The sequence below is a fragment of the Carettochelys insculpta genome, chromosome 1 (genome assembly GCF_033958435.1).
Source record: "Carettochelys insculpta isolate YL-2023 chromosome 1, ASM3395843v1, whole genome shotgun sequence".
NCBI lineage: Eukaryota > Metazoa > Chordata > Testudines > Carettochelyidae > Carettochelys > Carettochelys insculpta.
The window spans coordinates 202,066,592-202,138,680 of record NC_134137.1 but is presented as its reverse complement, the minus strand read 5'-3'; the positions used below and the strand labels follow the sequence as shown (position 1 = coordinate 202,138,680).

At 44.1% G+C, this 72,089-nt stretch overlaps 1 protein-coding gene across 3 annotated transcripts; it reads left to right on the top strand.

Moving 5' to 3' along the window:
- The first annotated feature begins 15,435 nt into the window (after positions 1-15,435).
- On the top strand, positions 15,436-70,744 carry VGLL3 (vestigial like family member 3). 3 transcript variants are annotated; one of them, XM_074997778.1, is made up of 4 exons: positions 15,436-15,833; positions 37,867-37,984; positions 52,350-52,850; positions 59,825-70,744. In XM_074997778.1, the coding sequence occupies exons 1-4, from the start codon at positions 15,741-15,743 to the stop codon at positions 59,866-59,868; spliced, it is 756 nt and encodes a 251-aa protein (XP_074853879.1). In that variant the 5' UTR covers positions 15,436-15,740; the 3' UTR covers positions 59,869-70,744. The 3 variants fall into 3 exon arrangements, with proteins under 3 accessions (XP_074853879.1, XP_074853870.1, XP_074853862.1); XM_074997769.1 differs by having other exon boundaries at positions 37,732-37,984; XM_074997761.1 differs by having other exon boundaries at positions 37,729-37,984.
- Positions 70,745-72,089: the final 1,345 nt, after the last annotated feature.

The window sequence follows — 72,089 nt, the reverse complement described above, 5'->3', positions numbered from 1 at the left end:
AAGTAAATAACGTGCGTGTGTCCATGTGTGTGTGTGTGTGAGAGAGAGAGAGAACAACATTCATTCACTGACAAGTCTAATCCATAGTTGGAAATACTGAGCCTGATTTTCAGCTACTCCGCTTCTGCACTTGGGACAGGAGCAAAGCATGTGCTTCCCCATCCTGAGCACACTCAGTCCTAAGGTTAAGTCAGAGAAGCTTTAGCGCTGCTCTCATTCAAGGCCTGCTTCCTTGGGCCCCTGCTGAATTAGATTATAGCCATAATGCAATACACTCCAGTCTCATTTGCTGGGTCTGGAAAGAGTGCTGGAGCCCTCGGTGCCACTTCTACACCAACTGGGAGGCTTTCTGTGCAAGGAGTATTTTCAGGGATCTGTTTCTGGCCTCTACTGCCAGAAAAGAGTACGCAGGTCTTAGCATAATTGAAAATAAAAATGTATGATGTGGGACAGTTTCCTATTTAAGGATCTCACTCTCTATGAGCGGCTAAACACCTTGCCTGATTTAAGCCCAAGCCTGGAACCAAGACACTGACTTTACCTCTGGCCTTGGGAAAGTCTCTTAACCCCTTCAGCCTGCCTTTCTCTATCTGTAAAATGGGTATAAAAGCATATGTCATTCTCACTGCTGTTAGTTACTTACATAATTGTACTTTAAAGATATACATGACTGTAAGTTCTAAATATTTTTCATTTCTTTACACACAATTTCTGTGTGGGTTAGCTGTGGAAGGCTATTGAAGATAATGTGCAGTTCTCCTTACTTATTAATACATTACTACCAGCTAGCAGCTCTCTCTATAAGAAGGGAGCTCTCAGTGAACAAGGGGTGAGCAGCGAACAGGGGGCAGCAGCTAACAGGGAAGGGAGTTTGCCTCTGGGCAAAGCATCCTAGAGGAGCTTGGGTGAGTATGGGATTTGGGGGGCTGTGTGGTGAGCTGGTGGGTGAATGTCTGTCTGTCTGCAGCTATGTTACTTTGCAGAGGAGGGCAGTTTGATCAGCTGCCTGGGTGCCTGAGCTTGTGCTGTGCAGAGAAGAGCAGTTTGCAAGGTGTGAACTGGGGGAGTTCCCTGCCAGGTGAGCCTTCAAGGGCTGATTAGACTGGAGGCAAGGATTTGAGTCAGGCCTGAGCAGCTAGCAGCTCTCTCTATAAGAAGGGAGCTCCCAGCGACCAAGGGGCAGCAGCTAACAGGGAAGGGAGTTTGCTTCTGGGAGTTCGCCGAGGGAGGAGCCCCGTGTTTGTTTGTCCTTTTCAGGTATGGTATTCCACCTGTGCCCTGCAAGGCAGCACTACCAGGAAAAGGAGTCTCTGAAGAGAAGAGCCTGAGGAGTGATGGGGGAAGGTAGACCTGGAGGGAGAGGGGTCAGTGCAGTGAGGAGGGCAGACATGGGAGCAGATGGGGGTAGTGGGTTGGGGAAGGTCCTATGGTGATGATAGCTGCGGGGAGGGGTGGTGAAAGGTGGGGAGGAGGGTCCCGGGGATATGAGGTCATTGCTTTGCAGGGAGCTATGGTGACTCGTGGTGACAGAGAGGTATGAAGTAGTGGGATCCTTAACCACATTCTCCACACCCCACTGCCTTGTGGGTTATCCTGGGAAGGAGAAAGGCTAAGGGAGTAAACCCTGACAGAAAATCCGGAGTGGAGTCCGAAGGCAGTTCCGTGTCAACTTCTGGCAGTGTTCCGGCAACTCCTGCAGCTGAGCTGGTACCAGACGTGGAGGTTATCCTCTCCTTTGGACTACATCAGTAAAGCCGAGAGGGGGACACTGGTGTCTGGGCAGCCCAGAGTCTCCATAATAAGTGCCCAGGCTCGCGCCCGGAGAGGTACTCTGGCATCGCTGAACAGTGTTGCATCAACACGGGAGGCAACAGATACCGGTTATAAGCTCTTGCTCGACTGGCGTAGAGAACGAGCACCAGGGGTTGCCTTCGATGGTGGCAGAGATCCTCGCATCTCACTGGACAGTCACCGCCCGCCTCAAGCTGGGCAGCCCCCAGCCAATAGGGTACTGTCCGCCACAGTTCACCTGCCTCGCTGGGTGCATGAGGCTTAAGGTTCCTGAACCTGACAAGTAACTTAAATTTGGGCACCAGGCAAACCAATAAGAAAACCAACAAGAAATGAGAAACATCAACAATTTAAGCTTGCTTGCTGGAATGTGTGGACCATGCTGACTGGCTTGACTGAAGATCTTCAGGCCATCAGTGACACCCGAAAGACCGCTGTCATCAACGAGGAACTGAAGAGGCTCTGAGTTGATATCGCTGCACTGCAAGAGACACGACTTGCAAATTCGGGATCTCTAAAGGAAAAGGACTACACCTTTTTCTGGCAGAGTAAAGCCCAAGAAGAACCCAGACAGCATGGTGTTGGCTTTGCTGTCAGAAACACCCTTCTACAAATGGTGGAATTAGTCATGGGAAGATCAGAAAGACTTCTTCGGATCATGCTTCAAACTTGCGCCGGTCCCGTCCACCTGATCAGCGCTTATGCTCCAACCCTGTATGCCACACCAGAAGTGAAAGACAAGTTCTACGACGTGCTTAGTGCTGCTGTAGAGCAAATACCTGCTCGTGAACAACTGTACATCTTGGGTGACTTCAAGGCAAGAGTTGGAGCTGATTGGGCCTCATGGCCTTCCTGCTTAGGACATTTTGGTGTGGGAAAAATGAATGACAATGGACAGCGTCTCCTTGAACTGTGCACGTACCACAATCTGTGCATCACATACACATTCTTCCGAATGAAGCCACAGCACAGAGTGTCGTGGAGACACCCATGCTCGAAGCACTGGCATCAACTAGATGTGGTCATCACTAGGCGTAATAACCTCAAAAACGTCCTTCTGACATGCAGCTATCATAGTGCTGACTGTGATACAGATCACTCGCTAGTTTGCTCCAAGCTCAAGCTGAGACCCAAGAAGCTGTACCGCTCTAAACCTGCTGGAAGGCCCCACACTGATGCCAGAAAGACGGCAAACTTGGAGAAAGCTGAAAAGTTCAGAGAGACCCTCCAGGGAAATCTGCGCAGCGGCCCTGGGGGCGCCGATGCGACATCCAAATGGCAACATCTGAGGGATACAGTTTACAACACGGCCTTGTCGGTGTTTGGAAGAAGAGCTAGAAACACGAGCTACTGGTTTGAAGCTAACTCCGATGAGATGATTCCAGTCATTGAAAAGAAGCACCCTGCACTCCTGGAGTACAAACGCTCACCGAGCCAGAGTACCCTGCAAGCACTTAGAGAGGCCAGAAGAACAGTACAGCAGACGGCCAGGTGCTGTGCCAACAACCACTGGCTCCAGCTATGCAGCAGCATCCAGACCTGTGCTGACTTTGGTAATCTCAGAGGAATGTACGAGGATATGAAGAAGGCATTAGGACCCACCCAGAACAAGATGGCACCTCTGAAATCCAAATCTGGTGAAGTAATCGCTGACAAAGCCAAACAGATGGAGCGCTGGGTTCAGCACTACTCTGAGCTGTACTCACGCGAGAACGTTGTGGTTGACACAGCCCTCGATGCCGTCGAGCTCCTACCAGTAATGGACGAACTGGATCAAGAACCGACTGTGGATGAACTGAAGAGAGCCATCGACAGCATTGCAGCAGGAAAGGCCCCTGGTCAGGATGGTATACCACCAGAGGTAATCAAATGTGCCGCGGACTCACTCCTGGAACCCCTACATGAGCTACTGTGCCTGTGCTGGAAAGAGGGTGAGGTTCCACAGGATATGCGCAACGCTAACATTGTAACGTTGTATCAGAACAAAGGAGACAGAAGCGACTGCAACAACTACCGTGGAATCTCCCTCCTAGGCATCACTGGTAAACTGTTCGCTCGCATCATCCTTGGCAGACTCCAGAAGATTGCTGAGAGAGTGTACCCCGAATTGCAGTGCGGATTCCGCGCAGAGAAGTCTACCGTTGACATGGTCTTCTCTCTAAGGTAGCTGCAGGAGAAGTGCAGGGAGCAGAGGAAGCCACTCTACATAGCCTTCATCGACCTGACCAAGGCCTTTGACTTGGTCAGCAGGGATGGTGTGTTCAAACTGCTCCACAAGATAGGCTGTCCTCCATGGTTACTCAAGATGATCCAGTCATTCCATGAAGACATGAGAGGAACCATCCAATATGACGGTGCATTATCGGATGCTTTCAGAATCAGGAGCGGCGTCAAACAAAGATGCGTGCTTGCTCCGACATTGTTCGGGATCTTCTTCGCACTCCTCCTGAAGCAAGCCTTTGGATCTTCAACAGAGGGCATCTTGCTGCACACAAGATCTGATGGGAAACTGTTTAACCTTGCAAGGCTGTAAGCTAAGTCTAAGGTGCGGGAAGTCCTCATCAGAGACATGCTGTTTGCAGACGATGCTGCTGTAGTGTCAAACACAGAAGACCAGCTTCAAAAACTGCTGGATCAGTTCTCCAAAGCGTGCAAGGACTTTGGGCTTACCATCAGCCTAAAGAAGACAAACGTACTCGGTCAGGATGTTGCTGAATCCCCATCAATCACCATTGACAACTATACGTTAGAGGTCGTCCATGAGTTCGTTTACCTCGGGTCCACCATCACTGACACCCTGTCATTGGACAATGAGCTAAATAGGAGGATCGGAAAAGTGGCCACAACTCTGTGCAGACTCAGCAAGAGAGTGTGGAATAACAACAAGCTGTACACTCACACCAAAATGCAAGTCTACAGAGCCTGCATCCTCAGCACCCTCCTTTATGGCAGCGAGACTTGGACCCTGTATGCCCGTCAGGAAAAGAGGCTGAACGTCTTCCACTTGCGCTGCCTCAGGTGCATCCTTGGAATATCATGGAAGGACAGAGTGACCAACACAGCTGTCCTCGAGCAAGCTGGAATCCCAACCATGCACACCCTCCTCAGGCAGCGTCGACTTCGCTGGCTTGGCCACGTCTACAGGATGAATGATTGAAGGATTCCAAAAGACATCCTGTATGGTGAGCTTGCCTCTGGCAAAAGACCTCCCGGATGCCCCCAGTTGGGCTACAAAGATGTCTGCAAGAGAGACCTCAGAGAGGTAGACATCGAGCTGGACAACTGGGAAGAACTAGCAGACGACAGCAGCAGATGGAGGCAGGGGTTACACAACGGCCTTCAGAAGGGCGAGATGAAGATCAGACAGCTGGCAGAGGAGAAGCGAGCCCGTAGAAAGGACATCAAGGACCTGCCAGACACCCACTACATCTGCAAGAGATGCAGCAAGGACTGTCACTCTCGTGTGGGTCTTCATAGTCACAATAGACACTGTAAATGAAGTCCTCAATTGAAACTTTAAAGGGCACGATCCATAGTCTATGCAGACTGAAGGATGCCTACTACTAATAATAGTAGGACCTGGATGCTTCATAAGGACTGTTAGAATAACTTCTCTTCCACCGGGCACACAAACTGCTCCAGAAGATGAGTAAACAAGTAATAGCTAAACAGAAAACTGAACTCCTGAGATTACAAGAAACTGTAATTATAGAAACTGAAGGAAGGGTAACAATCATGATTATTATGATGAAAGCTGGAGTGGCAGTAAATTATGCTGTTTATTATCTAACTACTCTAGCGTATATTTTTGCTGAAAGCACAAATAACAAGAGATTTGTTATGGGGAGTTAAGTGTATTTATGAAACTTTACTTTGCAGGAACAAAACAACTTTCTTTTTCTTGCAGTACAGACACCCAGAAATGGAGAGTGGTACTTGATATTCAAAAATAGTGCAGCACTCACTGCAGGAAAAATTTTCCATTTCTTAGGCCACTAGAAATCTTCCCATCTTCCCATTTCTGTAAGCTGGTCTGTTCAGCCAGTGTTCTATCATAATAATAGCTCTAAATGCAATGGAAACTTGTAGTTAAATTTATACAGAAACTACTTGCAAAAAGTAGAAAAAAAGAGCAAAGAATGTGAATGTTTGTTCAAATGTTAGCCAGGCAGTTGGGTTTTTGTTGTTGTTGTTGTTTTTGTTGATATTAGTTTGTTTTGTTTTTTCAAGATGAATTCTCTAAAGCAACCTAACTGGGCAAAGCCACATATGTCACATTTGGCTGTGATATTTCACAATGATGGTGCTGATTTAGAGATGAATTAGGAACATAAAAAGTTGATGTTTTCCTGTACGCTGGGAGAGGCAAATGTTAGGTGTCAGCAAGCATGCATGTCAGTGAAAACGCTGGTGATCACTTAAGGAAACCCAGGAACCATTTATATTCAAAAACAGAAATGACTGGAGTCTGATCCCTCAATTGTATTGAATAGCATCTTACTCTCTGAGCAACTTCATAGTAACCAATGGATATATTGCAAAGTAAAGTGTTGCTCAGTATTAGCAAGGGCATCACAACATGGTCCGCAGAACATTAAGACCATATCTTCTCAGGCTTTTCAAACATATTTTCAACAGATTTGAACAATCAACTCATGGTAGCAACCAATGAAGCAGCAGTTGGATATATGCCTTAGATGGCCCAAAATGACACTCCATAGATATAGACCATTTTTTGGGGGGCGGGGGAACAGAGAGAGGGTGGAAAAGAGGGAGTAGAATTTTAATTACGTCCATGCATTCACTGTAGCCATGGAGTTGGAAGATAGGTGTCTATATTTCACCTTTCTGCATCCCTGATTCCAGGCCAGTTAGGGACCAAAATGACCCTTGGCGTTTTTTGGAACACCCCTGAAGCTGCTTTAAGTTAGGACAGCTGCAGATCTAATGGAGCATTGTGAACTACTCTACCAGGTTCCCAAGGTGGCAGGGGGAGGTCAGAAAATATAGAACCAGCTACACCAGGCTCACACCCCCTGAGGATTCCCCTGTCGGAAGAAATTCTCAGCCTTCCCTTTAGCACAGCCCTTCACTTCCTTTGCATGTCACGACCATGCAAAGCAGCTGCAAGGGAGTCCGACAATTCAGCCAACTGAGATGAAAGCATATTTAATACACTAATATGAAAGAGACATTGTGAAAGCAATCCAGGATAAATGGGTAGGCTTTGGAGTCAGATTCCTCCTACACAGTCATATGCACAGCTTCCATTAAATTCACTGAAAATTATTCACGTTTCAGGAAAGAATTTGGACCTTTGACACAATTCCTTCTTCTTTTTGCATTGCAGCTAACCAAATGTAATGTAACCAAGTGGTAATACAGAACATTATGGCCAGGATAAATAGAATGCAGTTGGACACGAAATGAATAACAGTCCCTGCTCAGTTTGCTGAAAGTTATGTAGCTAGACAGATGTGATGGTTTCCTGTGGCTTGAAGGGGAAAAGAAAAAAGGCTATTTCGTGCAGGTAGCACTGCAGCCCTGCTTGTATCACAAAAAGCAATCACGATACAAAGTGCAGAGATATTCTTATGCAATGAGATCATCAGATGGTATATATCAGTGCTGGTGCCACAATACACCTGATGAGCAGCGAGCCCACAGTCTGTCTCTGGTTTGGATGTTTTGTAGTGTTTGAAATTATGTGTAAAGACTAGTTCATTAACTTCTCTGTGAGTCATATGCTTTACTCTTGGAGGTGCTAAATTCCTGCTAGCCTCTGTCTGCAGGTTTTTGTCATTTCTAATTTAAAAAAGAATAAATAAAATTACTCACAATTGCATAAAGGATCTCTGAACTACATTATATATCAGTCTACACAATGCACATGAAAGTAATTTTAGCAGTAACCATAAATTGTTACCACCTGATGGCTGTTTGGCCGAGACAGAATTTGCTGTTTGGTATGTTGCATGGACTGGTAGTTCACCTGATTCTGACAGTAGATAACTAGCCTCCCTCCTGGTAATCTGAGCAAAGAGACCAAGGATTGAATGGAGACAGAAACAAGCTACCCGTTTAACACTTACTTACAGGATTTGATCCAGTGCCCATAGAATTCAATAGAAAGGCTCCTGTTAACTTCACTGTCCATAGTACCCCAAGATGAGGGTTGACAGGCTTCGGTGAGCAGCACAGGAAAGCTTCCATCATCAATACCTGTAATGTATCTGTTCTGTAGATTAACAGACCTTGATCATTCATCAATCTGAAGCATTACATTCCCAAGCATTACATTTTGGTAGTACTTCATTTCAGAAAGAGGGACTGACCACAAGTGAGGAGAAAAAAACAAAGCAGAAGAAATGTAGCACTTTAAAGACTAACAGAATTATTTATTTGGTGATAAACTTTGGTGGGACAGACCCACTTCATCAGACCAATTTCATTTCCAATAAAGACTGACATTTATAAGTACAGAGGACTAAAGAAAAAAAACTGCGATAAAAATTGGCAAATCAAATAGGACTGAAGGAAGCGGGTGAGAGATGGGGGGATGTTAATTCTCCTGTCTGAGGTAATTATGAACATCAAAGGAAGGGAAGCAGTCTTTTTAAGCCGTGAGGTAGTTGATGTCTCTGTTCATACCACTTGTTAATGTGTCAAATTTGAATATATACTCTAACTCACAAACCTCTCACTCTAATCTGCTGTTAAATTCTCTCTGTTCCAGGTCACAGATTCTCAGGTCTTTAACAGAATGGCCCACTCCATTGAAGTGTTCGCTGACTGGCTTACGGGTATTAAGTTTCCTGATGTCTGCTCTGTGTCCATTTATTCCTTGGTGAAGGTTTTTCCCAGTCTGTCCAACGCACATAGTGTCGGGGCATTGTTGGCACATAATAGTATATATAATGTTGCTGGAAGTGCATGAGAATATGCCTTTGATCTTCTAACTAACATGGTTAGGTCCAGTGATGGTATCCCCAGAATAAATATGTGGACAAAGTTGGCAGTTGGGTTTGCTGCAAGGAAAGTTCCAGGACTGGTATTACTGTGGTGTAGCCTGTGATTTCTGGTGAGAATTTTTCTCAGGTTGGGGGGTCGTCTGTAGGAAAGGACAGGCGGGGCATCTAGGCACTTCTGGAGTGTAGCATCCTGATCCAGAATAGGTTGTAGATTTTTAATGATGCTTTGTGGGGGTTTGAGTTCGGGGCTATAGCTGATGACAAGTGGTGTTCTGTTATTGATCTTCTGGGGGCCTATATTGAAGTATCTGGTTTCTGGGTATTCATCTGGTCCTGTCAATTTGTTTTTCACTTCTCCTGGTGGGTATTTCAGCTTTATAAATGCTTGGAAAGGTCTTGTAGTTTTCAGTCTCTGTCAGCAGGGTCAGAGCAGATGTGATTATATCTAAGGGCTTGACTGTGAACGACGGATCATGTGGTGTAAGCTGGATAGAAGCTGGAGGCATGTAGGTAAGTGTAGCAGTCAGTGGGTTTCTGGTACAGAGTGGTGTTGATGTGGCCATCAGTGATATGTACTGTGGGTTCAGGAAATGTATTTCTCGTGTGGAATAGTCAAGGCTGAGATTGATGGTAGGATGAAGGTTGTTAAAATCTCAGTGGAATTCTTCCAGAGTCTCTTTACCATGGGTCCAAATGATAAAGATGTCATCAATGTAGTGTAAGCAAAGGAGGGGTAACAGGATGAAAGCTAAGGAATCATTGTTGTAAATCAGCCATAAAAATGTTTGCATACTGTGGGGCCACACAAACGCCCATAGCAGTGCCGCTAATCTGGAGGTATAAATTGTCCCCAGATTGGAAATATTTATGGGTGAGAGCAAAGTTACATAAGTCAGCCACCAGATTTGCTGTGGTAACATCAGGGATGGTATTCCCGATAACTTGTAGTCCATCTTCATGTGCAATATTGGATGTAGAGAGCCTCTACATCCAAGGTGGCAAGGATGGAATTGTCAGGAAGGTTTCCAATATTTGTAATTTCCCCAGGAAGTCAGTGATATCTCGGAGATAACTAGGAGTGCTGGTGGCGTAGGTTTTGAGGAGGGAGTTTAGCTAGCTGGAGAGTCCAATAGTAAGGGTGCCAATACCTGAAATGATAGGGAGTCCTGGGTTTCCAGGTTTGTGGATTTTAGGCAGTAAATAGAATAACCCAGGTTGGGGTTCAGATGGTGTGTCTGGGTGAATTTGGTCTTGAGTACAGGCATGGAGTTCTTTACATAGGTAGTGGTGTTTCTTTTGGAATTCCAAAGTGGCATCTGAGGAAAGAGATCTGTAAAATGCAGTGTTGGATAGTTGTTTAGCTGGCTCTTGTTCCTAGTTGGACTTGTTCATGATGACTATAGCACTCCCTTTGTCAGCTGGCTTGATTATAACATCGGAGTTATTTTTGAGACTCTACACATCACAGCAAGAAGCATCAGAGAGGTAGCCGTGTTTGTCTGTATCTTCAAAACAACAAAGAAGTCCTGTGGCACCTTATAGACTAACAGATATTTTGGAGCATAAGCTTTTGTGGGCAAAGACCCGCTTCATCAGATGCATGAGTGGGGGTGGGTGGATGTGACCCATTTTCAGATTGTAATCTGGAGGTGTGAACATCAAGAGCAGAGAAACAAGAAAGAGTTTTTCTCTGCTCTTGATGTTCACACTTCCACATTAGAATCTGATAATGGACCACATCCCCTCTGACTGATCTGACTTGTTTTCTCCTCTCTTGATGCATACTACCGTTAATGGGCCATTTCCACCCTGACTGAATAGACCTTGTCAACTCTGGCCCTCCCCTTTACTGAGCCTCCCCCTCTTTAAATCCTTCTCTGAACCCCCCACCCCACTCATGCATCTGATGAAGCAGGTCTTTGCCCACGAAAGCTTATGCTCCAAAATATCAGTTAGTCTATAAGGTGCCACGGGACTTCTTGTTGTTTTTGGACAGCATAGCGTTCAGCACAGTTGAGATTGTATTTCATTTGATGGTGTTTGTGTATAATTTCAGTCTGTGCACAGTTGCGGAAGCATTGTATATAGAAATCTAGACTGTCACTACATCTGCCGGGGGAGTCCACATAGAATTCTTCTTCTTTTGGTGTTGGTGAGGGGTCTAGCAAGTCAGACTGATGCTCATTGGTGTGTTGGATTCTTTTAGATGGAGATGATGAAAGAAGGCCTCGAGAACACCACAAAATTGTATTAGGTTCATGGAAGCGTTGGGACAAAAAGAAAGACCCCGGGATAAGAGAGACTCTTCAGCTGGGTTAAGTTTGTAGCTTGAAAGGTTAACAATATTATCCGGTGTGGTGGTGGTGTTGTAATGGTAGTATCCTGAGGTATGAAGTAATTTAGATAGTTATTGTCCTTTCTTTTTTGTAGGGAGTGGAAGTGTGTATTATAGATTTCTTGTCTAATGGAGGGAAAGTCCCACTCTGTGGGGTCTTGTGTGGAAGCTTGATTATTGATGAGAGTTGCAAGTTCAGAGAGGTCATTCTTGATCCTTTCCTGCTTGCTGTATAGGATATTGATCAAGTGGTTTTTCAGTTTCTTAGAGAGTGCGTGGCATAGCTTCTCACTATAATCAGTGTAGTATGTTGATTGTAATGTGTTTTTCACTGTCAACCCCTTGGGTACAACGTCCATCTTTTTGCATTTGGAGATAAAGATGATGTTTGTTTGGATCTCAGGGAGGTTTTTCATACAGTTGATGGATCTCCATTCCAAATGGCTAAATGTACTGCCTTGCATTGGTCTTCATGGCCGAGGATAAGAACAAGGTTCCCAAACCTAAGCCATTCTTTTTAGATGACAAATCTGGGGAACTGTCCCAGTCTGAGGTGTCATTAGAGAAGGGTTTGGAACAAACTGATACATTAAACACTAATAAATCACCAGGACCAGAGGACATTCACCCAAGAGTTCTGAAAAAACTCAAATGTGAAATAGCAGAAAATGCTCAGTGTGTTCTATAATGTATCATTTTATTCAGCCAAAAGACTGGAGGATTGTTAATGTGAATCAGTTTCTTAAAATATTCTCCAGAGGTGATTTCAGCTGCCTTTAATGAAGTTACACTAAGAATGTATCTGGACCATTGAATTTAGAAAAGGTCAGTCAACATCACTGATCATCACTGTCATTGAAATCCTTTCTCATTGAAGAAAATAACAGTGTTTCTTCAGTGCATATCCACATAGTATGCATTTGATATACTGTATCACGGCAAAAATATTTCCATTAGTGACTTGAGTCATATCAAACATCTGCCAGCTAATTTTTTCATTTGGCTGTTTGATATGACAAATCAGAGTATCGTTTTGTATTTGTAGGCACGTGCTAGGAAGAACCATTCAATGGGATTGGAATGATCCCATCAAAAAGCAATATGGAAAATGCAGTAACTGGATATATGAGTATTTTGGCAACTTTCAAAATAGTACGTGTTTTCTTTTCTTCTATAAGCCTCTTGCATGCTCTGCCTTTAGAAATCACTAAATTACTATGCTAAATACAGTAAAGCCTCCAAATGCACAATTTCGAGTTGCGCTCAATTCACATTAACATGAGTTAAGCGCAACTCAAAATCTTGCTCTCCCCAGCCCTGGTTGAACACCCCACCCCCCCAGCTGTGGTTCAAAACACCCATGCACGGCTCCGGCTCACCCTTCCCAGTCCCGCTCACCACCCACACAAGACTCCGGCTCATGCCCCACCCCCACGCTCTGGCTCACCATCCCTCACACGTGGCTCCAGCTCAAACCTCCAAACCCTGACTCAACCCCCCCACAGCTCCAGTTCAACCCCCGCCCCCTGCAGCTTATAACCCCTGTGCGTTGCTCTAGGTCAACTCTCCCCATCCTGGTTCAACTGCTGGCTCAAGTCCACCCCACTCCCGCAGCCCTAACCCACCACCAGGCTTAACCCTCCCCAGCTGCCCCCTGCCCAGCCCAGGATTTGCCTTTCAAAAGGAGCTCCTGCTGCTTCCCCAGCTGCAGAACGTGCATTCTGCTTGGGAAAAAAATCCACCCTCCCACAACTTACATGAAATTCAAAGTTTGCCAGGGCACGTGGGAACACAACCCTTGTGTAACTTGAGGCACTACTGTATATATCTTGTCTTGGTGTGGTAAATTATATATATTATTTTTGTCTATAGCTGCTTTGAGAACCAGAATATCTTCTTCACAAACCTAGCACTCTACAGACCTTGTAAGAAAACCAGGGTTTTACTTAAGGTTTAAGGTACATAAGTACTATTTTTGGAAGTATTTATACCAGGTCCTCATTACCATGGTATATCAGGGCATTTTACATAGGCTGGAATAGTATTACAACCCATCTTGTCTAAAACAGGAAATATTTCCCAATCCTTTCCAGCAACCGAGATGGCCTCTCCGTGAGGATCTGTAAGGGTAGATAGCCCAAGTGACAGGAGACTAAATGACAGTGCATTAAGCCATTAATGAAATGCCTGAACAAAGGTATTTTATATTTCACTGCAGAAATGTCCAGGCTGGGATCAGGCATATATCCAGCAGCACTGAACTCAGGAAGCTGGTACTCCTTGAAAGGGATCCGTTGCATCTGGATCCCATGAATTACATCGTTGGGCCAATCAGCCAAGACATTCATTCTTAGTATAGTTTCCATAGAAGGGCCAAATTATTTTCAAGGTAAATGGGGTCTAGATTATTTAGGGATTTGTAAATAGTAATCAGCACCTTGCATTTCAGCCACTCATGAACTGGGAGCCTCAGCAGATTGAAGAATATTATTACAGATAATATTTGCTTACACCTTATTTGAAAGGTGAGGAACTGCATTCTGCCCTACCTGAAGCTTCTGATTGATCTTCATGTTTAACAGCCAGTAAAAATCCTTTCTTGAGATGTAGAAATTATCAAAACTAACGCTGAGGAGGAAATTAAGTGTTTTATGACAAATGAGCTATATCTAAGTACTCATAAATAGATACTGTATAACTCCCTCAAGCCAGTAGGTCACTGATGTCCAAAATAAAAGTCAAGTCTCATTTGGGCAAATTTCCACCATACCTATGATTCAGGATCTGATCATGGTGACCCCAGTTTTGCAAACACAAAGCACATACTGACCCTCATCCATGTATATGTGTATAATCCAATTGCCATCAAGCAATAACTGGATAGGACTACTCACATGCATAAATGTAAGCACATAGGTAAGTGTTTGCAGCATCTGGGACATTATCATGAGTGGATACAACAACAAATATTCAGTGCATCTCAGTTACACTTTAGCTTGTTCTCTCTGTGACAGATACAGCTGTGGCCTGACAATTCCTGTTCAGTTGGAGGAAGTCTCACACACTCTGGATTCATTTTCAGGCAGTTCAAAATGTGTCTTCTTCTGCTCCTTATTGAGTGTGCTATACTGAAACTTTATTTTTTAAATTCTGTTCTGCCCCAACACAATCAATTCCAAAACTTCTGGTGTAGTCTTAGTATACTTGACCAGGAATCTAAAAGTTGCTCTTTTTTCTGTCCTCTGTCTTACCTCCTTCTCCCCTGTGCAAAAAACTACCAAAATTAAAACAAAGGGGCACGTAAAAAGCGAAAGAAAATGCTGTAAGGAAAATAAATTGCTTAGAAACTACTGCAGTGAAACTACTCTAAGGGTGTATCTACACTAGGAACTAACTTTGATGTTAACTTCAAAGTTAGGGGCTACTTCCAAGCAGCCTGCAGAGAGTCTACACACATTTTCCCTTAGTTCAAAGTTAACTTCAAAGTTAACTTCCAAGTAAGGGAGCCCAACTTTGAAGTCCTTACTCCATTCCCAGGAATGGAGTAGCGCCCTTAGGGTGTGTGTAGGCTCTCAACTTTGAAGTCTGTTGGCAACTTCAAACTTATTTTTGTAGTGTAGAGATGGCCTAAGGGATACAGTCATCTGGCTACCTGGTTGCCTTACAGTACGTGTTCTGAAGGCTTCCAGTGCAATTTAGCTTCACTTATTTAAAGATCACTTGTCCCACTTTTAGCAGGCAACTCATTTGAATAGACTCCAAGGTGGTGAATGATAAGGTTTCCCTTTACTTGTGCAGGGAGGGTGAGCTCGGCCCTTGCCCCTACTTTTGCAGGTTTGGCAAGGCGCTCAAGGTTGCCAGTGGGAACCAACTGAGGGAAGTGAGTCCATGGCAGGCTAGGGACCAAACTTCTGAGGGAAGTCATATTACATCTCACATCTTCGGACATCCTTGGCAGAAACAACGCTCGTGCCAATGGCAGAGAGCTCCCAGCATCCCAGCGCCCGGGAGCAGTCCCACTGCCGGCTCCCCTGTGTGCACAGTGGGAAGCGCTCCTTGCAGCCCGCCTCCAGGTGCCACTGCCATCCTCTGCTGGTGCCTCCCACGCGGCGAGAGTCCCCAGACTCTGAGCGGGACCACAACCTGACGGGGGAGCCGGGCCCGCTCCGCGAGGCCACGCCCCCTCTCTGGTCCACTCAGCTTTCAGCCCAGCAAACTTGGAGCCAATCCGGAGGCAGCGGGGCGGAGTTTCGCCACTTCGGTCCCCGCTCTGGCCGCTGGCCATTGGCCGAGCCCGGGGCTGCTCATTGTGTGTATGGTAATAAGCGGCCGCGGCGCTGCGCCCCACGCCGCCGCCGCGGGGCTGCGCCTCAGCCGCTGCCACTGCCGCTATGCGCCCAGCGCCGTCGCTGCCCGGGCTGCCCGGCCGCTGCGCTCCTATATAAGCGCCCGAGCCGGAGCCTGGGGCGCCCGAAGATGAGGGCTCCGCCGCCTCCGTGCTGTCTGCAGAGCTGCGCCGCGCTCGTGGCCCGCCGCCTGCCCGGGGAGAGGGAGAGCCCAGCCCAGCGCCCAGCGGCAGCAGCAGCAGCAGCGCCTCAGGGAGTAGCTGCTCAGCGCCGCCGGCTCCCCCTGCCCCCGCGGCCATGAGCTGTTCGGACGTGGTGATGCACCATTCCCAGGCGGCGTGCTGGGCGCCCCCGTGCGTGCCCAGTCCCCTTCCTGCGCACAGCCAGCAGGTGAGCCGCGGCTCCCGCCGGGGGCAAGGGCCGAGCTCCGAGCCCCGGGCGGGGAGATCGGGGAGCGCAGGAGGGGGGGCGCCGGCCAGAGACGCAGGATCCGGGGTGCTGTGGGCTCTCTCCGCTGGCGCCAGCCTCCCCCCCCCGCCCCGGCCCCTGGGGAAGTCCCAGGCGCAGCGCCGGGCGAGCCAAGCTCCTGGCCAGGGCTGTGGCAGGGTGTGGCCGGGGCTGGGTACCTCGCCCTGCCCACAGGCGGCGGCACCGCCTGGCTGCCCCCCGCCCGGTGTCCCTTCGTGTCCCGAGCGCGGGGCACCCGGCAGAGGGCCGGCGGGGCCGGGCGGACTCGGGGCTGGGTGCGGGCTCTGCCATCCCTGCCGCGGGCAGCGCTCCAACCCCCCGGGGGCGGGCGCAGCTGCCCTCCTGCGATGACAGCGGGGAGAGAGGAGGCGGCAGGGAGCAGGCCGGCGGGGTGAGTGTCCCTCGGATCCCGGCGCTCAGGCCAGCCCCGAGTCCCGGGACTGGCTTTGCGGGGCAGGTGGGTGGCGGGCGGAGAGCTCTCCAGCGGAGACCTGTGCTGAGAGCCGGCTCGAGGGGGAGCTCGGCAACCGAGGGGAATGGGGCTGGATCTGAGGATCCCAGCCGGCTGCGCTGCCTTGGGGGGAAGGCGTGAGTCAGGCGGCAGGTTCTCCCCTCTCCAAGGAATGTACTTGGCGCCTGGAGAGACCGACGTGAAATATACCTGAGAGCCGAGCGGAGACGTGCGCGTCTCTCCGGAATGCCTCGCGGGTAGTCCTAGGGGGTCGGGAAGGGCCGGTGCAAAGCTCCGTGTGTTATGAAAGCGGGCTCTGGCTGTTAACATTCCCAACGGGTGCGGCAAACCCAGAAGTGCCAGGGCTATGAAGTGCCAAGCCGGGGCAGGCCGGGGCTGCGCGGGCAAATCCTGACCCAAATTAAGCACGGGGCAGGTGTATTTCAAGGGAACATCTGTTAGAAGCTAGGAGGTGGTTTTCAAGCCTGGAAAGTTAGCTCTCCTTTCAGAGAGAGCCGCTTTTTACCCCCCTGCTCCCCCTCCCAGCACACCCTGGTAACCCCCATCCCACACACCATTGTCTGCCGCCTTAAATAAAGTATTGTCTGCATTCATATTAATGGCTACTTGCATCGGAGAGTGGTCAAATTTACACTGTGACCAAAACTCGCATCTGTTATGTATGCTCAGTCACCTGGTGCAAATACATAGCCGAAGAAATCATCAGGATAAGGCAGGTTACTTCCTAAGCAGCATCCTGTTTTCTGAATATGTGTTTTGCTTACAAAAAGCCGTACAAATTTGTGCCCATTTGGATTTACTTTGAAGTACAGCTTTCGACCTGGGTTGCTGTTAAAGCTGATAAAATGCTAGTGGGGGTAAGAGGGCTTTTTGAACAAAACCTTGCTCTTTTGGAATATCAGCTAAAGCAATTTTACACTTGAACTCCGTGATCTGAATCAGGAAATTCTTATCAGGCTGACAGCATTTTTAGACTATGCAGTGCGTAGGCGAAGTGGGACTAATATTGACTTGGCCCTAATGTAGTCATCTGAGAATACATTTTTTGGTTGTTGCTGCATTCCATAAGGTTTTATCATTATAATCCATGAAGATTGTTTTCTCCGTACATGGGAAGTGACCCCTAATATAAACTTGCCTGGGAGACACAAATATGGGCAAAAACATTAAAATTCCTACTGAATGTTATTGTTTTTCTTTATTTATTGTCCTGCGTGAGAAAGAGGGCTTTTGCCGAAACTATATGAAAGCTGACTTTTCCAGGTTGCTTACGTCATTCACGGTCAGTAGGAAAGGTTGATGTTTTTGTCCATTGCAACACACTTTCAGATTGCATTTTTGAATCTAGGTCACAATTGGCAGGATAGAAAGCCTCTAACTTGTCTTGGAATTTTAGTTTTTAAATTATTTTTGATGTCTGTGCTTGTTAAGTTTAAAAATATGTACATTGAACCTAAAAATGCTCCATTTGAATGGAAGAAGTAAAAGCAAAATCTTACGGTTTAAAATGTTTTTGTCTAATTTCGGTGCATTCTTCTAAGTCTTTTGCTACACACTAATTTTATAAGAAAATACATTAAACAGTCATTAGCTTTAAGTAAACTACAGTTTGATGCAATTATTCCTTCTGTTTCACACTTTAGCCTGTGATTGTTTTCGAATGAGAGAGAGAGAGAGAATGAGCTTGCATTCTGCATTTGAAGGTATCAGAGGTTTTAAACATGAGTGGTTTGGTCATCCTCTGCAAGTTCAACCAAATATAAAATGCCCTGGAAGCATCACAGTGAAAGTTTAGTTGTCAGTAATCTTATTTTATTAATAAAGAGAATAGTTAAGTCAGGTAAAAGATATTCTGTTAAATATACAAGCTGAGTGAAAACAGAGTTGAATGAATAAAATTAGTGCATTACTGCACATATAAAACATGATATTGTGACAGGTACATCAAATATTTGTTTTTAATCAGTTCATCCCATCTGCACTAACTTTCTTTAAATAATTCACACTGCTCCTGTTGGAATAAGTATATTTTTATGAATTGTTGAAATTCAAGCTGTAGAACAAGAAAGTATAGCAGTTTTGTAACTCGCCAAACCAGGAAATTTGGTCATTCTAACAGCTGCGAAGTTTAGAGCAGTTTATAGATTTACTTTGTAGTACCCTGTGGTCCCATACCTAAAAATAAAACACAAAAACTATATAATAGTCTCCTCTTCCATCTATACAATCACAATGGAACAAATTGTTCACATTTTATTCACACTGTACAAAACACACAGGTTTCTTCAAAAATCAGGACTGCCAGGGATATTCACCCAGTCAAGCAATTTGATTGCCTGACCCTACTTAATGCTTTGTAAATGTAACTATCATTGGGTCTTTATTCCTACTTTTGAGTTTGCTATGTAATGCTCATCTAAGTGCTTGGTATAGATGAAAACTATTTTAAAGCCATTTCTTCTTTCTCGGAATTGAGTACTTTCTTTTTTAAACACATTCATGGGACATCTTAAAAACAAAACTCCATATCAGAGCAAACACGGTGGAGCTTGTCTTTGACATTTCCAGGAACTCGACCTGCCACTTCCAATGACCCAACACAACTGTTGTTGTCTTCTGGCATTCAATTGGGCAAAATATATCAATTTTATGATAAGGAGGACTAATCTGTAGTATATCCGCTGGCCTTGGAGTTTTAGTTTTCTTTGCAGGGTGTTGGTGATATGCTCCTTTTGCTGAAGTTTAGGTATCTGGAAGAATTATTTAGAAATAAAATCTGTGTTGAATACAAAAGTTTCTATGCTTGATTGTGCTATCAAGGTTGCATCTTTTAATAGACCTTGCCGGTTCTTCCACTAAAAGTGCTAATCTGTTATACACAAGCTGAATATCTAGGCCACATTAGCTCTTTGGAACAGTAACCCTCACTTATTTGTAGAAGTACTATGTAGGTGTGATGGCAAGTGTGCTTTTTGGCATGCAAGTAGCTGTTGTCACATTTGCCCTCTTAAAAAGATTTTGAAGATAATAAGAAAAATGGGATAACAATGCAATGACATTTTCCTTTTAAAGTAATCAAATGTTTTAAAATTGTGGAATGTCAAGTATTTGTTGCATGTAAACATGAAATCTTGAGTAGATTTATTTTTAAGGGTTTTAGAAGTAACTTTTCTGTTCCCTTATATCTATATCTGTAATTCTGTGTGCCCAAAAATCAATGAAGAATGTCCTAGAGCTTTGGCTTTGCTGTAGCTCAAAAAATCCCTTGACTGAAAAACTGATTTAACATTGTATTTGTATGCAGTAACCCCCCGATATATGCAATTTTGGTTAACTTGAATTAATGTGAGCTAAGCACAAGTCAAAATCATTGAGTTCTCAGGGGCTGGGGAGCACAGCTGCACCACCAGCTCCCTGCTCCAGTGCCTGACTGCCCCAGTTGGGGGGAAGCCAGGAGACAGACAGCCACAGTGGCACAGCTTCTCCCTAGCTTTCTCCAGCTGGGGGGAAGTTGGCCGGGCAGCTGCTCATGGCTCCCAGTGTGGCAGGGAGCCAGGAACCAGGTGGCAGCCTAGCTTCTGATTCCCCTGGGCTTGTGGGAGCTGGGAAAGTGACCAGCACACTAGTGCTGGTCAGTTTCCTGGCTTCCTCCAGCCAGGAGAGCCAAGAAACTGACCAGCACTCACACGCTGGTCCGTTTTCTGGCTCCCAGAAGCCCAGGGGAGCCTGGAGTCAGGCTGCTGCCTTGTCACCTGCTCCCCTCCACTCACTGGAGCCAGGAAACTGATGAGGCCTGGCGCCCTCTTCAGTTTCCTGGCTCCCCTGAGTTACATGGAAGAACACAACCCTCACGAAAGCCGGGGGTCTACCGTAACGTTTAAGGGAATTAGGACACAACACCCATTAACATTCAAAGGGAGTTCGGTCCTAACACCCTTTGGTTACAATTATTTTTTATTTTGCCTAGATCAGTAGGAGTGCTGAAGCCCAGGGCATCTATCCAAGAAAATAGATGGGATATGCATGCATACACACATGCACATGCAAAGGGCCAGGCTAGACAAGAGAAAATGAGACACAGGCCTGGATTGTGCATCTGCATAATGAGATTCCCTTTTATCTACCTGTGAAAGTACTGAAGAACTGAAACACACACAGTACCCATGTGTGCATAATAGTGTTAGACTATGGATACGTGGCTTTTATTGGTGTATGGTCATGCTTATAGGTCCACAGTGTTTGAGACCTTAAAATGGCTTCCTATTTTTATCAAAAGGCTTCCTCAGGATCTGACTGAAGTTCAGTAGGAGCCTTTCCATTAACTTCATTGGACTTTTGATCAATTTCATGAGGCTCATCTTTAAAAGCATCCTCCAAATTCACATTTTAAATATAGTTGGTGAAACCCAGCCATAAATTACACCTCATGCAATCCGATTGTCATCAATGGTATAAAGGCTGGCGTGCTGTACTCCTGCTATTCTTGCTAGTATGGGTTTCTCTCTAAGTATACTCAGTATAAATATTTATACTTCTGAAATATATACCCCCCTCTTATTCTCATCCTCTGAATTATTGGTGTCTCAATTCTTCTGGTCACTTTCTTGAACAGTGCAACATAGGGATAAAGGTGGTTAATTAGTCCATGAACTTTTGGCTGAGACTACCAGCCAGGGTTTTGTAGCTTCTTACTTTTTCAGGGGCCACCAACATGCTGTCTGATGATACCTACTTCCATTCACTCCGTCTCAGATGAGATTTTAGATAGTGGTCTAAAGAAGAGAAAATTGGTATCTAAATATCAAGAACCCCATTTGTCTCTCCCTAGGAAGGACCTGCTTGAGAAAAGATGTCAAAAATAATGGCAGCCTTTGGCTTATTTAGCCTGTTTTGTAAGACTATATTTGTCTACATAGCCAGTGGCACATGAGCATGGTTTGATCCATCCCCTTAAATGTCATTCTGAATTCCCTGTCTAAAAGTGAGGCTTAATATCAGGTCACTGTTGCAGAGACTGAATTCCCTTATTCCTTGTTCCTCATGTGAAAAAACTGAGTTTTGATGCTGACTTCTGAGAGACGATGAATCTGCAAAACAGACAGGCTACATCTACACTAGGACACTACGTCAAAGTAGCCTATTTCAAAGTAAGAGCATTGAAATAGGCTATTTCGACAATTATCACCTACACGTCCTCGAGGGCTGCTGACGTCGATGTTCAACGTCGAAGTAGCACCGGGGAACGTTGAAAGGAGCCGTCCCGGAAGGAAATGCGGAGCGTCCACACACACAAGCCTCCTCTTTTGAAATAAGGGGCCAAGAAAGCCCACGTACAGGGTCACAGAGCAGACTAGCCCTTCCAGGTCAACTGCAAGCTGCTCCCTTAAAGGGCCCCTCCCAGACACACCTGGCCTGCAATGCACGAGCAGCCCTGTGTTGGTGATACAAGCCTCACAGACCTCGAGTCCACAGACATGGACGCCCAGCAGCAGCTGGAAGCCCTCTAAGCTGCCTCCCATGGAGCAGGCGCCCTTCTAGATGCTGCGTGGGCAGCTGCCCAGCAGCTTCTGGAATGGGAGCCCTCCCCAGGGGCACCAGGAGACGCCCCAGTCCATCAGGCCCTCGTGATTCCCCCCCTCCGCTGGGTGCCCCGCTGACTCTGGAGCTACCCCTCCAGCACTGAGTGGTGGGAGCACCTGGTTAAGGGGGAATGGAATGATGACCAGTGGCTGTGGAACTTCCGCATGAGCCGGCAGACCTTCCTGGAGCGCTGCCAGTGGCTCACCCCCACACTCAGGCACCAGGACACCCGCATGCGGCACACCCTCCCCGTCAAGAAGAGGGTCTCAATAGCTGTCTGGAAGCTGGCCACTCCAGACAGCTACCGCTCCATGGGCCAGCAGTTTGGAGTGGGAAAAGCCACAGTCGGGGCTGTCCTGATGGAGGTAAGGAGGCCTGGGTCTGAACCCCCTTGGGGAGGGGGGCCTGGGTGAGGGGGTCACACTCTGCAAACCCTCACAGGCACCCATGTTCCCTCTCCACAGGTGGTGCGTGTACTCAATGCCCTGATGCTGAAGAGGGTCATCCAAGTTGGGGACCTGTATGCGGCTGTCGAGGGATTCGCTGCCATGGGATTCCCCAACTGCTTTGGAGCCCTCAATGGGACCCACATCCCCATCCATGTCCCAGACCACAGTGGTGGCCGCTATATCAACAGGATGGGCTACCACTCTGTGGTCCTGCAGGCCATGGTGGACAGCCGTGGCCGCTTCCAGGACATATACGTGGGGTGGCCCGGCTGTACCCATGACGCACGTGTTTTCCAGAATTTGGGACTATGCCGCCAACTGCAGGCAGGGACCTACATCCCCGAGAGGGAGATCCCTCTGGGGGATACCACCACCGTACCCCTCTGCATTGTGGGGGATGCGGCTTACCCCCTCCAGCCCTGGCTTATGTGGCCCTATACAGGCCACCTCAATGCTAGCCAGGAGCGCTACAACGCCTGACTCAACCATGCCCACCAAGTGGTCGAGTGAGCCTTCGGGTGCTTGAAGGGCCGCTGGCATTGGCTCCTGGCACACCTAGATCTGGGCCTCCAAAACATCCCCCAGGTTGTGGGTGCCTGCTGCACGCTCCACAACCTGGTGGAAAGAAAGGGGGAGGCCTTCATGCAGGGCTGGGCACTGGAGGCTGGAACAGCCTACCCCCAGCCAGCTGCTGCCCTGAGCTGCCAGGCCCACCAGCATGGGGTCCGGGTCTGGGAGGCCCTGAGGGAATACTTCGACCAGGGGGCGTAGCGAGCGACACCCAGGCCATCCCTACACCCCACCCTAGCACCCACACCCAACCCTCACCAAAAGCACACAGGACACAGGTTTTTTGAAAAATAAAACTGTCATTATTTAAATAACCAAAATTTTTGCCTCTTTTTGGCATATATAAACCAGATAAAACAGAATAATTGAAAATAACTATATACAGGTGGGGACATCTATAATAAACTATGTACGGGGGGGTCAACTATAAATAACTGTATACAAGGGCGGGGACAACTATATACAGGGGGGAGACGTGGGGAGGCCACACATCGGCCCATCGTTCTGGGGCGGGGGTGGAATGGCACGACCCCGGCGCGTTTGGGTGGCTGGTCCCCCCCCGATCCGGCGTCCTCGGCGAGGCCAGCTGGGGGCTGGGAGGATGGGGAGGTATGGCTGAGGCGGGTCCTCAGCCCAGTCATCGGCCCCGGGTGGCTCCTGCCCTGTGGAGCTGATGGGTGGGGCGGCAGGCGGGACATCAGCAGGCGGGGCAGTGGGGAGGGCAGCACGGAGGACATCGGGGGGCAGACGGGCCACCAGCTCCTCAAAGGTGTTGGCCACCCAGTTGAAGGTGGCCATAAACTCCCGCCAGGCCTCCTGGCACCAGGCGGCCTCCCGCTCCACAAATTGGAGTCTCTGCTCCATGATGTCCACCTGGCGCCGGAGGGCAGCAGCAGCCACCTCTGGGTCATGTGAGCTGCGGCGGTGGCCCCGGAGGGGGTGGGCCTGTCCTGGTGCAGGCGGCGACCCTGGGCGTTGGTGGTCTGGTGGTCTCAGGGGGCTGTCTGGGACCACGGATGGTGCAGCTGCAGAAATAGGGGGAAAGGAGGAAGGGAGGCTGTGAGTACCCAGCCCTGACCCTCGGCCCACCCCCCATGCCTCCAAGTGCCTGTGGTCCCCTGCCCATCCCCCAGTGGTGCATGCAGTGATCCTGTGGATGGCCCCTTCCAGTGGTCTGCCCCTCTCACCTCCCACCAGGGGTGGGGCCCGGCACTGTCCATGGGTGGAGGTACTACTGGGCACTGGTGGCTGTGGCACCGTCCCTGGGCCATGGTCTGCCTGGGCCATGGCAGGCTGGGGTGCTGTGGGGATGTGGGGGGCCCCGATCAAGTGGTGCCCCTGCCCAATGCTCGGGGGTCTGTGCCCTGTGGAGTACGTACCCGACGGTGCACTGCCAGGATTAGGAGAGGCCCATCTAGCGGACACCCAGCTGGAGCTGCGGGATGTCCAGCATGAGCTCCCCCTCCTCGATGGACCACTCGGTGGCTGGGGTGGAGGGTCCCGGCTCTAGCCCGGGGGGGTGCAGGGCTGGTCTCCGGACCCAACCCTGGCTCCAAGGCCTGCTGGGGCTCATCGGCCATGGTGTCAAGGGTGGCTGGGGGGGGGTGGAGGCGTCCCGGGGGCCCAGGATAGCCCTGAGCTCCCGGTAATAGGGGGCAAGCGGCGGGGGCAGCCCCAGACTGGCTGGCCGAGTCCTGGGCCCGGGCGTAACCCTGCCGCAACTCCTTGACCTTGCCCCTGACATAGTCAGGAGTGCGGGCAGGGTGACCCCAGGCAGCCAGGCCCTCGGCCAGCCGATCGAATGCCTCCGCGTTCTGTCGCTTGCTCCCCATGACATGCCGCAGCTCCTTGTCACCCCAGAGCCCCAGCAGGTCACGGAGCTCAGAGTCAGTCCAGGAGGGGCCCCGCTTCCTACCCCACCAGCTGGAGGCCTGGGAGCCCTGGGGTAGCCTGGAGGGGGAGCTCTGGGGGCGCTTGGGAGCCTGGCTCGCTGCCATTGTGTCCTTCTGGCCTGTGCAGAGGCACCTTGTGGCACGGCTGCTGCCTGCACAGTGTCAGCTTTCTGCTACGGGGTTTCTGGGTCTGTGCAGCTTTCAGAACTGCTGGGCGCAGAGATCATAGAGCCCCACAGGGGCTGGACAGCATGTCTCCACCTAACAGCTGATTGCCGCCATGGTGGACCCCGCTATTTCGAAGTAGCGGGACGCGGATCATCTACACACACCCTACTTCAACGTTGAACGTCGAAGTAGGGTGCTATTCCTATCTTCGGATGGGAATAGCGATTTCGACGTCTCACCGCCTAACGTCGATTTCAACGTCAAAATAGCACACGGAGCATGTAGACGCGACGCGTGCTATTTTGATGTTGTGCCGGTTACTTCGAAGTAGCCGGCTAGTGTAGATGCACCCATGGAGACGGAAATGGAAAAAGAGCATGTTATGATCACTACATGAGCATATCGAGACCTGAGCATAATTGGAAAGTGTATTGTGTGGGGTCTGACACATATGATCCACATAGAGCCAAAAGCATGGCATTGTATTGAAAAGAGAAGATTAGACTTTATTAATGATATTGTGCTATCTGCAGCTGCTTAAACACATGTTGACAAATATGCAGCTGACACTGGCTTAGTAGAGATAGTGGTTATCAGCAGTTTAACCAAACGGCACAAAAATATGCATAGGCAAATTCAGCCAATGGTCAAGAATCTTGTATATTTTTCAGACAGCCTTGGTGCGAACGCATGCTCAAAGGGGATCATTACTGGCCTTCAAAAGAAGCTGCTCACCAGTTAGCTAGCAGGTAGAGAAGTTTGAAGGGGGAGAAAACAGTTTGATTTCTGTTAAGGAAATAACCTCTGGGAAGGGAGATACTATGTCAACATGAAGTGATCTCATTAGAGCTTCTTATTCAGTAGAATTCTGTATGTGGTAAAGAAAGGATTGACTGTAACTGCCATTTTGATTGTCTGAGTGTTTTGCACTTGTGGTATAAAATAAACATGTCTTCTTAAAAACCCCAACACATTCAATAGTTTTTCATAATGGTAAATTGAATCATTCACACATCCTGATAATTTTATTTTAATATAGAACACTTATTCTTACTTTCTCAAGAGTCATCAATTATAACTATCCATCATTTCATGTTAATCTGTGCCCAAAAGCTTATACTTGTCAATAATGGCACTGCTGACTCAGAAAGAGAGAAATCTAAAAATTCTGTTTTCTAAAACCAATGAAACAACTGCCTGGAATAACTTTCAGTAGTTCCTCTCCTGGACTTGAGGGGTTTGGGAGACAGGAGGGTTGACATGGGAAAAGAATCAGATTCTTAAACTGTGGAAAACATAACATTCCTGCACAGAGAAGCAACCCTAGAGATAAGTTTTAATTTCCTGAACTCCAGTTTTTATAGGAACACTGAAAGACTTCCTTCCTGATAACTAAGTCAGTATTAAACAGTGTGTGTCTACAAAATTGAGTGCATCTTTAAGCGTTCATAGACTCTCAGTAAACACATGTGGTGTAACCATGATATATACCAACTTCTACAGTGCTCACATAACCATTTTATTAAGGCCAGGGCTAGTCAATTATTTTTGTCAAGGTCCAAATTTCTTGGTCAAAGTGGAGTCAAAGTCCAGATTCCAGAGAAAATTTTAAAAAATAATGATAATACATACATAAAAAGATGTTAGCGACCATTCAAAAGTATCTGGTGGTCTGGATTTCACCCACAGTCTTCCTATTGTTTACCTCTGGTCTAGGGTCTGACATAGACCCTAATATATCAATATCTGTTAGCCAGCTATAACTCTTTCTCTTTTGGTTTGAAACGGCAACAACAATACAAATTCCCACACATCTGGCCTGGTTTTTAATGAGAACTGAGTTTCATCTCCACTTCTAGACCAGTGTTTCTCAACTTTTTTTTTTTAAATGAAGTACACCTTTTAATATATATATATATATATATATATATATATATATATATATATATATATATACACACACACCTCCAGACTTATCTCACATACCAAGGGTACATATACTACCAGTTGAGAAACATGGTCCTAAGTCAGGATGTATGGGTCAGGACCTAAACATGGGTTGCGATTACATTTCAAAAGGGTCATGAGCTGGACTGGGCAGCTCCACAGGTGGCTATTGAGAAGCCATTCACACTCCTGAAGTGGTTCTCAACTTCTTAATTGGATTAACAGCTGCCAGGCAGTTAAGCCAATCAATTGCGCTGAGAACAATTTCAGCTGCAGAGCAGAGAACTGCATACCTGAGGAGCAGCACCCAGCTCAGATAAGGTGGGGGCCTGAGTCTGAGATTAGGACGGAGGGAGGGCAGAGCTGATCATCTCCCTGGCTTCTAGGCTCTACAGGAGATGAGTTCCTCACAGACCCCAGGACGGTTCCCACAGCTGGTGCAGCCAGCTGGGGCTCTGTGCCCAGCCAGCTTCCAGCTGTGGGGGTCCCTATGCCTCCCCCAGCTCCCTCCAGCCTGTGAGTCACTCCTAGCTCCTGAGTGAGACACCCTTAGTCCCCTTTGGTGCCTGAGTGACCCCTAGCCTGAGTGTGACTCCCCAGCTCCCTCTAGCTCCTCCAACCCCTGAGTGTGACTCCCCTAGCCCCCTTTAGCTTCTGAGTGTGACTCCCTTAGCCCCCTGCAGCCAGAGTGACTCCTAACCTGAGTCAGCAACAAAGGGTCCTGTGGCACCTTATAGACTAACAGAAAAGTTTTGAGCATGAGCTTTCGTGAGCACAGACTCACTTCATCAGATTCTATCCCTCCGATACCTAACCTGAGTGTGACTCCCCAAGCCCCTGATTGTGGGGTTTAAGCTGGGGGGAGCGGTTTGGGGATGAGTGTCTTTCTACCACCACCGTGCTGACTAACTATAGTAAATGTAGTGTTATTATTTTATTAATATATTTCCCTTTTTCTATGAAATAACTACTATGAATATATAAACATGAGGGGCACAATTTTATTTTCTTGCCTCAGGCACAAAATTAGCTAGTTAAAGCACAGCTGTCACCCTTCTCCCCACAGTTTTTAAATTGCCTTGGTCACCATGTCTTCCTGAATTGTCAAAATGGGTCTTCATCTGGAAAAGGTTGGGAACCGCTGGTAATCTGAGGTCGTGAAACAAGTTTCATTCAGTCTTTTCAGGAGTCAGATTTGTTTTGTTTACTATCAAGTTACACCTCACTTAAAAACTACTTATGCACAAAAATATCACAGAAGAATACTACTGAAAACTTGCTGACTTTCTAACATCTCATTATCAAACAAAGAAATCAGAATAGAAATATTGTACTTACATTTCAGCGTAAGGCATATGAAGGAGTAGAAACCTGCCATTGTCCAAATGAACTTCTGATTTTCTATTGACTTAGCCAGTAATTTTTTTATGTAACCTGTTGTAAAAGTAGGCAAATATCTAGATGAGTTGTTGTACCCCCAGGAAGACCTCCATGTGCCCCCAAAGTGTACCACTGGTTCAGAAACTGTTCTAGAGTATGTGTAATGTTGTCATGCTCTCATCTGTATGAAGTACAAAATATGTAATTTAGATGGTAAATTCTGCAACCCCAGATAGAGGATTAAGGCCTGACCCTTCAGTACTTGCTTACTCAAAAGTATTAACTTCAATGCACATCTTGCCCCAGTAAGAATTGCAATATCTGACATTAGGAGAATGTCATTGTTTGAAATTTCTTGATTGTTTTTAAAACACAGTCTGTTATTACTATGTTCTGACTACCTAAGTTCCTCTATTAAATCACCTGAGATAACTTAGTAATTTAATACACATCTGGCTATGTTTTCACTTCTAAAGTAAACCTGTTCACTTTTAAAATGAAACCATTCCACGTTTGCTATTATCCTCTGCACCTTTGTCTTTTATTCTACAGTTTGTGTGTACAGTAAACCCTCAATATAATGGACTAATATGGGGAGAGGAGTGTCTGTTAATGCCAAAAGTCTGTTATATGCGTGGGTTTACTGTATGCACCCTAGTGTCCCCTGCCGGGCTTCCTAGACCCCACCTCTCCTGCTCAAAAAAAAAAATAAATAAAGGCAACTCATCAGAATTGCTGGAGTCACCGGGGCCACTGCCATGGCAGGAGCCGCAGCTACAGGAACTCTTTGCCACGGCCAGAGTTGCTGTCTGCCACGGCTGGTGGCCACTCACGGCTGTAGCTGCCTCCATGCCGCACGGCTGCAGTGAGCCCTGAGCCATGCGGTTGGAGCTTCCCCCGTGTACTGTGGCTGTAGGGAGCCCCAAGCCACTCAGCCGGAGCTTTCAGAGCCACCTAAAGGAGCCACCGCTGCCACTGCAGCTGCCCCACACTCCTATCACCAGGCATGGGGTACGTATGTAACTGCCATCTGCCTGCGGACACGCCCACCCTTGGTGGGAGGAGTGTGCGGTGGCCCTGGCAGCGGCGCCTGCCAGGCGATGGTGCTCTGGTGGCTGAGGTAAGTTTTTTGTTTTTTGGGGCATGGTGAGGGAGAGATTTAGGATTTTAGGGGCCCCGATGAAGCGGGCATCAGGAACAACAGGGGTCTGGCAGATGTCCATTGTTCCCGAAGTCTGACAAACTGGGGTCTGTAAAATCGAGGGTTTGCTGTATGTGGAAGGAACATGATATAAAAAGTGATCCTGCACCCATATGTCTAAATAAGGAATATCTCACTATGCAATTTTGTAGCGAAACGTGCCCTTTATCAGCTTGAGTTGAATTTCCAACATCATTTAGCATCTTCTGAATGACAAATAACATAAAGCAACTTATGGTTATTATATCTATCACAGAATAGTGTGTAACATCATCGGAATTTGAAAAATGTTCAATCAATTAAATATTGCCTTAATGATACAATCCAAAACTAGGTTCTGTGGTATGTTAACTCAGTAGTGTAATAGATTTGTGGTTCGTTTGCAGTATTTGGGTTAAAATGATTGTAGTGAATTCGTTTACAGCATGTGCATGCTCTAGCAATCACTTATAAGTAATCATTGTGTTTCTATTTTATTTCACAATAATTAAGTGCTGTCTTTTAAAATATCCCTAATGTAAATGATGCTGTGGTTTGCCAGATTGCTGTAGAGCTTCTGTGTATATACAATAAATCTAGCATGCTGTTGTATAGAAGGAAGTTCATAAACTATGTAGAAGCAAAATTTGCTGTGTAAATAATACATTTATGTGAAAAGGCAAGAGCCGTAATCTTGAGAAGATATTGACAGCGCTAAGATGTTGCCAATCAAATTACAATAGCTCGGTCAAACTCTAAAAAAGAAGGTACTGAGTATTGTACGTGTGCACTTCAGTTATGTCAGTGGAGCATATCTGTGTGTAGAGATGGTTGTTTAAATGGCTGGCTGCTTGTGAATTGTTTCTGCAGCAGCCAATTTGTTGTGGTGAGTTTGCTTTCTGCGAAAACTGTTGTAAAGCGGAACATCTGCAAAATATGTTCCATGCAAAATGGATCTTCACACGTATTTATTTTGGCATTTTGGCCGATTCGAGGGGACAGAGAGCTGGGAATAGTTGGTCAGAAGCTTTAGACTATTCTGTTGGTTAATATTTCAACATTTATTGTTTGCGGGTTCATTATGTTCTTCCACCTCACCTTACATTTATTTCCTACTTGACTATTGTTCCTAATCCTCCATTTAAAAATATATATATATAAAAATAAAAATGCAGCAGAGACCGGAATAAGCGTGGAAAAGTGGTTTTTTCTGCTACAGGTAGTAGTACTTTTTGCTATGAAATTTCTCAAAAAGGTCAGATTCTCACATTTTTACTCATATGTGATAGTACTTCACTCTGTAAGTGATCTGTGAATTGATCTTGGGGCCAAAAGTGTTTTGAACTCTTTCATCATCTAACATTAAAACATTGATATAAAATTTCCAAGTTCCTCATATCCTCATTCTTGACAAACATCCAGAAGCATGCGAAAAGTTTATTGATCAAGCAAATATCCGTCCCAAGAAATTAAGGCAAACATTTATTTTGAAACTGAAATTGTGTGATTGCACAAAACAAACTTAAAACCTATTGGAGTCTCTCTGCTTTTGTCGGCAAAACAGAAGCACCTCTCGTTTTCATTAACACATTTCTTTGATGAAAAGGAAGGGTTGATTTTACTCTTAGCCCCGAGATGTGAAAGGCTATTCACTACGGCTTTGAACATTCAGACAGATACAAGGTGCAGCTTTTGTTGGTACTTCTGGAACATTGAGAGGCTAGTTAGCTAGGAATGGATGTTTTTAATCTCTCAGGTTGGGCAGGGCACCAACTGGTTAGACACAGGCCGTATTCCAGTCATGAATGCCATCTAGTTGGGTCCTTTCTCCTCACACAAGACAGGCCTGGACCATCTAATTTTGCACTGGTAATGCATGCAGTATAGTTGATTTCAGCATTCAGTGAAAAGTCAAGAGACTGAAAGATAGGATAGAAGGGGAAGAAAAACAGTGGGACAGAAAGTAACAAAATGGAAGGAAGAGAGCACAGGACCTTATGGAGATACACATGTCACAGAGCTGGAAGGGATCTTGGGAGGTCATCAAGCCCAGTCCCCTGCCCTTCCCCCCACCCTTTCTGTTTGCCCCAGATCCCTAAATGGGCCCCTCAAGGATGGAACTCACAACCCTGGGTTTACCAGGTTAATGCTCAAACCACTGAGCTATCCCTCAAAAATCTGTTTGTCTCAAACAGGCACCTGAAAGATTGCGTTCACAACCCTAGGTTTGCAAGGCCAATGCTCAAACCACTATGTACCTCTGCAGTGCTGACAATTCAGTATCCTCACTGATGGACTGAGGACTGGACAGCATGATGACTTTCAAGGCTCAGAGGTGAAAAATAAAGTTTCTTGAAAGACAGCAAAGCAAGGAGGGTGTGAAGGATGTTAATGCACCCCCCGCTGCAGGTCTGAGCAGTGGGTATAAGAGTTAATGGGAGGCAATGCCTTAGCACTCAACCTTTCCTCTCTTGTATCCTTATTCTGACCATTCCTGAAGGCTGAGCTCCCTGTAGCGGGGCTGACCGAGGGACTCTCTGCCCTTGGCCTGGCCAGGCTGCTGATGGTGGGGTGGCCAGCAGGGCTCCCTGCCCCCTGCGTAGGCTCCCTGCAGTGGGGCTCCCTGCCCCCAGACGGGCTCCCCACTGCCATAGGATGGTTAGCCAGGCTGCCTTCCCTTGGCCTGCTCCCCACCAGTGCAAGGCTGCTGATGGAGCTTCCTGCTCCCTGCAGACAGGCTGTGAGGGAGGCTCCCTACCACTGGTAGCACTCGCTGGTACCAGCCCACCGGCAGGGCTCCTCTCCTGGCCTGCCAGCTAGACAAGCTCTGCACAGCTGGAGCTCTCTGCTCCAGGTGTAGTTTGGACCACGGATGTTGTCAAACCAGAGAGTGATGGACCAGAGAGCTTCAACATGCATGTAGACTTTTTATTAAGGACACAGAAAAGGAGAAAGCACAAACATCTGAAATGTGAAAATTTAAGTTAGTCTTTTCATTTTAACAACAATATTTGTTCTCTTTCTTTAGAGGAAGAGAGTTTTAGAAGGAAAAGTCCCCTTACTTGACAGTTTCTTAGATGATAACAAAGATGGTAACTAGACTTTGTTAGAAAAACAGAAGTTTAGTTTATATGGACTGGAGCTGCTGTTGTTACCATCTGGCTTTGTTTCATCTCGGGTGGTGTTTGGGATTTAGCTGAAGTTTGTAAGGGTAGCAATGTCTTTTGGGTCCCTTTGTCCAGTTTGATTTCTGTAGGGCAGGGGTCAGCAACCAAAATAGCCAGATGAGCCATTTTTTTCAAGTACGGTAAAAAACTCAATAATTCGAGAGCAGCAGTGCATGTGAATACGAGACCGTCCTTAGTAACTAATGTCAAACCATACTTTATGTAACCCCTATGTGAAGAACAGCATGCGCACAAAGATTTATAATGTGTTACATGTTTACTGCAAGATGTTCACAAACTTTTTAAATATTCTGTTTCCTCACACGTTACATGGGTATATTTGTACCACTATCTTTCGGACTTTCACTCCCGAACCTTCTCTGTCTCTGACAGATGCCAGATTCTGAACAATTTCATTTTTGTTTCCGAAATCACTGTATTGATACTTTGATAAAGCAGTCTTCTACATATTTCCCATCCATTAATGGCTTTCCTCATTTCACAATCTCTTGAGTTGCCACAAAACTAGCCACAGTTATGCCACTCGGTGATTTCACCCATTTAGCGAATGTGTTCTTTGGTCTTCTTTGCTAGCAGCTCCTCCAAGCATTTTTTTTCTGGACTCTCCAGCTGGATACTGTTTGGAAAAAATAGTGTGTTTTTTGAGAAAATGCCTCTTGAGGTTACGTTTTTTGTTGATGGGCAATCTCTCGTTGTAAATGAGACAGAAAGGGAGCCCAACCAAATTTGATAGAAGTTTGAAGGATTGGGTCCATTCAGTTTAAAATTCTCTATTTTCATCTTCAGTTTTCCTCTTTTTTTAATCCATTCCAACTCTACTTTAATTAATTGCACATTTAATTTCAGTTTTGTCTCTTAAAAAGTATGTTGCCCTTCACAGCAGGAATGCCATGAGGTTCCTTTTCCTTTTCAAAATCAAGACTTTATTACCAACATGATCAAAACACAGATACAGTATCATAACCCACAATCCACTGCACATATCAAAGGGAGGAGCTATCTAACGTGTTGATATAAAATATCATTTGCTATTTAGAGTTGTTCATTGTTGGGCTTTCAGACATTTACCATTTATCAAAAGTAAGCAGGAGGGGTTTTTTTTAAACTTTTCAGTTATAGCATCAAGAACCAAAAAAAAAACCAAATCCTTAAAGAGTTGCATGCGGCTCCGGAGCTACAGGTTGCAGTCTCCTGGTGTAGGACATGTCTCAGGATCAGGATGACAAAGCTCTGAGATTCCAGGAGATAGCAGGGTGGCAGCTGTGATGGTAATTCCCTTTCCAACAGTTTCTATCTATTCTTTAGTCTTTTCTCCCTTCCTTGAGAGTTTTTTTTCTTTTAAGGACCCAAAAAGGGAGTGACAAGTGCACAAGATTATTCTCTTGTCCTTAGAGGAGGTTTTGGAACAAATCGATAAACTTAACAGTAAAAAGTCACTGGGACCAGATAGCGTTCATCCTGGGTGAAACTGTGGAATTAACTGTGGTTTGTAACTTATCCTTTAAATCTGTTTCTGTACCTAATGACAGGAAAATAGCTAATATGACGCCTATGTTTAAAAGAGGCTCTAGAAGTGATCCTGGCAATTACAGACTGGTAAAGCTAATATCAGTACCAGGCAAATTAGTTGAAACCATAGAATCATAGAATCACAGAATCAGAGAAGAGTAGGACTGGAAGGGACCTCGAGAGGCCATCGAGTCCATCCCCATGCCCTCATGGCAGGACCAAGCATTTTCTAGACCATCCCTGAAAGCCATCTATCTAACCTCTTCTTAAATAGCTCCAGCGATGGAGATTCTACCACCTCCCTTGGCAATTCGTTCCAGTGTTTGATCACCCTGACAGTTAGGAACTTTATCCTAATGTCCAACCTGAACCTCCCCTGCTGCAATTTCAGTCCATTGCCTCTTGTTCTATCCTCAGAGGCAAGGAAGAACAAGTTCCCTCTCTCTGCCTTATGACACCCTTTTAAATACCTGAAAACTGCTATCACGTCACCCCTCAATCTTCTCTTTTCCAAACTAAACAAGCCCAATTCTTTCAGCCTGTCTTCATAGGTCATGTTCTCTAGACCTTTGATCATTCTTGTTGCTCTCCTCTGGACCCTCTCCAATTTCTCCACATCCTTCCTGAACTGCGGTGCCCAGAACGGGACACAATACTCCAGCTGAGGCCTAACCAGTGCAGAGTAGAGCGGGAGAATGACTTCTCGTGTCTTGTTCATGACACACCTGTTAATGCATCCTAGAATCATGTTTGCCTTTTTCGCAACAGCATCACACTGTTGACTCATATTTAGCTTGTGGTCCACTATAATCCCCATATTCATAGTAAAGAATAAAATTGCCAGACACATAGATGAACATAAATTTTTTGGGGAAAAGTCAACATGGTTTCTGTAAAGTGAAATCATGCCTTACTAATCTACTAGAGTTCTTTGAGGGTCCAGTGTGTACAGTGTACTTAGATTTCCATAAAGAGTTTGACAAGGTCCCTCACCAAGTCTCATAAGTAAAGTAAACTGTCATGGTATCCAGGGGAAGGTCCTCTCACGGGTTGATAACTGATTAAAAGACAGGAAACAAAGCATAGGAATAAATGGCAAGTCGTTAGAATGGCGAGTGGTAACAAATAGTGTCCCCCAATGATCCAAACTGGGATCAATCCTATTCAACCTGTTTATAAATGATCCGGAGAAACAGGTAAGCAGTGAGGTGGCAAAATTTACAGATGATACTAAACTGCTTAAGATAGTTAAGAACAAAGCAGACTTCAAAGAGATCTCACAAGACTAAGTGATTGGGCAACAAAATGGCAAATGAAATATAATGGTGGTAAATGTAAAGTAATGCACGTTGGAAAAATAATCCCAACTAAACATACAAAATGACGGAGACTAATTTAGCTAATTTACCTCTCATGAAAGAGGTATTTAAGAGTCGTGGATAGTTCTCTGAAAACATCCACTCAATGTGCAGTGGCAGTCAAAAAAGCAAATAGAATTTTGAGAATCACCAAAAAAAGGGACAGAGAATAAGACAGAGAGCATGTTATTGCCTCTGCATAAATCCATGGTATGCGCACATCTTGAGTATTGTATACAGAAGTGGTCACCTCATTACAAAAAAGGCATATTGGCATTGGAAAAAGTTCAGAAAAGGGCAACAAAAATGATTAGGGGGTTGGAACAGGTGCCATATGAAGAAAGGTTAAGAAGACCAGGATGTTTCAGCTTAGGAAAGAGGAAACTAAGGGGAGGTGGGCAGAATATGATAGAGGCCTATGAAATCATGACTGGTGTGGAAAAAGTGAATAAGGAAAAGTTATTCCCATGACATAAGCACAAGGAGTCACCAAACAAAATCAATGGGTAGCAGGTATAACACTAACAAAAGGAAGCTTTTCTTTATTCAGCTCATGGTAAGCCGGTGGAACTCCTTGCCAGGAGATACTGTCAAGACCAGAATTTTAACAGAGTTCAAAAAAGAACTGGATAAATGAATGCAGGTTAGGTCCTTCAATGGCTGTTAGGTAGGATGGTAAGAATGGTGTCCTTAGCTAGTTTGTCAGAGGCTGGAATAGATGACAGGAAAGCAATCACTTGATGATTGTCTGTTCTGTTCACTCCCTCTGGGGCACTGGCTTTGGCCACCATTGAAAGACAGAATACTGGGCTAGATGAACTTTAGTCTGACCCAGTATGGCCATTCTTATGTTCTCTCATTATTTTGACCTTGTTTTTGACATGTCACTTTTTGTCCACTGATTTTTTGGACCTACATTTTCCTGTTTACCAAGCATGATCTTAATAAAGTTATTGCATTATATAAGTAGGCCTTTTGTTTAGACTATTTTTTTTCTTTCTGTCTCCCTTTCCTACCTTTTCCCTATCAATATTTGTTATCATAGGTCATTGTGCCGTCTCATGAACTTTTACATGCTTTTTAAAGTTGAGCCTGAAGGTAGGGAGAGGGCCAGTTATTTCAATGTGTTTTGTTGCATCCCACAGTGCTAGTATGTATGGAGTGTGAAACTGTATACAGGAAATGGGGATGATAAAATATGTTCTGAAATGGCCTATTTAAAGTGTGATGTTTTAAATTATACAATGTATGACCCACGCTTCTGAAAAGCTGGGGTCCAAGCCTTCAGCCTTTGGGGGCTATTCATAGCAGTGATGATAAATAAAGACTTCAGGCTTGAACTGTTATCATCTGTGTTTTGTTTGCATTTTTCAGAGGTGTTGAGGTATGGCAACTCCCATTAGCTTTGTTTATAGTAGTGGCACCTCAGTATCTTGGAAGACTGGGGTTTTGAGGCATGTTTGAATGTTTGAGCCATGGGAAACTCTGAGGCCGTGTCTACACTAATCCCAAACTTCGAAATGGCCATGTAAATGACCATTTTGAAGTTTACTAATGAAGTGCTGAAATACATATTCAGTGTCTCATTAGCATGTGGGCGGCCGTGGCACTTCAAAATTGATGTGGCTCGCCGCCGCGCGGCTCATCCCAACGGAGCTCCTTTTCGAAAGGACCGCGCCTACTTCGAAGTCCCCTTATTCCCATCTGCTCACAGGAATAAGGGGACTTCGAAGTAGGGAGGGGTCCTTTCGAAAAGGAGCTCCACTGGGACGAGCCGCGCGGCGGCGAGCCACGTCAATTTCAAAGTGCTGCGGCCACCCGCATGCTAATGAGGCGCTGAATATGTATTTCAGCGCTTCATTAGTAAACTTCGAAATGGCCATTTACATGGCAATTTTGAAGTTTGGGGCTAGTGTAGACACGGCCTGACATGGGGCAGATTGAAAAATTTTAAAAGTTTTCCAAGAAAAATGGGAACAAAGTGTTTTTTTTCCCTATATCTTCAGACATTATGTAAGCTGTATATTAAATAGATACAATTTCTGTTAAGGAAACTGGGTGTTGCACTTCCATGAACTGCCACTAGTGATGCATCTTCTTGTTTTGTTTTGTTTTTAATCCCAGAAGAAGTTAGCTGTTTACAACAAGATGCAAGAGTCCCTGGAGGTGACCCTTCCCAGCAAGCAGGAGGAAGATGAGAAAGATCAGCCCGCTGAGATGGAATACCTTAACTCTCGCTGTGTCCTTTTCACTTACTTCCAGGGAGACATTGGGTCAGTAGTGGATGAACACTTCTCAAGAGCTTTGAGCCAAGTCAGCAGCTTCAGCCCAGAAACTGCCCTTTCAAAAAGCAAGGCAGGGCTAAGTCCACTGTGGAGAGGTAAGAGTAACTCTAGTTTGACTTTATGATGTCTAGCTTGCTCAGTCTATCTATTTTGTTACTAAATACGGCTTTTTGACTGGAATCTTGCTGATTTAGTCTCAGTGGAAATATGCCCTGGCTCCAGAATATGTGGAAGGAGCAAGGAATTTCTTGGGGGGCAGGGGAGGAGGTAAATGTCTGGAACTGATGAGTAGGAAGCAAGAATTAAAGATATGGAGGATACAGGCTTTTCAACTTCCTCCTGGCATTCAGTGGGGGAGCTGAACATGGTAAGGAACAGGAAGGAGCCAATGTGGCTTTGCAAGGAACTGCTGTGAGATCTCAGTCATAACTTTAAGCCTCAAAGCTTGAAAACTTTGGTCATAAAGGATCAAGGGTACTAGCCAGGGACTCACACAGCACAGGTGAAATTCCTACTCTGCCACACTATTCCTGTACGACCCTGGGCAGGGTCTTTGGGTCTTCCTGTGTCTCAATTCCCCATCTGTAAGTTGGGTATAATAGTCCAGTGCTTCCATGCTGCAGAGTTGTAATCATATATACACTGGAGATTGATATTGTAGTGATGTGGGCCAAATAAGTACATAAAGTATGTGTCCCTAGAAGGATGAACAAATAAGCAGTGTGAGTCTTATCAAGAACAGATCTTGCCAGTCAAAGTAGATTGTGTGTTTTGATAGGATCACAAAATAAGTGGATGAAAACAGAGTAGTAGGTATAACGTATTTGGATTTTGGTAAACAAAGCATTTTATACAGTGCTTCTCACAACCTCACTCAAACATAATTGAAATCATCTTCTGATGTGGATTGAAATTGGCAGAAGGGTTTTGAGCCAAGGGTGGTGAGAAATGGTAGAATATCAAGTGGGGTGAGTGAGATACCACAGCACTGTGTGTTGGGCATGATCAGGTTTGACATCATAACTAACAGTCTGGGAGAAGGCACAAAACTCTGTCATGAAGCCTCTAGGGGTTCCGTGCTAGTCTGAAGCCTGGATGAAGGAGGAGTGTTGTTCAGATGAGTGATGGTGCACTGATGGTGAAACAACAATACGAATGAAATCTGACGCCAGTATGACTAACTGATAAAAGGTGCCAGCTCAGATGTCACCTGGATAAACAAGGTCCCTGATACCAATCGAGTGATAGGGGTTGTGTCAATAAGTTGGCTACCAAAATAAAATTACAACTAACACATATGCTATCAGTTGGAACGTGGAATGTCAGAACACTGTGGGTGACTGGAAAATTAGAGCCACTTCCGAAGGAGATGGAGAGATACCAATGAGATATATTTGGACTGGCAGAGATGCACTGGATGGCATTGGGAGAGATATGCAGTTGCTAAGTCATTTGGTCAAGAAATAAAACAAAGCTGGTGTGTCTACACTAGTTGGCTACTTTGAAGTAGCTGGCACAACATTGAAATAGCACGTGTCGCCTCTACATGCGCCGTGTGCTATTTCGACGTTGAAATCGACAAAAGGGAGCAAGACGTCGAAATCGCTATTCCTATCCGAAGATGGAAATAGCGCCCTACTTCAACGTTCAACGGCGAAGTACAGTGTGTGTAGATGATCCGCGTCCTACTACATCGAAATAGTGGGGTCCTCCATGGCGGCCATCAGCTGAGGAGTTGAGAGACGCTCTGCCCAGCCCCTGCGGCACTCTGTGGTTGCTGTGTGCAGCAGCCCCTTAGCCCAGGGCTTCTGGCTGCTTCTGCTGCTGCAGCTGGGGGTCCATGCTATGTGCAGGGGGTCTGCAACTGGTTGTCAGCTCTGTGGACCTCATGCTGTGCAAGCCAAGTGTGTCTGGGAAGGACCCTTTAAGAGCAGCTTGCTGTTGCCCCAGAAGGGCTAGTCTAGCCTGTGATCCTGTCTGCAGGCTTTGCTGGCCCCTTATTTCGATGGAGAGCACGAGTGTGTGTGGACACTCTGCATTTCCTTCTGGGGCATCTCCTTTCGATGTTCCCCATCGCTACTTCAATGTTGAACGTCGATGGTACCAGCCCTGGCAGATGTGTAGATGATATGAGTCGATGTAGCCTATGTCGATGTTCTTACTTCGAAATAGGCTACTTTGACGTAGCATGCTAGTGTAGACGTAGCCAGCATGAGGCAGGAGTTGGATTCCTTAGCTACATGTACACGTGTATGCTACATCAAAATAGCTTATTTTGATGTAGCGACATCGAAATAAGCTATTTCGATTAACAGCGTCTACACGTCCTTCAGGGCTGGTGCCGTTGACGTTCAACATTGACGTTGGGCAGCACCACATCGAAGTAGGCGCTGCAGGGGAGTGTCTACATGCCAAAGCGGCCCACATCAAAATAAGGGTGCCAGGAACAGCTGCAGACAGAGTCACAGGGTGGACTAGCACTTCCCGGGCAACAGCTAGCCGCTGCCTTAAAGGGCCCCTCCCAGACACACTTGCACTAAAGAGCACAAGATCCACAGAGCTGACAACTGGTTGCAGACCCTGTGCATGCAGCATGGATCCCCAGCTGCAGCAGCGGCAGCCAGAAGCCCTGGGCTAAGGGCTGCTGCACACAATGACCATAGAGCCCTGCAGGGGCTGGAGAGAGCGTCTCTCAATCCCTCAGCTGATGGCTGCCATGGCAGACCCCACTATTTCGATGTTGCGGGACGCGGATCGCCTACACATGCCCTACTTCCACGTTCAACGTTCGAAGTAGGGCGCTATTCCCATCTCCTGATGGGGATAGAGACTTCGATGTCTCGCCGCCTTACGTCGATTTCAACTTCGAAATAGCGCTTGCCACGTGTAGACGTGGCGGGCGCTATTTTGAAGCTGGCGCGGCTACTTCGAAGTAGCCAGCAAGTGTAGACATGGCTCTTCTTAGCAAAAGAGGTAGAGGAACATTATTAGGATACAAACAGATGAGTGCAAGAATGATGATAGCAAGAGCCAAGGCAAAACTGTTCAACATCTCAGTCATTCAGGTGTTTGCACCCACATCAGACAGTACGGAGGAAGAGATTGAGCTATTCCATAAAGACTTGACAAAGACACTGGTGAAGATACCAAAGAAAGATGTGTTGATCATTGGAGGAGATTGGAACACAAAGGTCGATACAGATAATGAAGGTTGGGAGAGAGTCATGGGAAGGTTTGGATAAGGAGAAAGAAATGAACAAGACAAGAAACTAGCAGAGTTTTCTATGAAGCACAAGATCATGATCTGCAACATGAGATTCCAACAAAAGGACTGTAGGATGTGGACATGGTGTTCAAATGATGGGAAGTCCAAGAACATGATAGATGTGATCTTGATAAGAAGAAGATGGGTAACATCAGTACAGCAGTACTGAACTTTCCAAAGAGTGGATATAGACTCAGACCACAGTCTAGTGATCGCAAACATTAAGATGAAACTCAGGAGAAAGTATAAGATACAGTTTAAGAAAAGAAGAGATGTGGAGAGGCTAGGTAAGGAAGTAATAGGTAATGCCTACAGAACAGCGCTGGAAGAGAAGATTAGGAATATGGCCACAGAGAAAGACAGAGATAAGAGAGTCGAAGGGATAACCACATTGATAGAAGAGGCAATGAAGCAGACTGTCCCAGAAGAAGAGAAGATCCATAAAAAGTGGATTATGCAGGAGACACTGAATTTGGTCCAAGAGAAGAGAGCTTTGAAAATCAGAAGGGATGTTTCTTAGAGGACAGAACAGCAATATAGGGTGAAATGCAATGAGATAAGGGAAGTGGCCAGAAAAGATAAGGCAAAAAGGTTAGAGGAGCAGTGTAAAGATATAGAGAGATATTACAGCTAATGTAAGACCAGGGAGGTCTATAAGATGATCAAGAACATTAATAGGACGTGGCAGCCAAAGCAGATGGCGATCAAAGACGAGAATGAAGAGGTGCTCATGAACAAGGAGAAGATTGTGCAGCGATGGATGAGATATTGCATCAATGTATACAAAACACAGTTGGAATCGAGTATCTCAGAGAGACTGATTGAAGAACTGAAAGAGATATGTACTCTGAGTGTCAAGAATGAGACTGATGTTTCGAAGGAGGAAGTAGAAAGAGCAGTGATACAAATAAAGAACAACAAGCGCCCTGGAAAAGAAAAGATCACGGAAGAGATGATTAAATATGGTGGAGAAGATATGATTCAGGAACTACACCGACTATGTAATATAACGTGGAAAGAAGAGAAGGCAACTAAGGAATGGACCAGATCCATGCTAGTGTCAATACACAAGAAAGGAAGTACATTGGAGTGCAAGAACTACAGAACAATTGCCCTAACGAGTCACCTAGGCAAAGTGCTGGTGATGATACTGACAGACTAAGATCCCATATAGAAGAACATCTGGTAGACAAGCAAGCGGAGTTCAGGACAGATAAAAGTACCATGCAACAGATATTGGCACTAAGATTGATAGTGGAGAAAGCTTAATGAAAGAACATCTACACTTGCTTTATCACTTTTCAGAAGGCATTTGACACAACAGATCAGAAAGTGACTTGGATTCTGTTGGAGTTGTAGGAAGTGGTTAGCAGGCTGATATGGTTGTTGAAGGATATCAGTGACAGTGTGGAGGCAGCAGTGAGAATGTGCAGAAAGTTGGGAAGTTGGGTTAGAATGAGTAGAGGTATGAGACAGAGAGATGCAATATTGCCAAGTATCTTCATCGCACATCTAGAGACAGTGATGGACAAGATCGAGGAAGGGGTAGAAGGAATATCTGTGCACAGGATAAGATTAACAACTTGAGGTTGCAGATGATATAGTTATCATTGAGGAAGATGAGGAGAAGCTAGTGAAAGTGGTGCAGGTGCTAAAAGAGGAAGGGAAGCAGTATGGACTGATTATGAACACCAATAAAACAAAAACAATGGTATTTGGAGATAAGGACATAGGAAGGAAGATTGGTGTAGATGGGATTGAACTAGAGAATGTAGAGATGTTCACATATCTGGGGAGCAACATAACATATGATCTAGACTGTAACAAGGAAATAGAGACTAGAACAGTGAAAGCAAGAGCAAATTTGAAGGTGATGATTGAGATGTGGAAAAGCAAAGCAATTAACTTAGGAACAAAGCTAAGCGTCTTGAAAACGCATGTATTCAGCAGCATGTTGTATGGCTCTGAAACATGGGTGATAATGAAAGGTTTGAAGGGAAGAATATTGGCATTTCAGAGAAGCTGTTATAGAAAGATCCTAAGAAATGGATGGATGCAGAAGGTCACCAACGAGGAATTATATTGGAAGATACAGCCGAAAGAGAACCTACTGCAGAAGGTTATACAATGCAAGTTACGGCTATTCAGGCATGTTTGCAGAATGGATGACAAATGAAAAATTTAAACCTGGTAATACAACATAATGTAGGATTCGAATAGGATAGGCAGACCCCAAAGAAAATGGGTAGATGATATAGTAGATTGGTACAGAGCTGGTCTACAGAAACTAAGGCACTCCGCATTGGAAAGGGAAAGATGGAAGGAAATAGTGAGAGAGGCATAAGACACCAATGGGCATTGAGCCCATGGTTGTTGATAATGATCATGGTTGAGCTGTAGACAGGGGGCAGGGCTACCAGTTAGGAAGGCCAGAGCCTGTAAAGCCTGCTAGTAAGTGACCAGAAGAGCTTGTGAACAGTTGATTGCAAACAGGAGGAAGTTTTGAGAAGGGAGTTTAGAGGAGGAATTGAGATGGGAGCTAGTTCCGTTTTTGCATTGTCTAGAACTTTTATACAAAAAAACTATCACGTCGAGTTTGCCTGACTGTTTACATTTTGATTTCTGATTGCTGGTGATTTCAGTTTCATTTGCTGTGGCAGTTGGAATTGTGTGCCTGGGAGGGTTGGAGGCTTTTTGATCCCTTGTGCCCTTTATTGGCTTTGATCAGCCTAAGGATCAGCCTTTCCCTGTGTGACTAATGAGAGGGAGGCCTGACTGAGGTTTGCAGGCTTTAAAAGACAGAGTTGGAGTGATCAGGGGAGTGAAACGGGTAGGGGGCTGCAGACAGGTCAGTTTTAAGAGGGAGTTTGACAAAGGGGTTCCACTATGGTTAGGAAGACCAGCCACATGTGTGCCAGCACTGCTTCTGTCTCCTCCACCTGTGGCTGTAGTCAGACAGATCACCTGACCAGGGATGTCTCCACCCAGACCCTGGTGTGGTTTTGCAGGGCCTGTGACTTGCAGTTCTCACCCACTGAAGTCCAAGCTGGGAAGACCATCCAATGTGGAAGGTGTCTTCTGATAGAAGCTCTCAGGAATAGAGGCAATGGATTTCAGGAAAGCAAATTTTGGTAAACTCAGAGAGCTGGTAGGTAAGGTCCCATTAGAAGCAAGATAAAGAGAAAAAAACAACTGAGGAGAGTTTGAAAAACTGCCAAAGGATATGGTTAAGGGCCCAAAAGCAAACTATACCACTGCATAGGAAAGCTAGAAAGTATGGTAAAAGATGGCCTTGGCTTAGCCAGGAGATCTTGAATGATCTCAAAATCATAAAGGAGTTGTATAAAAAGTGGAAAGTAGGAGAAATTACAAAATATATGTATAAGCAAACAATGCGTGTATGCAGGAGCAAGATTAGAAAGGCCCAGGCACAGAATGAGCTCAAATTAGCTAAAGACATGAAGGGTAACACGAAGTCATTCTATAAATATATTAGAAGCAAGAGGAAGACCAAGGACAGGGTGAGCCCACTACTCAGTGAGGAGGGAGAAACAATAACAGGAAACTTGGAAATGGCAGAGGTGCTTAATGACTTTGTTTCGGTCTTCACCAGGAAGGCCAATGCAGAAATGCCTAACATAATGCATGCTCGTGGGAAGAGGGTAGGTTTCGAGTATAAAATTCGTAAAGAACAGGTTAAAGATTACTTAGAAAAATTAGAGGTCTTCAAGTCTCCAAAGCCTGATGAAATGCGTCCTTGAATACTGAAGGAGCTGATAGAGGAGGTTTCTGAGCCTTTAGGTATCATCTTTGAAAAGTTCTGGAAGTTGGGAGAGATTCCAGAAGACTGGAAAAGGGCAAAGATAGTGCCCATGTATAAAAAGGGGAAAAAAAAAACATCCCAGGAAACTACAGACCAGTCAGTTTAACTTCTGTGCCGGGAAAGATAATGGAGCAAATAATTAAGGAATTTGTCTGCAAGCAACTGGATGAAAATAAGGTGATAGGTAACAGCCAGCATAGTTTGTAAAGAACAAATCATGCCAGACCAATCTGATAGCCTTTTATGACAGGTAACAAGTCTTGTGGATAAGGGAGAGGCGGTGGATGTGGTGTATCTAGACTTCAGTAAGGCGTTGGACTCAGTCTCGCATGATCTTATCAATAAACTAAGCAAATACAACTTAGATGGGGTCACTGTAAGGTGGGTGCATAACTGGCTGGATAACCATTCTCAGAGAGTAGTTATCAATGGTTCACAGTCACTCTGGAAGGGCATAGCAAGTGGGGTTCTGCAGGGATCTGTTTTGGGACCAGTTCTATTCAATATCTTCATCAACAATTTAGATATTGGCATACAGAGTATGCTTATTAAGTTTGCAGACGATACCAAGCTGGGAGAGGTTGCAACTACTTTGAAGGATAGGCTCATAATTCAGAATGGTCTGGACAAATTGGATAAATTGTCTGAGATAAACAGGATGAAGTTTAATAAGGACAATTGCAAAACACTCCACTTAGGAAGAAACAATCAGCTTCATACATGTAGAATGGGAAGCGACTGTCTAGGGAAGAGTACTGTGGAAAGGGACTTAGGGGTCATAAGCCGTGTCTACAAGTGCACGCTACTTCGAAGTAGCGGCACTAACTTCAAAATAGCGCCCGTCACAGCTACACGCGCCGGGCGCTATTTCGAAGTTAACTTCGACATTAGGCGGCGAGATGTCGAAGTCGCTAACCCCATGAGGGGATAGGAATAGCGCCCTACTTCGACGTTCAACGTCGAAGTAGGGACCGTGTAGTTGTTGCGCGTCCCGCAACTTCGAAATAGCGGGGTCCGCCATGGCGGCCATCAGCTGAGGGGTTGAGAGACGCTCTCTCTCGAGCCCCTGCGGGGCTCTATGGTCACCGTGGGCAGCAGCCCTTAGCCCAGGGCTTCTGGCTGCTGCTGCGGCAGCTGGGGATCCATGCTGCAGGCACAGGGTCTGCAACCAGTTGTAGGCTCTGTGTATCTTGTGTTGTTTAGTGCAACTGTGTCTGGGAGGGGCCCTTTAAGGGAGCGGCTTGCTGTTGAGTCCGCCCTGTGACCCTGTCTGCAGCTGTGCCTGGCACCCTTATTTCAATGTGTGCTACTTTGGCGTGTAGATGTTCCCTTGCAGCGCCTATTTCGATGTGGTGCCGCGCAACGTCGAAGTTGAACATCGACGTTGCCAGCCCTGAAGGACGTGTAGACGTTACTCATCGAAATAGCCTATTTCGATGTTGCTACATCGAAATAAGCTATTTCTATGTAGGCGTCACGTGTAGACGTAGCCATAGTGAACAATAAGCTAAATATGAGTCAACAGTGTGATGCTGTTGCCAAAAAAGCAAAGATGATTCTGGGATGTATTAACAAGAGTGTTGTGAGCAACACACAAGAAGTCATTCTTCAACTCTACTCAGCACACATTAGGCCTCAACTGGAGTATTGTGTCCAGTTCTGGGCACCACATTTCAAGAAAGATGTGGAGAAATTGGTAAAGGTCCAGAGAAGAGTAGCAAGAATGATTAAAGGTCTAGAGAACATGAGCTATGAGTGAAGACTAAGGGAACTGGGCTTGTTTAGTTTAGAAACGGGAAGACTTAGAGGGGACATGGTAGCAGTTTTCCAGTGCCTCAAAGAGGGTTTACAAGGAGAAGAGAGAAAAATTGTTCTCCTTGGCCTCTGGGGATAGGACAAGGAGCAATGAGCTTAAACTGCAGCAAGGGAGGTTTAGATTAGATATTAGGAAAAACTTCCTAACTGTCAGGGTGGTTAAACACTGGAATAAGTTACCTAGGGAGGTTATCTCCATCACTGGAGATATTTAAGAGCAGGTTAAAGAGGAGGTTTATCACTGGAGATATTTAAGAGCAGGATAGATATCTGTCTGGAATGATCTAGATTGTGGTTGGTCCTGCCAAGAGGGCAGGGAACTGGACCCAATGACCTCTTGAGGTCCCTTCCAGTTTTAGTGTTCTATGAACAAACAGCACATTAATGAAATTCACAGCTGATAAAAGAAGACATCTGTGAACATCTTTGGGAAAATGAAAATAATATGAAAAGACCATCTTGCCAGAAAGATATTAACAAATGGAAGGATGTTCAGCAAAGAGCATCAAAACAGTTGAGAAAGTGTAGGAAAGTAGAATTTGGTCCTGCACCATTGAAGTTAATGGGAGCTTCTCCACTGAATTGAATGGGAGTAAGATGAAACCCATAGTTACAAAGATGAAGAAGAATTACATGGTGTGGAGAAAGTGAATATAGAAAAATTATTTACCTTTTCCCATAATACAAGAACTAGAGGACACCAAATGAAATTGATGGGTAGTAGGTTCAAAACTAATAAAAGGAAATTTTTCTTCACACAGCGCACAGTCAACCTGTGGAACTCCTTGCCCGAGGAGACTGTGAAGGCCAGGACTCTATTAGGGTTTAAAAAAGAGCTTGATAAATTTTTGCAGGTTAGGTCCATAAATGGCTATTAGCCAGGGATAAAGTATGGTGCCCTAGCCTTCAGAACAAGGGCAGGAGATGGATGGCAGGAGATAAATCACTTGATCATTGTCTTCTGTTCTCCTTCTCTGGGGCACCTGGCATTGGCCACCGTCGGCAGATGGGATGCTGGGCTGGATGGACCTTTGGTCTGACCCAGTATGGCCATTCTTATGTTCTTATGTTCTATGTTCTTATCCTTGTAAACAGCCATCTTGTCCTCCCAACCAGCTATAAACATTTAAATATGTGATCACACCACTTCCCAAAGATCAGTGCTTCAGGGGACCTGCATGCAGACCTCCTACATTCCATGCTGGGTGGGAATGAGTCTGTTTCATCTATAGTATCATATGCCCTTCACTCCTTCTCTTGCACTTCTGTTTGGTTCTGTGACCAGAGCCAGTTGGGCATATTCCAGGTTCTTGTGTGGAAAAATGCAAATTTGCTGAAACCAGACCTACCAAAACTTTCTGCAGAAAAAGGTCAGTTCTGGCAAAATTTTAATTGGGAAGATTTCTCAGGCTCATTATGACAGGGAAACAGAGCCATGTGTCCTGGAATACTCAAAATCCTGGTGACCAGGGCATTCACCAGGAAATCTGGTGGAAAACTGAGTTAAAATATGGCTCAAAATCGGAGAGAGCAGCGAATGGATCCTGTGTCTCCTACCTCACAGGTGATAGCACTGACCACTGGGCTGTAGGGTATAATGGAGTATTGTAGTCTGGGTTTTTGGCAGTCATAAAAATCTGAAACATCTTAGTTTGTCACAGTGCAGAATAGGACACTTTTTTGAAATCTCAGAACTCTATTTTCTGTTTAACTCTATCCACAGCTCCTGTGGGCCTTTGCAAAGATACTCAATAGCCCGGTATAAAAATGCCTCATCCATTACTGCCTTTGACCTTGACTACCCTGAGCAATCAGTCCTGTGGCAAAGATTCTTCTGCCCTGAAAGTATTACATGGATGGGAGAGGGACAGGAGGGTATGGGACCCTTCAGGTCCCTTCGCACCAACTTGTGTAAAGGTGCCCTGGTGGAATTCTGAGAAGAGTTCTTTGATTCTTAAGTTTGCCATCAGAGAAATAGGTAGCATATTTGTTTCTCAAGATAAATTAGGGATAAATGGATTTTTGCCCAAACTAATGTCTCCATATACTAGTTTGAAAGAGGGAAATATAGAGTCACTCTGACATTTCAATCCTTCAGTTCCTTTGTTAAGGTTAATGTGTCCTAGTTGTGCTAATGTACATTCGTTTGTGTGGAAGAAGTTGCTGCTTTGCTATTTTGGAGATATTAAGGTTAATACTAATAATAAGCAAGGGTAGTTTGGAGTTTCATTCAATTTCTTAGTCAACAAACCACTTGAAAGTCTAGCAAATGAAATAAGCGATGTATTTATAATTGCCTTATGGAAAGATGTAGAGAAAAATTTGAGAGTAGCAAGAGTGTTTTGTCAGTTATTTTTCCTGCTTTATCTCTCTTGAATCCTGCATAAAGCATACCAGTTGGATTCAGGAAATATTTGAAGAGCTCCTGCTTTCAAGACAGGGGAGAGGCACTAGTTGAACTTAAGGTTGGATTGACTTTTGCACTTGAAGCAAGTATTCAATCTTATTCTTATTGATGCAAAATAGAAAGCATCCTCCCTAAAGCTGCAACCCTTGACCTTTTGAATGCTGCATGAGTTTATAAGAAAATATTTGTTAGTTTGAACTGAAACTAATCTAACACCAGTGTCAGATATTTTTGTCCTTCAGAAACATGAATAACACAGGTTCTTCAAATTCTCTGAACTCTTGGGCAGAGACTACATTGGCAGAAGTTTTTTTAGGTTTAGTGGCATTTTCCCTATTATTCTTCATAACTGAAAGTTTCACTCAGTTAGGAGTAACTGAAGAGTAAAGTTCTGCTGAGGATTCCACAAAATGAGTGTGTCCTTTCATATTTTACAAGCCTTGGTATGTTTTCAATGCAATGCACTGTATGCTGGCCACCATTAAAAGTTAACAATTTCCATTAGTTTACCACTCTGGTATCTCAGATATTGCCGTTCTCTTGCCATCTCCCCTCTCCAGTTTAGAAAAGGAAATGACTGTGGTAACTGTGGTATATCTGTTGACAAATATTTTGTGGTTTTGTTTTTTGTTTTTTATGGAAGCCAGTGTAAGCTGATTGGTTATTTTGTTTTCTTTCATATGGACAGTGTCAGGTTGGCCATTTGGTTGTTGTCAAATTAACATCTTCCATGCCCAAGTGACTATCTCACCATGAAAATGCCACCCTAGGATGTTGGTTCTTTCGAAGGCATCTAATACTGTAGTGTCTGTAAAGACGATTGGTTATGCTCACTCATTTTCAAAAGTGAGAGGAAAGAACAACTTTCAAATACAATGGAAACTGACATTCCCATGTGTGCTATTTTGGACTGTGGCTCAGCTAAAAGCTGATTGAATGTACAATATACATTTTTGTTGGTAGTGTCATTTGCTTACATAGTGCTCATAAGAATGCTGGCTTGATAGTCCTCCTGTTTATCCGCATAGCAGTGAGAACATGGGCAGCAGAAGTGCAGACTTCTCTACTGATACACTTCCACCCCTAGTGGTAGACAGCCTTGTCCACCAGAAATCTCTCTAGACCATTCAGTCCCTGGGCTATTCAACAGAGGCTGACATCAAGAGTCACCTACTGCCATTGGCGGACTTCTTCTGTGGGAGCTAGATTGCAACAACCAAACATTTGACCTGCTGTACCAGTTATAGATCAATTATATTAAAACTATTTTTTGCCATCCGGAATTCAGCCAAATTGGTGATGTAATGATTGAAGGTTTTTGGCCCATTGTTTGTAACCTGAATTATCCAAGGGGCAGTTAAACAGTAATTTATTTGCTGAGTGTGTGTATGTTATGGGATGGTTCAGATTTGGATCCTGCCAGCACTGCTGAGAGCGATAGTATTTTCAATACACACCCAAGCCGAGAGATGGAATCCACAAAATACTGGCAATAAACTGAATAAAATAAGGGTGTGTTATCTAGTAATGAGGATGAAGGATTGGGAGTGGGGAAAACAGTCATAGGAGAGAATATACGGGTGGGGCAGATGGTCCCAGTTGTGTTGCCTGCTCTCCATGAAAGTTATTTATATTCTTTGCCTCTGTATGCCCATTTGTAAAATGAAAACAATACCTATGTCATAGAGGTGTTGTGAGGTTTAGATCAGTCATATTTCTGATGCACTTAATGATTTTCCAATATCAGGTACTTTAGAAGATTACTTAAAAGTGGACCACAACCCTATTAAATAAAGACACAATGACCATTTGGGTAAATAACCCTGTAACATTCAAAGTTGTTTGGCATGGAGGTAGCTTTTGCTTTTGTGCATGTAGTGTTTGCCAAAGAAAATACCAGTGACAGAAGTTATTTCTTACACAATAAGCAAAGCTTATTAATACTGGCTGAATTCAAAGCCACTGAAGTCAACGGAAGTGTTCTAATGGACCTTGAATCAGGCCGTAAATATGTTTTTATGGGGCCGACAAAGCAATTTTATAGTTTTGTATTTTTAAGACTGATTTTGTTTAAAGTTAGAAGAGTGCAGTTTAATGGTTTTTGAAGCATCTATTATTCCAAGTCCCTTTGGGGATCCACATAAAAAATGAACCACTCTCAATTTAATATAAATATTGTTATAAGCTTTATATGAGGTTTTTGACTAGAAAGCCATTGTATCAGAAGTATTGGTCAGTGCATCAAAAACAGTAACTGCTCTTTAGAAAGAGGGAATCTTTAAGTATAATTTTATGGTATAATGATATTGGAATTCTCCTTATGCATAAATTAAACCCCAGTTGTGAATGTAGCCAGGCTGTTTGTTTTTTTTATTTTTTTTTTATTTTTATACTTTTGAATCTACTTCCAATCAAATGGTTTGTCTTATTAAAGTTCTTTTATATCTAGAGTTTACTCGGGGTGTGTAACAAATTAAAGTTCTTACTGGTAACTTTACAGAGGGAGAACTCAGAAAATAAAACCACAGGTTTATTTTGAGTGTAGCTTTTGAGGTGCTTATCTCGTTTTTAGTAAAGTTGCAGGGTAATAACAGTTGTATAGGGAAGTAACGTAAGATGTATTATGGATGATCTACCACAAGCCAGTTAATCAATCTAACAAGATTTGTTATCCTGCAATTATCCATATACAGAACTAGTAGCAAATTTCTGTTTCCAACATCTCCATTCACTAGCCTAGGTAATGCTTTCTTCAAAAGCAGCAGTGATGGATTCTCGGCCACTTGAAGTCACTAAGTGAAGGCTGGATTCTTTATGAGTCTTGCTCTAGTTCAGCCAGAAATTAGAAGCTTGATGCAAGAATCATTGAATGAGATTCCATGGCCTTTGATATACAGGAACTCAAACTAGATGATCATAAGCATTCCTGAAGCTCTTAAGATATATTAACCTACCCTGTTATTTAAGGAAGGATAAATCAGAAAGGGCATTCAAGGACCCCATTGTGTTGACTGCTCCACATGTTCTGACTTGTTTCTGTGCAGTGTGACTTGGTGGCAAGCTGTTTCACCCATTACTTGTGCTGTGTGTTCGTTTTTAACTGGTAGTTCTAATCTATCTGTTGTTCTCAGTGTTTATATTTTTTTCCAGAGAGCACAACAATTTCAAGCCAACGGAGCAGTTTCCCAACTTCATTTTGGACGAGCTCCTATCAACCTCCACCTCCACCATGTCTGAGTGGAGTCCACCCTGACTTTCCAATCACTGCACCGGGCACCTTCCCAACAGGAGATCCTAGTGGGTGGCCAGGGCACAGCCTTCACCAGACTGCCCCACCGCCTGCATCTACCACCTCCGAATCATGGCATTATCCTTTAGCATCTCAGGTTAGCCCTTCATATGCACATGTGCATGATGTGTACATGCATCACCATCACCCCCATCCACATGTGCATCATCACCATCCTAGCTCTCACCTTGACCCGCGGTATGGATCCTTATTGATGCCTTCAGTATGTGCAGCCAGAATTCCTGCTCCACAGTGTGACATGACAAAGACAGACCCTACTACTGTCACCAGTGCTACCTCAGCATGGACTGGAGCCTTTCATGGACCAGTGGACATTGTGCCAAGCTTCGGGTTTGACACGGGTAAGATGATTTGCTTATTTTGCTTATTTGCTAATTTTGGTGGCTCAACTAACTGAACTTATTTGCAGTGACTAAGAAGATTCCCTGCACTTAAACCAGAGCCTCTAACCAAATCTTCCAAATACTTTTCCAGATGTGACTTCTTCCCATTGGGGGAAGATTTTAAACGAGGCACAAGGGGGTTAAACATCCAACTCCCATTGACTTTCAGTAGGCATGGAACAGCTAGCATTTGGCCCAGCCTAGCCAAATGATTTACCAGATGCATTATGTTTTTAGTTTTTTCTTTTAAACTTGCTGGAAATAATGAATTCACAAGGAATTGCCCAAGCAGCTTATGTATTCATTGGACGTTGGGCCCCTTTATTACCTTCTGTAAAGCTGAATAGTTACAGCTTTCCTCTTATGGGAATGAAATGTGAAAAGACCACAGATCCCAGCAAGAAGTGTCTTCATCCTAAAAGTGTTGATAGGCATTGTGTAGACCCCAGACTGATGTCGTTGTAGTAGACACCTTTCCATAATGACTGTACTGCATGCCTCATAGGTGAGAGGAGAGCATCTAAAGGCTACATTAAGGATAATGCTGGCAACACTTGACCCACAGGCTGTACTATAGTTACCCCTTACTGTCGCAGAACTTCAGTCTCAATAGCAGTCTCGAATGAGTGGGAGCATATTTATGTGAGCATGTGCTCAGGGCACTAATAACTGATAACTATCATTGTGTCCAGGCGTAGAACACATTTATATTGTCATTCTCTTCCTTTTTGATTGATGTCTACCAGCAGAAATGCAGACCATGTGTTACTTTTGGAATCTCTTCCATGAAGTTATGTCAGTGAAGAAATACTAGGCTCACCAAACTACCCTTTCCTAGAGATGTGTGTTTGCATAGCTGTGGGGAGGGTTGTTCATGCCTCTGGTTGACTGATCTTTTTGCTGGAGTATGAGCCACTCTTATTTTGTCTAATATGTGTTGGGGGAAAAACAACAGGTGGAGAAGATTTGTGCCAGAGGAACACACTGTCAGGTCTTTTTTTTTTTTCAGTCAAAATATCAAGACACTAAAGCCCAATTACAAATAAGTGAAAAGTCAACTGCCAAAAATCTCTTTCTACATTAATTACTGCAACTCAGCAGTCCTCAGCAGGAAAAATTTTATGGCCATTTGTAGTATTTACAAAGGTGCATGTGATACAAGGGTACTTGCATTTCATATTTGTCATAAATTGATAATCTGCCAGGATTGGGAACAATGTTCTCTCCTCATATGACATGGTTTTAAGCAAGTTATGTTAATTATGGGGGCTTCAGCTCCCTCTGAAACATAGCAAATTACCATTGCCAATGGTAGACTAGAGGGCTCAATCAGTATGAGTAGGTCTACACAGCAAAGTTATTTCAATATAACTATCCTAGCATCTACATTATGCACAAACTATTTCAAAATAAAATTAGAATAGAAGGCATGTTCTTTCAAATTTTGTGAACCTCATTGCAGGAGGAATATGCATTATTTTGAAATAGTTATTTTGAAAAAGGCTCTGTTAAAACACAGAGGCCGTTTCTACACAGGCCACTTTCTCTGAAAGTGGCATGGTAATACACGGCCTGAAATATGCTAATGAGGCATGGATGCAAATCCCCCGTGCCTCATTAACATACGGTCATGTGATTTGGAGTCCGGAAGACCGTTTTTCCGGACTCCAAAATGCCATTTAGAAGTGCGGCCCCCGGGGGGTCTTCTGGAAGGAAGTCCTTCTTCCGGAGGCCCCTTCTTCTCAAAAAATTTTTGGGAAGAAGTGGCCTCTGGAAGAAGGATTTGCTGCCAGAAGCTACCCCAGGGCCACGCTTCTACATGGCATTTTGGAGTCTGGAAGAACAGTCTTCCAGACTCCAAATCACATGGCCATATGCTAATGAGGCATGGGGGATTTGCATTCATGCCTCATTAGCATATTTTGGGCCGTGTATTACCATGCCACTTTCGAAGAAAGTGGCCTGTGTAGAAACGGCCAGAAGCTGTATCTACACTAGCATTCCTCTTTCAAAAGAGGCACGCAAATAAGGGAAACCAAAAATGCAAATGAGGCACAGATTTACATATCTGGCACCTCATTTGCATGTGCCTCTTTCAAAAGAGCTTCTTTTGAAAGAAGAAAAGCAATGGAGACGCATCTTTTTCAAAAGTAAATCCCATCTTTGAAAGAACCCTTCTTCCTAAAAAAAGAGAGGAGGAAGCTCTTTTGAAAGAAGAATATGCAGATGAGGTGCCAGATATGTAAATCTTCATCTCCTTTGCATTTCCAATTTCCCTCATTTGCATGCCTCTTTTGTAAGAGGAATGCTAATGTGGACATAGCCAGACTAGCTCTTTTGCAAAATAAACCTTAATGGCGTCCAATGGCGCTATTTTGACATAGGTGCTATTTGTCTAGTCATGCTATTTGGAGATATCTGGGTGCTCTTGCAAAATGCATTCTTGTGCATAGCTGTGTTATTTTGAAATAAGCTATTTCAGAATAGCTATTCTGGAAATATTTTATATGAAAAACATTTTTGCAAGCTTCTATAAGCTGAATTACATTGGGTAAGTATGTTCTGATCACCAGAGGAGAGCAGCCTGTAATTTTACCATTCCCAGCAACACTGCTGCAATTCCATCATTCTGAGTCACATCTTTGGTCTCATGAGTAGAGGATGCCAAAATACTTCAGTGACTAATGTCATGAAGAGGGGATTCCTATGTATATTATCAGCTTCCAGGGAATTTGTGATTCAGAACACTGCTGCCTCCAGAACCATTGGTTTTCCCAGGAGATTTCTCCCAGGTTTGAGAAATCTCTATATCCAGGAGGAGGATCACATGAATAAAACACACTTCAAGCAAATAGAATATAGTCTTCTGTTTCCTTGTCCAGATACCTATGCAGCCTTCCCTTAAGAAATGTTTAGGTGCTTCTGTGGAAATCCGTGCTTAAGGCAGTACAGCCTTGTCTCCATTTTCACCCTCTACAAATTTGATCCTTTGTCTCTGAATTTCACTAGCTAGGCTGGGTTCTTTTAAATGGTATGATTTTTAATACAAGTAGCAGAATGATAGGAATCATTAAAAAAAGTACAGCAAAAAAGATAGAGAAAATGATATTGCCTCTATATAAATCCATGGCACCCCCCCTTGTTTTGAATACTGCCTGCAGATGTGATTGCGTCATCTCAAAAAAGATAACTTGGCACTAGAAAAAGTTCAGAAAAGTTCAGCAAAATCATTAGGGGTATGGAACAGCTGCCGTATGAGGAGAGATGAATAAGACTGTGACTTTTCAGCTTAGAAAAGAAAAGACTAAGGGGGATATGATAGAGGTCTATAAAATCATGCCTGGCATGGAGGAAGTTCATAAGAAAAAGTTATTTACTTTTTTCCCGCAACACAAGAACTAGGAGTCAGCAAATAAAATGAATAGGTAACATGTTTGAAACAAACAAAAGGAAGCATTTCTTCTGACAATGCGCAATCAGCTTGTGGAACTGCTTGCCAGAGGATGTTGTGAAGGCTAAAACTTCAAACAAGAGCTAAATAAATTCAAACTTGGAGGACAGGTCCATCAAGAGCTATTAGCCATGATAGGCAGGAATGGTGTGCCTAGACTTTGTCAGAAGGTGGGAAAAGATGGCGGGGATGGATCATTTGATTACCTGTTCTGTTAGTTTCCTCTGGAGTATCTGGCATTGGCCAGAGTCGTAAGACAAGACATTGGGCTAGATGGACCTTTTGTCTGACTCAGAATGACGGTTCTTATGTTTCAGGGGTAAACACTTCTCTGCAAATGTGCAAATACTGAGTGAGTCATGCAGGACAAATCAAGACATTTTTATGAAGAGGAAGAATGTTTGCTCAATCAGCATATTGTCAGTTAAAGTTCTGTTACTCAAAAGTGTGGCTAGACTGAGACAGCATGATGGTAGAATTGCAAATTGTCTTTCTGCAAAAGAGAGAGAGAGAGAGTGAGTAAAAGGCGCATAAACTGTTCCATGCCCAAGATTTGAGGCAAACTTTGTTTTCAGTAGGGATTTGTTACATATGCATGGGCTGAATTTGTGTCGCTTATCTACATTAACATTCCCATCTGTTTACTTCAAAGACACCTAGTGGACAGGATGGAGCTGATCAGCAAGTTAGTCCCTTGTTAGTGAAGTCTGTCAACAAATCTACATCTTCAGACACAGATGTCTTTGTTTTTAAGGCTCTTGGAACAATATTAACTTCTTTGCCACACCTTTTTTACTGCCTTTTAGGCATAATCTACCTCCCTGTTCCTGCCTGCCCCATCAAGCTAAGATAGTGAAGTTAGATATATATGTTGTCATCCATGCAGAAAGGTTGGTGGCTAACATTCTCCCATCACCTCTGCTGACTTTTCTCAGCATAGTGGAGTACTGTAGTTGACAGGAGAGCGAACTGAGTTCAATTTACTGCATCTCAGCTTATGTGATAAATCGACTGCCAGGGGATCGATTGCTGCACCATTGATCCACCCTGTTGTGGAGACAAGCCTGTGATAGCTCTTAGTACTTGCTTAGGCACCTTAATTACTTCCTTACCATCTAACTATGTCTGCTTGTCTAATGACTCTCTCTTCTCAAAATATGTTTTAGGTGGAAAGGGAAAATGATATAATCACAACAATTAGTTTTGAAGTAACTTAAAGAAACCCTGTATTTTGGATGTATGCATGTGTGTACCATTTCCAAGGGGGCAAAATTTGACATCTAAACAGAATAAGGGTGAATCTATACTTACTGGAAGATCAATGTGGAAAGTTCGACTGTCTGCAGTTCGATCTTGCACGTCTGGTGTAGACATGGCAAAATCAACCTCTCTGGGCTCAGCCATTGACCCCGTACTCTGCACTATTGCACGGAGTGAGGGACATCAGCGAGAAACTAGAAATGCCCAGACGATGCTAGGTAAGAAAAGTCGATTTTGATACATCGATTCTAGCTATCCTAATGGCATAGCTAGAATTGCATATTGGAAATCAACTTTCTAACCTACTGTAGATCTAGCCTCAGTGTGTCCTTACATAAGTGAGTTTCTCAGTCTCAGGGTGAGGTTTGAAGATAGATGCTTTAAATCAGGAACTTTGCCTCAGTGAAGGGAGCAATCAGATTTTGGGAGAAGATTTAAAATGTACCAAGCAATAATCTCCTTTTCCCTTTAATATGGAATTGTGTCCAGCAGAGACCCCAGATCCCAGCATGGTGTTTTGAATCCAGATCTGGGCAGCCAGACCTGACACCATGAGACCATTAGTCTCCTTATTAATAGTTAGATAGGCATACATTTCATTTGGTTCTTCTGGAAGCTTCATGTGTTCTATTCTTGGCATTCATGGTCTTAATACCTCACTGTGCTGTTTTCCCACCTATAAATTGCAGTCCTCACAAATTTATGCAAATTCTATTTCAAATCCTCAGATAGATCGTGCAATATATTGTTCTTCTAGTCCACAAGCAATAATTAGTAACTTTGTAGCTGGCTTCTGAGGTGCTATTGCTCACCAGTAGTTTGTCTACATACATTCATACGGAAAAGAGGTGGGGGTGGGTCTGATCCAACAAAGGATGCAGTTATGTTTAGGCAAATTACGACTAGGGTTGAAGTATATAATGAAATTAAAAATAAGCTGTTTTCCTGACATCTTTTTGCCATTGTGAACTTAAAATTCTGAAAATAGCTACTCATGTGAACATTTTAGGCACATCTAAATCAAAAAGCCCAGAATCAAAACTGAATGGCAAAGTACAACCCTGGGGAACCATCTCCAGCCCCATCCCTGAGATGTGAAGATGTTCAGGTGGGAGATTCCACTTTTGGCCCATCTTAATTTTTTACAGATTAATAGCCAAAGAAACAATGAGATAAAATGAGTGCAATGCCATTAGAGCCAAATGGGGAATTTGCACCTGCTTAGGCCAGTGGTGAATTTACAATAGATCAGTTTATGACATTATTTATGTATGAAATAGGAAGGTAATACTATTTATAGCTCAATATAAAGCAAAAATGCTGCTGAACGTTTCTCATGGTGACATCTGTCACTTACTGGCTAAAGACAGAAACGTCTTTCAACTTGCATCATGGACTGAGCTATGACACTTGTCAGTACCTTTCCCAGAGCTGAAGAAGAGCTCTAGGGAGTGTGAAAGTTTGTCTCTTTCGCCAACTGCATTTGGTACAATGAGAAAGACTCTCTCGCCCACTTTGTTTTTCTCACTTAGGACTTCAAAGCGCTTGTATTTTTGGCTACAACTCAACTAGTCAGTGTGCTTTTTTGTATGTTTCTTTCTACTGTTTGTATTGTCTGCTTCTAAGTGTGAGCGCTCTCCTGATGCAAAGAGTAAAGCCCTCCAGACTAGATAAATTCCAATTTAGAAGCACAGTTTATCGTATGAGAGCCCCTACACAGCACCTTTATTGGCTGGTCCTTGATCATTGTGAAAGAAAGGCACAGATGGCTGCAAGGTCCTAAAATGCCAAAAATGTACCCAGCTTTCTAGAAAAGAGGTAAAGTCCTAGTAGAACTCTGATATAATTCTGTCAGAAAACAGGTTCTGCTCCATAAAGGCCCATCTATACTACCCAATACAATGCTGTCAGAGGACCTAATGGCAAGGCCTAGTGAAGTTAGAACATGATACAGTTTTGCTCAGTGTAAGCAGGACTTTATCAGCATTACTGAAACATGCAGGCATGTCTAAAGCTTTAGTACATTTTAGGAATGCTTACTTATCCTGCAGGAACAGCAGTGTTGTAAAAAGGGCTCTCAGCACAGTTGTAATGTAGATGGACTATCGTTATAGGATTGTCATAAATATATTTGCCACACAGCTCACTTCCTGGCATGAAGAAAATGTTTTATCAAATTTTAATTAGTGTTGTTTTTTTTTTCTTTCTTCCCTCAAACTAGGTCTACAGCACCAGGATAAGAGCAAGGAATCTTCTTGGTTTTGAAGATCACATGCATCTTAGCACCACCTAGCATCCCCATAACTGGGAGGATGAAAGCAAAACTGTAGACTGTTTCTGCAGGGGGGTAGAGGGACGGAGGACACACCGCTAAGGAGAAGAAGAGCCAGTCATTCTGGTTTTGCTATTGAGCCTTTCCTTTGGCTGGTCACTTCTGGATCCCAAAACAAAGACGGGAAAACAAACAAAAAACTTCTTTTTCTCTTTCCTCATCTGAGCCTGCTGCAGCTGTGCAACATAACTCCATTTTGCTCCTTTAACAGTGTTTTGTTTTGTTCATTTCGGTGGGGTTTTTCTGCACAGCCTTGATTGTAAGGGAAAGACTGTGCCTTGACTACAGCGCTCATTCTTTCAGGAACAGAGTTTTTTGTAGCCCTTTGTGTGTCTATTTTTGTAGAAATACAGAAAGTTTGGGTAAGGATCGGTGAGCTATTTTAGAATGACGTATTTTTTTAAAAAAATTGTACAATTGTTGAGTTCTGTTTAAAGAACTTGCTCTCAGAGAAGCACTGGCAAAAACGTATAAAATGCTTATTTTCAGATGTTTGTATTTGTGTTTGTTTTTGTTACCTCGGTTCCTTTCTTGAAGAGCAAACCCTTTGCTAGTCCCATCCTTCATTGTTTCTGTATTGCAAGATTTTGCAGCATTCGTCTTTTATTGTAGCTTAAATCCTCTTCACATTTGTGCTGAATGTTTTCCCTGCATGTGTCAGATTGCAGAAATGGTGTCTATATTTTCTTTCTTGCTTCTGAAAATTGCTTTGTGCTGTGCTGACTATGAGAAGAAATGTGTCAAACCTTTAGCATGGGGCAGTCTGTTGTTATATGAACTATATTCTCAGACCATTTATTCTTTCACAATGGACCAAATATTTATGTGGACTAAAAGGAGAAAATAACCCTGGACCTGGCTCAGCGTCCATTGAAGTGAATGGAAAGACTCTCATTAATATCCATAGATTCTTGATGAGGCCCTGTTTCTGCAATAACCATCAATATCCAAATTGGCTTTTAATTTCCAATAATTTTGGGAAGCAGACATTTCAATTTAGGGCACTTGACATGACATGACCGTTCAAGGATAAAATACGAAAAAGCTACAGCTCATGGAAACAAAGTGTTTTCATAAGGCCGGATCTTGCAATATGCTGAATAGCTTACAGTTGCTTGGGTGCCTTCAACTTCCCACTGAAGTTTTCAAAAGTTGGCTTCTGATCTCAGGTCCCTGATTGTTTGGATGCCAACCTGAAACAAATGGCCAGTTGCCTGCAGCTCCTTTGGACACCATACTGAATTGTGAATTTTCAGCCTTAGGCTATCAATTTAAGAATCCTCTCCGAGATCACCTTTTGATCATTTTCACTACAGTGGTTTGCAAGAGGATTTATGGATCAGGCTTAATCCAGCAGCCTTTCCACACATGAGGCATCTTTTGGGAGCCAGTGTGGGTAGGGACTAATTCCATGAATAGGGCTGTAGCATTTTACTTAAAAAATTCCTGCAGTTAGCTTGGTGTGGGTGGACCTATGCACAGAGCTCCACTGACTTCAATGGGAGTTTCTGTGGGGTCAGAAAACTGCCCGTGTAGCACTTACTGATGGATAAGGGCCAAAGTCAGTAATGTAGTAATTGTTTGGAAATGTTTCCTTGTTGTTCCATGCAGCTTTTAAAATCATAGAATCGTAGAACACTAGGACTGGAAGGGACCTTGAGAGGCCATCGAGTCCAGACCCCTGCCCCAATGGCAGGACCAAGTACTATCTAAACCATCCCTGATAGACATCTATCTAACCTGTTCTTAACTATCTCCAGCGATGGAGATTCCACAACCTCCCTTGGCAATTTATTCCTCTGTTTGACCGCCCTGACAGTTAGGAACTTTTTCCTAATGTCCAACCTAAACCTCCCTTGTTGCAGTTTAAGCCCGTTGCCTCTTGTTCTATCCTCAGAGGCCAAGAAGAACAAGTTCTCTCCTTCCTCCTTATGACTCCATTTTAGATACCTGAAAACCACTATCATGTCTACCCTCAATCTTCTCTTTTCCAAACTAAACAAGCCCAATTCTTTCAACCTTTTTTCATAGGTCACATTCTCTAGACCTTTAATCATTCCTGTTGCTCTTTTCTGGACCCTCTCCAGTTTCTCCACATCTTTTTGAACTGCGGTGCCCAGAACTGGACACAATACTCCAGCTGAGGCCTAACCAGCGCAGAGTAGAGCGGAAGAATGACTTCTCGTGTCTTGTTCACAACACACCTGTTAATGCATCCCAGAATCATGTTTGCTTTTTTTGCAACAGCATCACACTGTTGACTCATATTTAGCTTGTGGTCCACTATAATCCCTAGATCCCTTTCTGCTGTAGTTGTTCCTAGACAGTCTGTCCCCATTCTGTATGCGTGAAACTGATTGTTCCTTCCCAAGTGGAGCACTTTGCATTTGTCCTGATTAAACTTCATCCTGTTTACCTCAGACCATTTCTCCAATTTATCCAGATCATTTTCAGTTATGACCCTATCCTCCAAAGCAGTTGCAACCCCTCCCAACTTGGTATCATCTGCAAACATAATAAGCGTACTTTCTATGCCAATATCTAAATCATTGATGAAGACATTGAACAGAACCGGTCCTAACACAGACCCCTGGGGAACCCCACTTGTTATACTTTTCCAGCAGGATTGAGAACCATTAAGAACTACTCTCTGGGTATGGTTATCCAGCCAGCTATGCACCCACCTTATAGCAGCCTCATCTAAATTGTATTTGCCTAGTTTTTTGATAAGAATATCATGAGAGATGGTATCAAATGCTTTACTAAAGTCTAGGTATACCACATCTACCCCTTCTCCCCTATCCACAAGGCTCGTTATCGTATCAAAGAAAGCTATCAGATTAGTTTGACAAGATTTATTCTTTACAAACCCATGCTGGCTGTTTCCTATCACCTTACCACCTTCCAAGTGCTTGCAGATGATTTCTTTAATTATCTGCTCCATTATCTTTCCTGGCACTGAAGTTAAGCTGACTGGCCTGTAGTTTCCTGGGTTATTCTTATTCCCCTTTTTATAGATGGGCACTATATTTGCCCTTTTCCAGTCTTCTGGAATCTCTCCTGTCTCCCATGATTTTCCAAAGGTGATAGATAAAGGCTCAGATACCTCCTCTATCAGCTCCTTGAGCATTTTAGGGTGCATTTCATCAGGCCCTGGTGACTTGCAGACATCTAATTTTCCTAAGTGATTTTTAACTTGTTCTTTTTTTATTTCAACTTCTAACCCTACCCCTTTCCCACTAGCATTCACTATGATGGACATTCCTTCATCAGACTTCTCAGTGAAGACCGAAACAAAGAAGTCATTAAGCATCTCTGTCATTTCCAAGTTCCCTGTTACTGTTTCTCCCTTCTCACTGAGCAATGGCCCTACCCTGTCCCTGGTCTTCCTCTTGTTTCTAATATATTTATAAAAAGCCTTCTTGTTTCCCTTTATGCCTGTAGCTAGTTTGAGCTCATTTTGTGCCTTAGCCTTTCTAATCTTTCTCCTGCATTCTTGTGTTGTTTGCCTATATTCATCCTTTGTAATTTTTGCTTGTTTCCACTTTTTATACAATTCCTTTTTTATTTTGAGATCATGGAAGATCTCCTGGTTAAGCCAAGGTGGTCTTTTTCCATATTTTCTATCTTTCCTACACAGTGGGATAGCTTGCTTTTGGGCCCTTAATATATATATATATATAAGCTTTCTCTCATTTGTTTCAAAATATTCTTACCACATATTCTATTTTTTCCACCATGCTTTCCAGCCACAATGTTCAAAAGATGAACAAATATAATCTGTATGATCAGTATTGAGATAGAGGCTTACTTGTCTTTAGCACAATTAACATCTTAATTGCAGGCTTTACAAGTGCAGAGGACCCTCAGTCTGGGGCTTGATGAGATTACCTTCCTCTGTGCTCTTAGGACCTGGTGCAGTGAGATGGTGAGAATTTTCCACTCCCCTAGGAGCTAGTTGGTAATGGAGGCACTTAGAATCTCAGCATCAAGCCCTTCATGCGATGCTGATTTGGGGTGCTAGGCACAGTTTTTTAATGATTTCTAGCAGTGTTCCCTCTAATTTTTTCCATCCATGGGTGGAATAAATTTTGTCATGTACACCAATGCATATGTAGCTGTGTTCAACCAATAGAAACACATGCTGCTGTGTGGCTGTGGGAGCTCTGCTAATTAGCTAAGCTTACAAAAACATTGGTAATTAGGCATTTGCAACACCTAAAGATCTGGACTCCAATTGCAAGATCCTTAACTCCACTAATCATTATCATTTTTTCCCCGATGCTGAATTTCACTCCCAGCATGTTTTCATAGTAATGCTGCTTTCCTGGGGGAGCTGGTTTCTTGGTTGAACGATGGGTTAGTTAGCAATGGGAAAACCTCAAGGGTAGAAGGCTAGCATAAGCTTCTAAGGCCATGGTTACACTATAGTTGCTATTTTGGGATACAAATATATCCTGAAATAGTAATTCCATGGCTAAAGACTGTGATCGAAATAGCAGCACTATTTTGATCGTGGTATCCCAGTTCTGGTACCGCACGTCCTCTGAGGGTTAGTGGAAACTACAAAATAGCTGCTTATTTCAAACATTGACGCCATGTGGATTGCACCAAGTTTGAAATAAGTTAACATAATAAGTTATGCAATATGCACAATTCAAATTGTGTGGGTTATTCTGAGTTATAGCTACACTGCAGCCCTCGCCTAAAAGTATGGCTACTTATCAAAAAAGGTGTAGTTTAAGAAATACTGCATGATCATACTGCCTTATAAACAGTGCCAGAAAGTTTTGGGTTTGGCTTTGCTGGAAACAGTGAAACACAGATTTTTAGTAGATTTGGCTAGGCCTGGAGGGAAAAGGTTTTAACCAAACCTTTTGAACTAAAAACAACAAAAAGTTCTGTTTTGAACTTTGGTTGGTTCTTACTGTACATTTATCCCTCGTTTAATGAGTACTTATGAGTACTCGCTAAACCGCGGAACATATCTACCTACCTTTATTCACTGTATGAGTGAACTTCCCCTGCTTATATGAGCAGGGTCCCTGGCTGGGGGAAAGGGTTACCTGCAGCTCCGCAACTGGCCCAGCTCCAGCAATGGGGTCCTGGGCTACGGGGGTGGGGAGGCCCATAGCTGGAGCCTTTTCCCTCCCTTCCCTCAAACATGCAGCTATCTGACAGCCCTTAGGCTGCGGGAAGAGAGGGAGAAGGCTCTTAGCCTGGTTCCCTCCTCTGCAATGCTGGGAATGTGAAACTGACCAGCCATGAGCCAATCAATTTCCCAGCCCTGCAAGCCATGGGGAGACTGGAACCAACCTGCCCCTGGTTCTGAGCTCCTGCCACTCTGGGAGACAGGAAACTGACCAGACCTGGTGGTTCCTGTCTCCACTCCCCGTGCAGGAAAATTCGAGTTATGCAGGGGTTGCAGGAACAACCCCTGGGTAACTCCAGGGTTTATTGCATTAGACCCCCCCGCCGCCTGCCCCACAGTCCTCACCCTCGGCCAGGTTTTAACTGCCCCCAACAGTCTTAAACTGCCTCCATCCTTAAACCCGCCCAGCAGCCCCAAACTTCCTTCAGCCTTAAACCTCTCCCCAGCAGCCACAAACCACCCCCAGCCTTAGGGCTCCCCCAGCATTCCCAAGCTGCTCCCAGCTTTACAACCCCCAGCAGCCCCAAACTGCCCCAGCATTAGACTCTACCTGCAGCCCCAAAGTTCCCCCAGTCTTAGATCCCCCCCACATCCCTCAACAGCCCCAGCCTTAGGCACTCCTCCTCCTCCCGCAGCCTCTTCACCTGGGCTCCTAGGCTGGGTGGCTCCCCCAGCCCTCCTGCTCCCAGCAATTGACTCAAGTGCTAAGGCTTCAGCATCAGGCATCAGGTAATTGTTATCCGGAGTGATACAAATAACTGCCATCTCTAGCAGTTATCACTGTTGATAGATATCTGCCTAAGGCAGCAGTATTAAGAAACTGCAAATGGCTTCTTTAACAGCCACATGCAGCTGGAAACTGCCCAGCTGTCAGCCTTTAACAAATCTAATGGGACCCAAGTTTGTGTCCCGACCCATAGGTTGGAAATCCCTGCTCTACATACATACACTACATCCTATTTCTGGTGCCAAACTATTCAAATACATCCTAGAAGTACCTAAACTCAACTGGTTTATGTCAAGTTACAAGCTCTTGGAACAAACTGGAAACTTTTACTTGTATGTTAATGGGAATTTAGTGCCACTCATGAGTTTTCACCTATGAGCAGAAATTTGGGAACCAATTGTGCTCGTATGGCGAGGCACGACTGTATCTGAATCGGCTCACCAATTTCTAGTAACAGTGGCCAGTTGATTGCCCTCTGCTTTGCAACAACAGAACATGGAAGGATCGTCTCCTGTTCCCGCTGGAGTCCATGGCAGAACTTCCAGTGGTTAAAAAGGCAGTAGGACTCACCTCCTTATTTTACCACAAGAGCTGTTTCCACTGGCTAACCCCAAGAATGTCAAAAGTACTTCTGCTACTGTTTGGGGAGAGGTAAACAGAGTGCCAAAAAAGAAAACAAACAAACCTATAAAACAAAAACAAAAACAAAAACAAAAAAAAAAGTGCTACTGGTATAACAGTTAATGCTACTGATCAGTTGACTGAGAGGTTTATTACATTTTTTCTCCCCGTTAAATTTGATTTCACTAGCAACTGAATGGACCTTTGCTAAGAAATCAGCAGAGAAAGAAAGAAAGAAACCAAAGCTATAATAATAGGTTAGTTCATATAGCCTAAAAATTAAAGGATAGGAACAAATCTTTCACAGAGTGAAAGTTTAAAATCAAAGCCAGCAAATTTATTCCACACACATGCAAAATAAAAAGGGAGGAAGGGGCTTATGGGAAGTAGCTGTTGTGTTGATATCTATCCTTTCAAGAGCTAATTCGGTATTTGCAACAATTCAGTTTCAGGGCATAGATAGTCATGAAAATAAAAGGGATAAATTGTTACTGATTGCTTTAGGGGGATAAGAGAAAAGGTTAGGGTGCCACATTGCCATATGGCAAATGGAGGGGGGGCTGCTGTTCCATGTCAGGGCTCCTCAGTGATGGGGGCAGCTGCCCCATCATGAGGCACCAGGGACTGGGGCTAAGCAGCCTCCTGATAAGGAGCAGTGGAGGATGGGGGCTCCACAACCTCACAGCAGGGGGTTGCCAGGGAATGAGGCGGCTGGCCCATGGCAAAGCTCACTGGCAGTGAGAGCTGCCCCCATGGGGTGTCGGAATGGGGCTGCTCCCAGTTGAAAGACTCCTTGGCAGTGGGGGCTGCCGCCTCAAGACACTGGGTGCCGGGGAGCAGGAGCCCCATAAAATACGGGTCAATTTGCCCCTTTTCTTAAAAAAGTTGAGATGCCTGTGAGCTTAAATAAGTGACTGTTCTGGGAAAAACGGGACAGATGGTCACTTTTGAAAAGGTCTATGACAACATCATGCCATTACTTTTGTACTAAATTCTACTGCTCTTCCAGGAAAATGGGAGATTTCTTTTGTGGGGGCTTGTGCTAACTGAATGTACTTCATTCGTATTTCTGTGGGGAGAAGCCAAAATGATTTTTTATGTCCATAAAAATCAGGGGCACCTGTGATTTATTAGGGTTAGCCACTGACTGACCACCAAATGCTTTGTTTACTTCCATCTGCAAGAGCCCCACAGTTCCCAGTGGCCTCAGTTTGCCCAGGCAGCATGGGCCAGATCACTGCTTCCTGCATCTCTCATTAGCCAGAAACAGTGAATTGCAGCCAGTGGGAGTTGTGGGGCTCTGTTCCTGTGAACACTCAGATAAACAAAGCATCTGATAATCTGCTAACAGCTAATTCTGATGAATTTCATGTAGCCCAGAGGCCTGAGGTTCCCCACTCCTGATATAAACAGTCAAATTTGTATTACAAAACCTTTAACTCTTTGTAGATGTTTCTATCTTCTGAGTTATCTAGGACCTGATACAATTCCCCACCCCCACCCCTGTTGAAGTAAACTGGATTTCTCTCACAGATTATAAATAGGACAGGACTTGTCAATTGGGCCGAATGATTCTTGAGATTCTATTCATTTTTAAGCAGAACTTCTCAATAATTTCAATAGGACAATAGGGGTATTTCTGCCTTAAAACTGATGGTACAATATGGCCCTTAGTTATACAGCAGACACAGTTGCTGGAGATTTTGATACACTTCCTTTGATCAGAGCAGACCTACTTTCCTTCTGATTCTTCAGAGAGAGAGAGTTTTGTAATATGTACATCTTGGATGTGTTTTCCCTGCTTTTTAAAAGATACAGTTACTTCCTTAAAACATGCTTTTTAAAACACCCTATGTTTTTTCCATTTTTTTTTTTTTGGCAGTCACACACAAGGTTTTTTTCTCCCATTGTCCTCCCTTCGCTTTCTCTAGAAATTAAATGGAATTGTATGACTAAATCCCATCTGAGTCTGAATAATGAGGCATTTGCATTTCATTATGTTCTCCATGACCTCAGGGGTGTATGAAATATTCTTGACTGTTCTAAACACTTTCAAGTGCTTTTGATAAACCTTGATTGGTTGTACCTACAAATGGGACAAGGCAGTCAGCAGGTGTCTATAACCAGAGGTGCAATGTGTTTTCATGCGGCAGACAAGTGCATAACTGTTAGACTATAAATCATGCTACTCACTTCAGGCACAATTCTTTCTTCTTAGCAATAGAACATTCCTTTGCATTTCTTTTAACCATGTGAAAGAATTTTTCTAAAGATTTTAGATATTTTTAAAAATTCCAGCATTTTGAGATTTCTAAAGGGTGTTTGAACTATTGGAGGGTTAAAAGGGTTAAAAAAAAAGTTGACATCTACATCTTTTAAACTGAACTCCCAGAGCCAGTATAAGGGTTTTTCTTGTGTTTGTTTGTTTGTTTTGTAAGTGCCTATTAGTCCTATAGTGCAGTCTTGCAGTAATGACTCAGGCAAAACTACCATTGAAGTCCCATTCAATTTTGCCTGAATAATATCAAACTCTTTCAGGCTATGTTTACACTGTGGAGTCATTTCGGGATACCAAGGTATCCCAAAATAGTAAGTTCATGTTTCAGAAACGTGCCTGGTATTTTGAAATAGTTTTTGAAATACGGCAAGTGCTATTTCGGCATCCCGTCTGCCTCTCACTGCAAGAGGGGTGAGGGATGCCACAAAATAGCGCTGTATTTTGAAATTTGATACTGTATGGACAACACCAAATCCCAAAATACCCTATTTTGAAATTAACTTGAAATAAGACATTCAATTTCTGTAGCACAAATTGCATCTCTTATTTTGAGTTAGGGGCACAGTGTAGACATACCCTCATTGTGACAGGAATGCCAAAGATAGTTTTCTTTCAAAGCTTGATCCTAACTAAGCAGAAAAGAATCTTGTATTTCATGCAGATGGTTTGACAGTTTCTGCATTCTGCTGTACCCCTTCTCCTTTCTATATGGGCCCACAAGACCCAACAGAGGAACTAGATATTCCTGAAACTCAGTGTTGATAGCCCTTTAATCAACACTCTGAGGGTCCTGGCATTGCCTGACTAGAAAAAGTGTTTCTTCTGAACAGTCTGCAGTAGGTCACCTGGGGGCTGCATCTTGTAAGGTGCTTTGAGCTTCCTCTGAAGTGCTGAGCATCCTCAGTTCCCATTGTAATTAGCTAAAGGTGAGGTGTGCTTAGAATGCCAAAGCAGACAGTCAGCATTTTGCAGGATCTGGCACCTAATGCTCACCACAATGCTAGATTAAGCCCTAGAAAGGGAATAGCTAAATAAAGACCCTTATTTTATTTTATTGTATTTTATTCAGTGGATAAAGTTATGGGCAGAGATTCTAGAACTCTATTTGCCTGAAATATATGAAGTTTGTGTTTTTTCAAAGATCTTTGGGGGTTTTTTTATATATATTTTGAAGCGAAAAAATACATATACAGAGGAATCCTGATTGTCTGATCTAACTGGGAGGAAGGCCAGATCAGATAGCTAAAAATTCAGATAAGTAGGAGAATGAGTGGAGCCTGGGCTGTCAGCCCCAGATGCTGGGGTCATTTATCTGTTATCTGTGTGTGGGGAAACTAAAATTCAATATTTCATTTTAACAGCAGGAAAATGCAGATTTTGTTAGTTAGTTTGTTTGTTTTTTTTAATCACGCAAAACTAGAATCCCTGCTCATGAAAGACCTGACCAGCTTTCACTGATGTCAATAGAAAGACTTCAATCATAGCTGTGTCAGCAGGATCAATTAACCTCTAATGTCCGATTTACATCCTACACTGCTGATGGGCACAAAATATTGATGTTGTGTCTGATCCATAGTCCACTAGCATCAGCAGGAGGCTTTTTATTGATTTCACTGAGCTTTGGATCAGGCTATTACTATTTATACACAAGTAATTTTTTATAGTACCTACAGTTTATGTGCTTTATTAACAAATTTGCAGATTGTTGCTGCACTGAATGAATCCCCTTTCCTTTCCAAGATTTGTAGCTGTTTAAACCCATCAATCAGATCAGGGTGCCTCTCCTCTTCCATCCACTTTCAAACCTTATTTCTCCCAAAACTCCACTTACTTCTTCTGTGCCTCTCATCAAAATTGATGGGGGACATGGTGTAAAAAGTGTTTTTTTTCATTGTCTAATAAATAACTTAATGTGAATGTTTATTGTTATATTTTTATGTAGCATTTCGGTTTTGTGTGTATTTCTTGCTAATGCTTTCATGTTTTATTCTTATGCAACTAAAGAATTCATAAATCTCTTTGTAAATTACAGCAGCCTGGGGGTATTATTTTTTTTCTCAAAGATTAATTTTTAGAGCTAAGGAGTGTGTTAAACAAGTGTTGGAACTTGTAAATGAGACTCTTCCCTGAAGGTACTTGTTCTCGATTCCATAAATTATCGTCTGACTCAGCTGGGATTATTTGTTTTAAATTGTTTAAGTTTTGCTGACTTCACTGGGACACATGAAAACTTCAGATATGTTTTTCTTCTTTTCCAGGATATGACACTATAATTGGAGGGGCATCAGAAAAAGTTTGTTTTACAGTATAATCTTCTAATATATGCTAGAGGCTGTATTATAGTTGGAGGTCATAGCACCGTCTGTTGTTAAGATCGCTTGACATTTCTAACAGAAGGAGCTTGTTTTCATTTGCTTTTAAATCTATAACTGTTCAGTCTCAAGTTTCCCATGCTCAGATTGAATTTTCCTCACAAATTTCAGTAAAAATAATTTGGCCATTTCAGGGAATGAGACTGTGGTGGGGGGCTGGGGTTGGGGAGGGGGTGGGGGAGGGAGAGAATGTTGGTTTGCCTATGTTAAAAAATTACCATTTTGTTGAGAAAATATTGTGTGTCTGTGTTTTTGAACAGGAGATAACATGGGTGTGGGAGGGGGTTTTGCTGGGGGCGTGGATGTGTTTTACTATTCTTTTGAAGAAAAAAAATAGCCTGCACAAAAATAGTCAAGTGTTGAGCCTCTGAAAAATGCAGTTTGCAAGAGAGACGTTGTAGAGTTTGGCAGTGAAATTTTTAACCCATGGTCTGTGGAACTCTGGATGTAGCTGACTATGTCTGAGATTTCCGAAAGGGTCTGTGTTTCCCTTTGAATTTTTTTAAGTATTCAACAACAAAGAAAAAAGCTTGAAAACCACTGAAGATTCTACCCGCCATGAGCCTGCTACCGCCGGATGCTAGAAGAACTGGGACAGAATTCCTCTGAATTGTTTCCTGTGTTCTCAGTGTTTCTTCTGTGGATGCCAGGAAGTGACGAGGAGAAGGAGGAGGCAGTGGCCTGACTTCAATGCAGGAAGTACAAGAGCTGCAGAGTAGAAATGGGATATGGACCCTTCAAGAGAAAAGAATGAGAGTGGGAGCTAGAATATTGAGACTGAGTGAATAAGAAGCCTGGAAATGGAAGCTGATAAACTAAGAGGTAAAGGAATGGGACTGGGAGCCAACATGCAAAGGAGAATGGGGAGGGGACTACGAATGGTAAAATATAATAAATACTATATAGGTTATCATTTGATAGATCCATGAAGGAGGGAAGGAGGTACATGATCACACCATTCATATTGTGGCTGATGGCTAAAACCAAAAAGTGAGAGAACTTGT

Excerpts from the sequence above, each read along its gene's own strand:
- VGLL3 (XM_074997761.1), top strand. The coding sequence starts at position 15,741 with ATGAGCTGTTCGGACGTGGTGATGCACCATTCCCAGGCGGCGTGCTGG. Across the intron at positions 37,985-52,349 it reads GCTAAGTCCACTGTGGAGAG|AGAGCACAACAATTTCAAGC; the intron begins GTAAGAGTAACT and ends ATTTTTTTCCAG. Across the intron at positions 52,851-59,824 it reads AAGCTTCGGGTTTGACACGG|GTCTACAGCACCAGGATAAG; the intron begins GTAAGATGATTT and ends CCCTCAAACTAG.